General features: G+C 63.2%; 3 protein-coding genes and 2 long non-coding RNA genes across 9 annotated transcripts; 3 read left to right on the top strand and 2 right to left on the bottom strand.

Moving 5' to 3' along the window:
* Positions 1-17,777: 17,777 nt before the first annotated feature.
* On the bottom strand, positions 17,778-19,989 carry LOC144379395 (uncharacterized). The gene is made up of 4 exons (XR_013442243.1): positions 19,672-19,989; positions 19,305-19,422; positions 18,093-18,225; positions 17,778-17,956 (listed from the first exon to the last, which is right to left on the bottom strand). It is a non-coding gene; the product is annotated as an uncharacterized LOC144379395 (long non-coding RNA).
* On the top strand, positions 18,470-29,058 carry TH (tyrosine hydroxylase). Of its 4 annotated transcripts, none has more exons than XM_036074736.2 (13): positions 18,470-18,780; positions 20,223-20,438; positions 21,556-21,730; positions 22,038-22,126; positions 22,721-22,788; positions 23,042-23,092; positions 23,423-23,568; positions 23,647-23,782; positions 23,938-24,007; positions 24,868-24,924; positions 25,156-25,251; positions 25,477-25,610; positions 28,934-29,058. In XM_036074736.2, the coding sequence occupies exons 1-13, from the start codon at positions 18,691-18,693 to the stop codon at positions 28,938-28,940; spliced, it is 1,335 nt and encodes a 444-aa protein (XP_035930629.2). In that variant the 5' UTR covers positions 18,470-18,690; the 3' UTR covers positions 28,941-29,058. The 4 variants fall into 4 exon arrangements, with proteins under 4 accessions (XP_035930629.2, XP_077913736.1, XP_077913737.1 ...); XM_036074737.2 differs by lacking the exon at positions 28,934-29,058 and adding an exon at positions 26,444-26,841 and having other exon boundaries at positions 18,475-18,780; XM_078057610.1 differs by lacking the exons at positions 25,156-25,251; positions 28,934-29,058 and adding an exon at positions 26,444-26,841.
* On the top strand, positions 28,981-30,059 carry INS (insulin). Its single transcript, XM_036074746.2, has 3 exons — positions 28,981-29,137; positions 29,312-29,514; positions 29,837-30,059. The coding sequence occupies exons 1-3, from the start codon at positions 29,040-29,042 to the stop codon at positions 29,980-29,982; spliced, it is 447 nt and encodes a 148-aa protein (XP_035930639.2). The 5' UTR covers positions 28,981-29,039; the 3' UTR covers positions 29,983-30,059.
* Positions 30,060-41,591: 11,532 nt separating this feature from the next.
* Positions 41,592-60,223, top strand: IGF2 (insulin like growth factor 2). 2 transcript variants are annotated; one of them, XM_078057612.1, is made up of 4 exons: positions 41,592-41,718; positions 53,820-53,983; positions 55,874-56,033; positions 56,245-60,223. In XM_078057612.1, exons 2-4 carry the CDS (start codon positions 53,820-53,822, stop codon positions 56,482-56,484), a joined length of 564 nt encoding a protein of 187 aa, XP_077913738.1. In that variant the 5' UTR covers positions 41,592-41,718; the 3' UTR covers positions 56,485-60,223. The 2 variants fall into 2 exon arrangements, with proteins under 2 accessions (XP_077913738.1, XP_035930631.1); XM_036074738.2 differs by lacking the exon at positions 41,592-41,718 and adding an exon at positions 50,368-51,071 and having other exon boundaries at positions 53,820-53,982; positions 55,882-56,033.
* On the bottom strand, positions 41,645-48,502 carry LOC118524542 (uncharacterized). Its single transcript, XR_004911693.2, has 4 exons — positions 48,384-48,502; positions 43,723-43,794; positions 42,872-43,053; positions 41,645-42,000 (listed from the first exon to the last, which is right to left on the bottom strand). It is a non-coding gene; the product is annotated as an uncharacterized LOC118524542 (long non-coding RNA).
* Positions 60,224-67,756: the final 7,533 nt, after the last annotated feature.

Here is a 67,756-nt window from a genome sequence, read left to right as displayed (position 1 = left end):
CCACAGACTCAGAAGTACTCACACTCATCCCCGCAGAAACACCCACATATACCCCCCACGACACACCCCACTGCACACACCCTGCCATAACCCGCAGAAACACCCCATCCTCCCTCCGTGTAGACCCCCACCACCACTGGAGGTAGAACCTAGTGCCCAGAGAGGGTTGTACACCTGCTAAAGGTCACGGATGGGTTCCTGGTCCCCCTCCCCCATCCATGGTGACTATGGCTGTGGGTGGATCCCAGATCCAGCTGGGTCATGAGGACCAAGACCCAGATGCTCCCCCTTCTGTTGCCCCTTCCACTCCCAGGACAGGTTTCTGCCCCCTTGATCAGCTATCATCACCTCTCTTGAAAGATGCATACCCACACGCATGCATAACACACACACTCGCTTACACACACACACATACACACACACTTGCATATTTGCACATATAAACACACTTGCATATGTACACATACATACACAACATGCACACACACATGCACACACTCGCACACACATCCATGCATACACCCATGCATACCCACATCCTCGCTTACAATGCAAGCACACACGTACACACATACACGCACATATGAACACACCCATGAGTACATGTATGTACACACTCATGCACACAAACACATGCTCATAATTCACACATGTACATACATGCTCACACAAACACACACACTCACACACATACATGCTCACACACAGGCAGACATGCAAACATGTACACACTCATACCTGCAAACATGCACTCACATGCACAAGTCCACATGCACGCATTCACACATGTACATACACAATCACAGACACAAACATGCACACACAACCACACATATACATACATGCTCAGGCACAAAAACACACACATACTCACATGTGAGCACACACAAACACATGTGTGAGTGCACACACATGCTTACATGTGAGTGCACACACGCATGCTCACATGTGAGTGCAAACACACACAGTGCTCACACGTGAGTGCACACGCAGACACACACATGTTCACACACGAGTGCACACGAACACACACATACTCACACATGAGTGCACACAAACACGCTCACACGTGAGTGCACACGCAAACACAATGCTCACGAGTGCACACACAGACACATGCATGCGTACACGTGAGTGCACACGCAGACACACATGCTCACACACGAGTGCGCATGAACACACGCTCACAAGTGAGTGCACACGCAGACACACGCATGCTCACACGTGAGCGTGCACGCAGACACACGCATGCTCACACGTGAGTGCGCACGCAGACATGCATGCTCACACGTGAGTGTACACGCAGACACAAATGCTCACACGTGAGCGCACAAGCAGACACACGCATGCTCACACGTGAGCGCACATGCAGACACACATGCTCACACGTGAGCGCGCACGCAGACACACGCATGCTCACACGTGAGCGCACACGCAGACACATGCTCACACGTGAGCGCACACGCAGACACACGCATGCTCACACGTGAGCGCACATGCAGACACACATGCTCACACGTGAGCGCGCACGCAGACACACGCATGCTCACACGTGAGCGCACACGCAGACACATGCTCACACGTGAGCGCACACAGACACACGCATGCTCACACGTGAGCGCACATGCAGACACACATGCTCACACGTGAGCGCACACGCAGACACATGCTCACACGTGAGCGCACGCAGACACACGCATGCTCAAACGTGAGCGCACACGCAGACACACGCATGCTCACACGTGAGCGCACACGCAGACACGTGCTCACACGTGAGCGCACACACAGACACACGCATGCTCACACGTGAGCGCACACGCAGACACACATGCGCACACGTGAGCGCACACGCAGACACACGCATGCTCACACGTGAGCGCACATGCAGACACACATGCTCACACGTGAGCGCACACACAGACACACGCATGCTCACACGTGAGCGCACACGCAGACACACATGCTCACACGTGAGCGCACACGCAGACACACATGCTCACACGTGAGCGCACACACAGACACACGCATGCTCACACGTGAGCGCACACGCAGACACACATGCTCACACGTGAGCGCACACACAGACACACGCATGCTCACACGTGAGCGCACACGCAGACACACGCATGCTCACACGTGAGCGCACACGCAGACACACATGCTCACACGTGAGCGCACACGCAGACACACGCATGCTCACACGTGAGCGCACACGCAGACACACGCATGCTCACACGTGAGCGCACACGCAGACACACATGCTCACACGTGAGCGCACACAGACACACATGCTCACACGTGAGCGCACACGCAGACACACATGCTCACACGTGAGCGCACACAGACACACATGCTCACACGTGAGCGCACACGCAGACACACATGCTCACACGTGAGCGCACACGCAGACACACGTATGCTCACACGTGAGCGCACACGCAGACACACATGCTCACACGTGAGCGCACACTCAGACACACTCATGCTCACACGTGAGCGCACACGCAGACACACATGCTCACACGTGAGCGCACACGCAGACACATGCTCACACGTGAGCGCACACGCAGACACGCATGCTCACACGTGAGCGCACACGCAGACACACATGCTCACACGTGAGCGCACACGCAGACACACGCATGCTCACACGTGAGCGCACACGCAGACACACACATGCTCACACGTGAGCGCACACGCAGACACATGCTCACACGTGAGCGCACACGCAGACACGCATGCTCACACGTGAGCGCACACGCAGACACACATGCTCACACGTGAGCGCACACGCAGACACATGCTCACACGTGAGTGCACACAGACACACGCATGCTCACACGTGAGCGCACACGCAGACACACATGCTCACACGTGAGCGCACACAGACACACGCATGCTCACACGTGAGCGCACATGCAGACACACATGCTCACACATGAGCGCACACGCAGACACACGTGCTCACACGTGAGCGCACACGCAGACACATGCTCACACGTGAGCGCACACGCAGACACACATGCTCACACGTGAGCGCACACGCAGACACATGCTCACACGTGAGCGCACACAGACACACGCATGCTCACACGTGAGCGCACACGCAGACACACATGCTCACACGTGAGCGCACACAGACACACGCATGCTCACACGTGAGCGCACACGCAGACACACATGCTCACACGTGAGCGCACACGCAGACACATGCTCACACGTGAGCGCACACGCAGACACACATGCTCACACGTGAGCGCACACGCAGACACACATGCTCACACGTGAGCGCACACGCAGACACGCATGCTCACACGTGAGCGCACACGCAGACACGCATGCTCACACGTGAGCGCACACGCAGACACACATGCTCACACGTGAGCGCACACAGACACACGCCTGCTCACACGTGAGCGCACACGCAGACACACATGCTCACACGTGAGCGCACACGCAGACACATGCTCACACGTGAGCGCACACGCAGACACACATGCTCACACGTTAGCGCACACGCAGACACACGCATGCTCACACGTGAGCGCACACGCAGACACACGCATGCTCACACGTGAGCGCACACGCAGACACACATGCTCACACGTGAGCGCACACAGACACACGCATGCTCACACGTGAGCGCACACGCAGACACGCATGCTCACACGTGAGCGCACACGCAGACACACATGCTCACACGTGAGCGCACACGCAGACACACATGCTCACACGTGAGCGCACACAGACACACGCATGCTCACACGTGAGCGCACACGCAGACACACATGCTCACACGTGAGCGCACTCGCAGACACACATGCTCACACGTGAGCGCACACGCAGACACGCATGCTCACACGTGAGCGCACACAGACACACACATGCTCACACGTGAGCGCACACGCAGACACACATGCTCACACGTGAGCGCACACGCAGACACATGCTCACACGTGAGCGCACACGCAGACACACACATGCTCACACGTGAGCGCACACGCAGACACATGCTCACGCGTGAGCGCACACGCAGACACATGCTCACACGTGAGCGCACACGCAGACACACATGCTCACACGTGAGCGCACACGCAGACACATGCTCACACGTGAGCGCACACGCAGACACACATGCTCACACGTGAGCGCACACGCAGACACACATGCTCACACGTGAGCGCACACGCAGACACATGCTCACACGTGAGCGCACACGCAGACACACATGCTCACACGTGAGCGCACACGCAGACACACATGCTCACACGTGAGCGCACACAGACACACGCATGCTCACACGTGAGCGCACACGCAGACACACATGCTCACACGTGAGCGCACTCGCAGACACACATGCTCACACGTGAGCGCACACGCAGACACGCATGCTCACACGTGAGCGCACACAGACACACACATGCTCACACGTGAGCGCACACGCAGACACACATGCTCACACGTGAGCGCACACGCAGACACACATGCTCACACGTGAGCGCACACGCAGACACACATGCTCACACGTGAGCGCACACGCAGACACATGCTCACACGTGAGCGCACACGCAGACACACATGCTCACACGTGAGCGCACACGCAGACACACATGCTCACACGTGAGCGCACACGCAGACACATGCTCACACGTGAGCGCACACGCAGACACACATGCTCACACGTGAGCGCACACGCAGACACATGCTCACACGTGAGCGCACACGCAGACACACATGCTCACACGTGAGCGCACACGCAGACACATGCTCACACGTGAGCGCGCACGCAGACACACATGCTCACACGTGAGCGCGCACGCAGACACATGCTCACACGTGAGCGCACACGCAGACACATGCTCACACGTGAGCGCGCACGCAGACACACATGCTCACACGTGAGCGCACACGCAGACACATGCTCACACGTGAGCGCACACGCAGACACACATGCTCACACGTGAGCGCACACGCAGACACATGCTCACACGTGAGCGCACACTCAGACACACATGCTCACACGTGAGCGCACACGCAGACACACGCACAGTCCACAGATACAGCTGTGCCGCAGGAGCACCATCGCTTGACGGGTCCCTGGGTGCAGGGTCCTGGCTCCTAATGCGCTGAGGTTGGGTCTGCTGTTTCGCTGGGGGAAGAGCACTGGGCTGAGTCCAGAGGGTCCCAGGCTGGTGACCTGAGGAGGGGCCTGTCTCCCTGTCATGCGGCCCCAGGGGGTGAGGGTGATGGCAGGGAAGGAGGTCCTTGTCGGCTGAGCTCTACTTCCCTTCCATGGCGCTCACGGTTCCGTTGGTGAAGCAGAGCCTCTCGTGACCTGAAGCTCCACCCCTGCAAGGAGGAGGTGAGCTCGCACCCTGCCCTGTGCCCCCCCCACCCTACCACCCCTCCTCCTTCCCTGCTCTCCCTGCTGCCTGCACCCTGGACCTCAGACTGACCCTGGTCCTCTGAGTACGTCCCCCGTACTCCCCGCTGTCCTTCCTCCGTCTCCCCGGCTCCCCTCGCCCGCTTGACTCCTGGTGGAGGAGCGGGTATCACCTGTCAGGGTGACACAAACCAGGGCCGCCTGGCGGAAGGCTGGGGGAGCAGAGCGGCTCCACGGTGCCCGCCGGCAAGGTCAGGAAGCGCACCCGGGAGAGAGCGCCGAGTGCCCGCAGCGGCACTGCTGGGGGGTGCCAGGCCCTGTGAACTGGCTGTGGTTGCCGCCAGCCCTCTGGCCACCCCACCTCCCTGCCAATCCCACTGCAGCCTGCCGGCTTGGGGTCAGAGCCCCTGCACGGGGGGCGGGCACCGAGGTCCACTGGGGAGTGGCCGAGCGAGGTCTCCTCTCCCACGTGGCGTCAGGGCCAACCCCGCGGGCCCAGGGCCGAACCTCCTTCCTGCCAGGCGGCATCAAACCCCGGGCCCTAGACCCCGTGCCAGGGGCAGGAGAGCTCAGAACGGCCTTCCTGAGCCTTGGATGGGCAGGGGCTGTGGCTGGCCATCAGCCCGGGAGCAGGAGGCCTGTCTGCCCCTGGCCCCCACACACCCCACTGCTGAGTCGTCGCGGCCCAGAGGCATCCCAGAGGCTGCTCCCCTGAGGACAACTGCCCAGGTCCCGGGGGCTTGGCAGGATGCCCCCTGCCCTCCTCTCCCGTCTGTCAAGCAGGGTCGAATTTGGGAGGGCCTGAGCCTTCTTGTTCCATCAGGGAGAGGCCCCAACGCAGCAGGAGCTGGTGACCCAGGACTCCCGGGCAGGAGGCTGCTCACCCCCAAGGGCCCTGTGCCAGGAGCCGCCGTTCTGCTGACCGCCCAGCTGGGAATGCCCGGGGCCTCCGCCGCTGCCCCTTCCTCCCTGAGCCAGAAACCGCCTCCTTTGGGTGTGGAGTACGGGGGGAGCCCTGGCCTGGGGCTGGGGACTCTCTCTGCTCTGGCCACAAAGAACGGGGTCACATCCTAGCCTGGAGGGGGCGGCCCATGCCGTGCAGGTCCTGTTGGTCCTGAGAAATCGAGCCACATCCCACCACCAGCCCTCGGTGGCGGCAGTTCGGGGGGCGTTAGCTCTCTCAGGCCACAGCGACTGCCACTGTGACACCAGCATCTGCTGAGCACTGTGCACGGCCACGCGGGACACACCGTGGCCCCATTTGCCTCCTGCCTTAAAGAATAAGAGACTCGGGAAGAGCTGAGTGCCCCCCAGACACAGCAACCACCTTGAGCTGGGGTCCCTCACACCGGGAGGGCTTCCTACCACGACTGCACACGGGGGTCTCCGTACAGAGCACCCCGGTGTGCCCAGGCTCCTGGAGGGACAGTTTCCTGGCTGTTTCCTGGGGACTTTACACCTGCTTTCTGTTTTAGGGGTGCTGGAGAGATAACTGTCCTTTTCTCCTCCCTGCACTTCTGTAATGAGCATGGATTACCTTTATAATCAGGGTATCCATTAAAACTGGTCCTTCAGTAACAAACATAAAGCCACAAACAACCCATCCGTTCGACTCCCAAAGGATACCAAGTGCCCGGTGAAAATCTCAACAGGACCGAGGGACATGGGGGGAAATTCAGCTTCTCTCTGCTGTGGCCCCCAGCCCCCCGGGTGCCTTTCCGGGGGCCAGCCCTGGCATCCAGGTGGTGGTGAGTCTGGAGGCCACCGTGCAGACGCGCCTGGGACAGGCACCTGGTTCTCTCCCCCTCCCCGCCAAGCCCGGCCCCTGTGTGCGCGGCGCCCTCCCCACAGGCCCCGCAGGCGAGCTTTCTCAGCAGCCAGGGCACGCCGGCCTCCAGGGGCCTCTAGGTTTCCATGTTCCTGCAATCACTCTCCGGCGTGCGTGCGTGCGAGGAGTCAGCATGCTATGCTCCCCGCGGCCCCAGGCTCGATCGTGGACAGATAAGAGAAACAGCAACGCTCTCCTCCGCTAGTAACATGTATCTGTTTCCGCAGATACGGGCTTGTGGGGCCTAATGAGACGAGCAAGCACTTTCCAAAACACTTCTACGGCAGCTCTGGGACGTCAGCAGGGCGCCTCCGCTCGGCTGCGCCCGGACCACGCGCCCCCCCCACCCCTGCCACCCTGGGGTGCGTGTGCAAGTGCCGTGGCCCGCCGATCTGGGTGTAGGGCCGGAGGGAACAGTCACAGTGGAGCTGAGGAACGGCCAGGGATGCTCAGAGACGCCCCAGTGCGGGGAGCAAGCGCAAAAGGGCGGGCGGCGGCGTGCCGTGCCCTTCACCCCTTGCTGCTTGTTTTCTCTCGTTCTGTTCACTCTGCTGTGTAACGCCAGATAACAGGCCATTATTGCAAAATCAATACATGGTCTCAATGCTTTCAATGCAGAAGAAATGAATAGAAACGGAGCCTGGCCATCTGGAGGGACAGGGCTTTCTGCCTTACCCACGGGGCCCCCAGGCTGTGCCCGCCCTGGCCCGGGTTTGAAGCCTGTAATCAGATCAGGAGGCACCACCAGTTCCCGGAGGCCGGGCGGCCGGCTCTGCCCTCTGTGCTGAGAGGGGGGCATCCCGGGGCCGCGGGGAAAGGACTCATCCTTCCCTCTCTGCCTTCACCCGAGACCAAGTCAGGGAGGATCTCTGCCACTTCGCCCCTGGGCTGGCCTGGGCCATGCGACCGGGGCCCTCTGCCCCAGGCACCCCTCCACTGTCTGGGAGGGATGGTCTAGGCTGGGAGACAAGGGTCCCCAGGGCTGCCCCTTGGCTCTGCACCCTGGGGACCACGGCGATCAGCCCACAGGGCTGGAGGAAAGGCCCCTCGGGCACGTGTCTGTGCGCCCCAGGGTGGGTCTGTGTGTCCAGCGCCCACCTGGGCTCCTGAAGCGGGGCTGCTGGCTCTGCCGAGTGTGGCCTAGAGGGACAGCCTTGACCCCAGAGCAGCCCTCCCCTGCCCTCAGGGCACGCTGACCAGACAGGACAAAGGAGAGTAAAGCGGAAGGCAGCCCCTCCCTCGGCAGACGGCCCGGTCTGGAGCCCCTTTGCAGGTGTCCTTTCCACTCTGTGCTGTGGATGTCCACGCACATGCTCACGAATCCAGAACCAGGCTCCTGGTGGAGGGGGCCCTGCCCCACAGCCTGTGCCGAGGACACTCAGGCGTGAGTGTGTGTGCACACCTGCCTATGCGTGTGCAAGCTCGTCGATGCTAATCTGTTTTAGGAGCTGATCACAAAGAGCAGTGCCTGCCGAGACTGGCCCCGGGCGGTCTCCAACGCACCGTCTGCAGCCAGGTCCCCACGGAGCCCCTCCAGCGCGACCCCCTCTGTGAGCAGCCCCCCAGGGCACTCAGGTGGGTTGCAATCTTCTGCCTTTCTGGCCCCCTTTGCAGTGGCTGCTGCTGGGGGACACGTTCAGGTGGGATTGCTGGGTGGTTTGTAATTTGGAGAAGGACCACCGGGGTGCTCATGCTCTTGGTGGCACCCACAGACAGCCCTGGCTGCGGGGTCAGGTGCCCCTTAGAAAACAAGCTCCCCTGGGGCATCGGAAGCAGGTGGGGGTCAATGTCCATTCCTACTGATGTCCAAAAATATCTGGGGATTTTGTTCATGGGGCCCAGGGAGGCCCCTCCTCTGGGATCTGAGGATGGAGGGGTGCAGGCAGAGGGAAAGGGGAGTTCCAGAAAGGGGGGCCTGCGGGCACCCTGGGCCTGCATGACAATGAGGTCATGCTGTCGCCGACAGGCCCCAGGAGCCATGGACGGCGCTTGAGTGAGAGTGTGACCAGGGCAGTGAACTTTGGTGAGATCACTGGGGCACAGTGTCAGAGGACATTGGGCAGGGAGAGACGGTGGAGTGGCTGGCCAGAGGCGAGAGGCCTCCAGACACATCTTGGGGGTCCTGGCCCACCTAGCGCATCTCAGGGGTCGGTGGTATGTGCCGCACAGACCACAGCACCCAAACACCTGTGGGGACCTGGAGGAGAAAGACCCTCAGGCCAAAGGAGATGGATCGGGTCAGGGGCACGAGTCCCAGCCACAGGGATCCCCGCCTGGGTGCAGGCGAGGCCAGGCAAGGGGGACCAGGATGCTGGGCACAGAGGAAGAGCAGACCCAGGTTGTGGGGAGACGGGTCCCCCATGACCCAGGTGATGGTGGGGCAGGCGTGGCAGGGGTCCTCCTGCCAAAGGAGGTCATTTGGAGTTCCCATGTCTCCCCCGCCCAGAGCCTGTGAGATCCGATCCTGCAGGCCCCCAGCTCCGTCCCTAATCCCTCACTTCCGTGGGTGCCTGCGAAGGTGGATTGAGTTTCTGCAGCTTGTTCTCTGGCCCCCTAGACGGGCCCCCAGACAGTCTGGGCTCTGGGGCTCCCCGGTGCAGCCCCAGGCGGTCTGGACAGAGTCAAGCCTCTCACATTACGGAGGGGGCGGGAATGGCTGCTCCCCCCCCCCCCCCCGCCGCAGAGAGAGGGGCACAAGCCCCCGTCTGCTCCATCTTGAGGGGCGTGCCTGGTGTTTCTCAACACTTGTCACCCTGACGGAGTTTCCCTGCCTTTTGTAACCCCTGACCCTTTTGATAAACATCAAAACCTCAGCATCCGCCCCAGGAGGTCATGCCCCGTGACAGCCCCCACCACGTCCATGGGGACTCGGGACTGCTCACGCCAATCCGGAAGATCCTGCCTGCACTTTGTAACAGAGGTAATAGCCTGGGTCTGTGCTGTTCTTAGCCAAATGCAAATCGCACGGTGATGGTGAATTTGGGAACACGGGGTCCCCAGGGCCGCATTGGAGGGGGGAAGGCTGCGTTTCCCTGGAGGGGGCTGCTCCCTTCGGGGTGGCGCTCCTAGACAAAGCCCAGGCGGCCAAGACCGCGGCGAGAAAGGCTGACCGCCTGACCACAGAGAAACAGACGGGCCGGGCGCCGGGGACACGTTCTTGCAGCAGAGGAACGGTGTCCCCAGCATACACGGAGGTCCTCCGACTCCCCACCTCCATGCGGAAGGCACGAGCACCTGCAGGGAAGAGGGAGACAGAGGTACCGCTCTTGCAAGAGGTGGACGTGACCAGGGAGCTCGGGAAGGATTGTCCAGCACGTCCCACCTCATGCCCATCACTTGGGCAAGACACAAAGTTTGTTACGTGGGCTGTTGGGGAGGACGTGGAGCTCAGGCGCTGCGGGCTATGACGGTGTGTGCAGGGTGGCAGCGGGGCGGGCGCCAGGCTCCTAATAAAGCTTGAGATCCACTCACCCTGCACGTTCGGGCACTAGGAGGTCCGGGCCCGGGGGGACCCTGGGTTTCCGCGTATGTGCGTGTGTGCGCGTGCGCGCAGGTGTGTCCAAAGGACAACCTGTTGCTTCTGTAACTCAAGCGGAAAACAATAATGCAGATGTGGTGAAATTAAAACCCTCCTGCACCATTGGTGGGAGTGCAAACTGGTGCAGCCACAGTGGGCATGGCGTGCAGGGGCCTCGGACAAACAGCTACCGTGGGATCCCGCAATCCCGCCGCTGGGTATTCACCCCGAGTGCGTGCAGCGGGGACGTGAGTGGATGCTTGCACACCCACGTTCACAGCCGCTGACAGGGAAGCAGCCCAAGCGTCGTCGACGGACGAGCGGATAAACGTGGTCCATCCACACACCGGACCGTCACTCAGCCTGAACACGGAGGGACACGCTGACACCTGCCACAGTGTGGATGGACCTGGGGGACGTGATGCTGAGTGAGATAGGCCAGACACAGAGGGACAAATACTGCAGGATTCCGCCCACATGAGGTCCTTAGAGTCTCCAGATTCACAGGGAACAGAGTGGACGGTGGGCACCGGGGGAGGGATGGGGGTCGGTGACTCAGGGGGACAGAGAGTGGACAGTGGGCGCTGGGCACCGGGGGAGGGATGGGGGTCAGTGACTCAGGGGGACAGAAAGTGGATGGTGGGCGCCAGGGGAGGGATGGGGGTCGGTGACTCAGGGACAGAGAGTGGACGGTGGGTGCTGGGGGAGGGATGGGGGTCGGTGACTCAGGGGGACAGAGAGTGGACAGTGGGCGCTGGGCACCGGGGGAGGGATGGGGGTCAGTGACTCAGGGGGACAGAAAGTGGATGGTGGGCGCCGGGGGAGGGATGGGGGTCGGTGACTCAGGGGGACAGAGAGTGGATGGTGGGCGCTGGGCACCGGGGGAGGGATGGGGGTCGGTGACTCAGGGGGACAGAAAGTGGATGGTGGGCGCCGGGGGAGGGATGGGGGTCGGTGACTCGGGGACAGAGAGTGGACGGTGGGTGCTGGGCACCGGGGGAGGAATGGGGGTTGGTGACTCAGGGGTACAGAGAGTGGATGGTGGGCGCTGGGGCTGGGGGAGGGATGGGGGTCGGTGACTCAGGGGGACAGAGTCTCAGTTTGGGAAGATGGAAAGTTCTGGAGACGGATGGTGGGGACGGCTGCACAGCAGTGTGAATGTGCTTAGTGCCCCTGAGCTGTGGGCTTAGAGGTGGTTAAATGGTAATTTTTATGTTATATGTATTTTACCATGATTTAAAAAAAATAAATAATTATTTTTTCAAAACCAGTAATTCGAAGAGCATTTGGGCTGGAGAACAGTTGTGGGTGGGGAGGTGGGTGGAGAAGCCACCCTGGGGCCACTGCAGACATCCCGAGGGGCTTCTGGAGCACCCTGGAGTGGACGGTGGGGGGTGGGGCCCCTGGGGTGTTGAGAAGGGAGAGTGGCTGGAGCAGGGGTGAGGCTGTAGGCAACCACCGGGAGATGCGTTGGAGGGGTCAGGAGTGAGGGCCCAGCAGTCACCCCAGCTACAGCGGGGACCCAGCACCCCACCTTGTCACCTGCTGCCCATTGCCCCTGAACCTCTCTCTTCCTTTATTTAACAGACACCTGGGGCCCACTGTGCTGGGCTGGGACATAGGATGGGGGTGCCCACAAAGACACCCAGAGAGAGTGGTGGAAGGTGCTCTCCAACTACGAGACCCTCAAGGCAGGGACCCTGCTGTTTTCAAAGAGCACCCCAGGCAATGCTTATAGGATGACCCAGTGAACGCCCAGGTGGATGCACGCAGCCCGCCCCTGCTTCCTGCTGCGCCCTTTCCCGGAGCATGAGCCTCGGCTTTGCTGGCTCCATAGGACCCGCTGCTGGGGTGGGAGCCGAGGCCCCGTCTGGCGTCCACAGGAGACCCTGCGCGAGCTCTCGGTCTGGCCCGGGTGGGGGCCGCGGTCGGTGGCCGGAGGGAGCTGGCTCAGCCAGGACGAGTTTATTAAAAACAAGCTGGAGATCAAGGCGGGCCAGCTCATGTCAGCCGAGCTCATCCTGGGCCCCAGAGTCATCAGAAATAAGAAAGCGCGGATAAGCCCTGTCTAAATATCACGGCAAGCGGGGTCAGCGGCAGGCAGCCGGGAAATGTCAGCTGGGGGCGGGGGCCCTCCGCGCCCCGGGATTAGTGGGAGGCCTGGAACGGTTGTGCCCGCCTCCCCTGCTGCCCGAGGGAGGCCCGAGCGTGGAGGATTACCGCTGCCAGCGTCTCGGGGGGGCGGGGGGCTCTGCTTTCGGCCCTGCTGGCCCCCGTGAGACAGGGGCCCACTGCAGGGGGGAGGCCGAGCGGGAGGAAGCTGAGCCTGGCCCAGGAGGGGGACACATCCAGGTCCCGGAGCCGGGTTGCCCACAGAAGACCCCAGCGGAGCGGGGCGGGGCGGGGGAGGCGGTGACGTTTAGGGAAGCGGCGGGACTCCTGGCGGCCTCTGACGGGGCTCCCCTCCCTGTGTGACGGTGGCCCTCGGTCCCCTCTGAGCCTGTTTCCTGCACGGGGCTGCGTGCTTCCTTCGGGGCGGCACAGCGAGTGCAGGTCACCCTCTCTGGGCCTCATGTGTAGTCGGCGCCCTCGTCCCCCGTCCTGGGCTTCCCGAGCCAGAGGGAGCAAAATGTGTCCCCGGTGGGCAGATGAGGGAGGACAGATGTGCCCCGCGTGGGCAGCGATCCTGAGTCTCCCGCGGGACCAGCACGCTCCCCAGGGGTGGGACCGGCCAGCACAGCCCCATCCCGAAAATGTCAGCGCGGGGGCCAAGGTGGGACCTCAGAGCAGCTCCCCATGCCTCGCCAAAACAAGATGGAGAGCAGGGGCGGGTGGCCCCGCACTCCCCACTCAGGAAGGCAGGTGGTGAGGCTGCGTGGGACTGCGGGCGGATGGGGTCAGGACCCAGAGGGGGCCTCAGTCCTGGGCAGCCCCCGACTCAGCCTGCTGCCAGTGGAGGGTGCAGGAAGCACGGCAGAGGTGCCTGTGGCCCAGGGGTGCAGGGGCGTGGGCCCCCTAAGTGCTTCCAGCGGGCAGGCCCAAGGAGGGCCAAGGAGGCGCTGGGCACCCAGAACCAGCTGGGCCAAGCAGAGCCCGGGGGGACCTCCAGGAACCCACCTTGGCTGCCCGGATGTTCAGCTGAGACGTTCAGCTCGTGTGCTCTGGGCACATCGAGCAGAGCACTCTGTCCCCTCCTGAGTTTTGGCTAATGCAGCCCGGGGCCTTGCGGGCCCACAGCCGAAGCTGGCTCCCCTGTAGGATGGGCGGGGTCAAGCGACGAGGCGGCCCCTCACCGCCGAGAGCGCCGGGAGCCTGGAGCAGCGGGACCAGGGGCAGGTGACTGGGACCCCAGGGCTGGCGGGGGGCGGGCACCGGGCCTGTCATGTGCCCACGTGCTGCTATCAAAGCACGGCTGTGGGCGCCTGCCCCCGAGTGACTAATGAGAACGGCACGGCGCTCTTGTCTCCGGCGGGCTCCGTCGTCAGCCGACTGAGAGCCGGTGGGAGGGGGCGGCAGGCAAGCGGAGTCACTGCAGGGGCCAGGCGGGGTGGGGGGCCTGCGGACGGATCCCGAGGAACCCAGAGCACCTGGCAGGAAGCTAAGGCCTCAGCCGTGACATGGAGTGAGGGTCTGGAGGGACGCGGAGCCAGGAGCCGCCCCACGGGTCAGCCCACCGTGGCCGGTCAGACCTTCTGAGGCCCAGCTGCCCGCCGCATGCACACGCCCTCACACAAGCACCGTTCAACCCCCGTCCACGCACACGGAGGCTCCCATGGGCACGCTCACGCACAGACCGCCAGAGCTACCAGCGGAGCTCGTGAGCGTGGGCTCCCGAGCCTGGCTGCACACGTGGCCGGGGGTGCTCACAGCCATGTCGGCCTCTGCAGGTGACGGGGGGAGCCTTCCGCCCAGAGCCCCGTGTGAGGCCAGCATCCTGCCCCTCGAAGGCACCTGAGCAGTGAAGAGTCGGGGTGCTCTGGGGGTGGGAGCCACCGAGGACTACGGAGACCTCTCGCTGGCCAGGGTCACCTGACTCTGAGGCCTCTGTGATCTGCCCCTCCCCGCCCTTCCTCCAACCCCTTCCCGCCTTGGTCCCCGGGCCTTCTGGGCACCTGGTTCCCCTTGCCACCCCAGTCCAGTCCCCTTGGCTTCTGCAAATCCTGCAGGCCCTCCCTCCTTCATGCGGGGCGTGGGTCTGACCACACTTGAGTCCTGCCCTCCCTTCCATGTCAGCACAGGGATGCCCAGCCCGGCTGCCCCGCCCCAGGTCCCTGCTGGAAGGACCCTAGGACAGGCACTCTTAGGGAAGGCGTGGACAGCTTTTCCAGAGGCCCGAGAGCACTAATCCCAGGTGTCAGTGGGACCTGGTGCCCCTCCTCCCCATGGGGATGGGACAGGGGGCAGAGTCAGGATCCCCTTTCCCACCCTCCCAAAGGTGGATTGCCAGCACTGAGCCCGGAGCCCAACCTTCTGCCAGCCCGTCCCCCTGCCCCATTGAGGGGTCAGCCTGGCGGGAAGGGAACTCAGATGAGAGGCAGGAGGGAGGTCTGCCTGGAGGAGGAGGGGCAGCCATTGGGCCTGGGGGCCAGGCAGGACTTGGTCTGGAGAAGGGAGCCAAGCGGGTCACTGCTGCAGGGGCCTGGGGATGGGGGGGGCAGGGGAGACATGGCCCGCTCCTCCCGTCTCTTCCTGCAGGTCTGACTTCCCAATGCCCAATTATCCTGAGTGCATCGGATTGACCGGTGGGGCGGTGGCTCTGGGTCCGACCTGCCCCCGCCGGCTCGCCCAGCTGCTCGGTTCCATCCGCTGGCCTCGTTAGAGCTAATTGCTCTGACATTTCAGCTCTGACAGGGCCGGTGTGACAGGCGTCTTGGGTCTTCTTCCAGCGTGGAGGAGGGTGGGCGACTGCTCCCCCACCTGTCCCCAAACACGGAGAAAGGCCCCCGAGCCCTGGGGCTGCGCCGAGGCTGGAGGTGGGCGGCCCGGGCAGGAGGGCTGGGACACAGGCCTCCCTGTCCCCTGCAGCCCCCAAGGACCACGGGGACCCAGGGCTGGCCCAGGGCAGCATGACATCCGGAGTGCCCCCAAATCCTCCGAGGTATGTGGTGTGTGCCCGTGCAGGGACCCTGGTCCCAGGCTGCGGGCTCTGGAGGGGCTTCTCTGGAGACCCGCTGCCCGGGGCCCCGGGGCTGTGTGTCCCACAGATGTGTGCCTCTCCCAGGACACAGACGATGCCCACTGACAAAGACCTTAATCCTGCTCACACCATGGAAGCAACCTCTGACTCCCGATTGCCAGGGAGCACGAACCTCAGACTTTCGCAGGTGGTTTTCGACGGTGGGGCCCTGCAGAGCCACGGGATGAGGACCCCAGGGAGATGCCCCCCTCGGGTTCCCTCGGCAGCTCAGCCTGGGCCCTCCTGTGGTTTGGGGAGGAGAGGAAGGGCGGGGTCCCGCAGTGGGCAAGGCAGGGGGCCCAGGGGGAGCAGCCCTGCCTTCGAGACAGGCCCTGAACCTGAGGCTGGAGGCCGCCTGCCTCACCCCTGCCCCACACCAGGAACCTGGTCGATGCCAGGGAGCTGCATGCTGTCCTTATGGGCCATTACGTCCTCTGGAGGCCGGGGCACAAAGAGGCCACAAGAGGAAGCACCCAGCTCAGCACTGGTGCTGAGTGCCCGGCCTGACCGCTGGGATTATTCAGGGTGATGGGAGGGGCGGGGGGCTGCACAGGGGGCTGGCCCCTCCTCCCGATTCGGCCCCAGAGCGCACCCCCACCGTGCTGGGCCCCGGACGCTCTGCTCCTCACCCTGCCCCCGCAAGACCGGCTCATAGCCTCAGGGCTGTCTGGGCAGCAGGGACCCCATGTCCTCTCCTGGTGCCCACCTCCTCTGCAGTGGCTTGAAGCCCTACCCTCTATCCCTGGGGTGGGGGCCGCTGGTCTCCGTCTGCCCCTTGGATTCCTCTCCTTGTGGCCTGAGGCCCTGGATCCTTGAAAGGAATGTCTTGCGAGCTGGGAATCCAGGGCTCCGGACGCTGCAGGACCCAGAGAAATCACTTGCCTGGGGTCTCAGTCTCCCCTCTGCAGGACGGGTCTACGGACGCCTCAGCTGTCTATAGGCAGGCCCTACAGATCACCGTCTGGGCTTGAGCCCGGGAGACCCTGGGTGCAGGGGGAGCCGCGGGCCGGAGAGAGGACACGAGGGTGTCTAGCCAGGAAAGAAGATGCTGGCTGGGGTGGACCCGGGGGTGAGGAGGAACGGCCCGGACTGTGCCCAGGTTGGTCAACCAGCCCTGCAGGGCGGGGATGTGTGGGAAAGCCTTCCCAGGATGGACCCCCTGTGCACGGACAGATAGACACCTGGTCAGGGGAAGCCGGAGGCCAGAGGGGGAAGCACACAGCTCGGGAGGGAGTCCGTAGCTTCCGCCCTCCTGCCCGCTGCCACCTGGCTCCGGGGAAGGAAGCTTAACCCCCACGGAGCCTCCGTGCAGGCCCACGCCAGCTCAGGTAGGCAAAGGAATTAAAAAACAATATTTGTGTCAGCAGAAGACATTTGCCGAAAGGTTAAATCCACACTCAGCCGCTCCTCCTGCGCGGTGCTCAACCCCCTGCCCGGCGCCCCCCAGGGCAAACCTGCAGGCCTGGATCTGCATCCCTAAGTGGTCCCTTGCAGTCCACCCTGGAGGGGCGGAGGAGAGCCTGTCCAGAGTTCCAGGAGGCCTGGATGCTGCCTGGGGACCCTGGTGCCCTGGGGTAGAGCCTGGCCCCGGCCCGCACCCCGGGGATCTCAGAGCAAATTCTTCCAGGGCCTTCAGGACATAGCGGCATCCCTATGGAAGACCTCCTCTGGGCCAGGCCTTAGGGGCAGAGGCCGCTGAGACATGCTCTTGAGCCCAGAGTCTAGGAGATGAGTCAGGCCAGGGCCCACACCAGGCACCGGGAGATGTAGTGGGCCAAGCAGCTGGGGGTCCTGGCCTCAGGGTGTTTGCAGAGGAGGGAGGTTAATATCAGGGACAAGAAAGCACAGACGTCACAGAATGAATGGTGGCTGAGCTGTGTTTTGTGGAATGCATAGGAGCTCACCAGGAGAAGAAGGGGGTGAATATTGCAAACTGGGTATCATGGACCCCCAGGCCCTCCTGGAGCAGGAAGTGGGAACAGCCAAGGGTGAGAAGATCAGCAGGGGGAGGTGGGAGGAGGCACTTCCCTCTGCACTGACTGAGCTCTCAGACTGCTTCCAGAGGGCGATGGGGAGCCATAGAGGGTGGGGAAGTAAGAGTGTCATGGTCAGACCGGTTGGGGGAAGGTCCTGGAGGAGAGGGGTTGGCCAGCCAGACATCCCTCCCTCCGCTTCCCAGGCTCCTCACACTGGAAGGATGGGCCTTTCTGGAACATTCCAGGTCTCACTGGCTGTGCCTGAGGATCCAGGCCCAGGGAAATGGGACAAGGGACAGCTAACGCTCCTGCTGGTGGCATCTAATGGAAACATGCCGTGGGATCCTGTTGGGAAATTTGATGAAGAATCTTCTGGAAAAGCAAATGTTCTCCTGACATCCCAGGTTGGAGTCTGGATTTCTCCTCTCGGGGGTTTCCAGGCCACCTGCCACGTGCACTCCCAGGGTGCCCAGAATAGTACCTCCCTGTGTACCCACCGTCACCCCCACCTGGGGTGTGGCGCTAAGGGGACGCCAGCTGTCCCCAGCCCCGCAGAGCCCGTCCTCTGGAGCCGAGGTGACTCAGAGCGAGGGCCGTACCCCTGCTGGGCGCCTGCAGCGGGGACGCAATTAGATTTAATGGGACAGAGCCCTTTCTCCTGCGCGTCTTCGCTCCCGCCCACCGCCTCCCTCAGGCGGCAGGCGGCAGGAGAGGACGCGGGGAGGTGGGAGGTGGGGGACGTCAGCTCAGCCTATAAGAGGCCGCCCGGCAGAGGGCCGTGGAGGCGAGCCCTGCACGGACACCGGCGCCATGCCCACTCCCAGCTCTGCCTCGCCCCAGGCCAAGGGCTTCCGCAGGGCGGTCTCCGAGCTGGATGCCAAGCAGGCCGAAGCCATCATGGTAAGGGGGCTGCCGGTGCCCGATGGCCAGCATGGGCTGGAAGCGCAGGGGTGTCCCCCGAAGGCTAGCAGGGGCCCCGGACTCGGGGTCCATATGACGCCACAGACCTGAGTGCGGTGTGGGGTCCTGGCCCTGAGCATCTGCTCTGCCCAGGCTGGTAGGCGACCCCCGACCACCCCACTGGGGGGTGTTTGAAGCTCCGTGGGTGGTTCCTCCCCGGCCCGGCGTGTGTGTGTGTGACAGTGTCCTGGGCCTTGGCGGTAGCTCCTGGGGGGAGGTGCCGGCCACACGGAGGGGCAGACCCCAGTCCTGAGCCCAAGGGTGATAGGGGCTCCAGGGCGGTTTCCATCGTCATCCACCTGTCCACCGGCCACGCATTCGTGACCACATGTGACCTCCTGTCTTGAATCCCACCTCCCCTGCCTAGACACCCTGGGCCCCTCTGACCACCAGGACGGTCCCCAAGGCATCACCCAGCACCTGGGGGCCCCCGAGGGCAGGAGGTCTGTGCCGGGCATCCTCACCTCCATGAGGCTGGATAACTGGAGACCACTCAGGCCAGAAGAAGGGTCTTGCATGTCCTCAAGGATGCCCCAGAATGATCAGCTCCCAAACATTTCAAATGAGCTTTTGTTTTTAGACCTTGAATGAAAACATGGTTTGGGTTCTGGAAATGTGATTTGCAGGCACCTGCTCAGAGAACTGCCCCCCCCCCCCATTCTCAGTGAGACGTCCTCCCCACCCAGCTCCCAGGGCCCACCCAGCCTTGCAGGTGCTCCCCGACCCGGGGCTGCAGCCCTGCTCTGCTCACACCCCCGAGGCCAAGCGGGGGCTCGAGGGTCTTCTCCTGCACCCTCCCCACCATGTTCCAAGACCCGAGGACACCAGAACCTTCTTGGAAGTTCAGCTCCAAGGGACGAGCCCCAGACGTTCAGCTCCTCCTTCATGCAGGCCTGGGGGCTCACGGTCTTGGGGACAGGCTGTGGACCAAGTTTGGCCATGTCCCTGTGCTGTGGGGAAGGGCCGGGGTTGGGGTGCCGAGGTGACGTCATTCAGTGTGGCTGGCGTGGGGGTCCCTCCCAGGAGCCAGACACCATGTTCCCTGCCCTCCCCAGTGCTCTGGCTGACGTCCACCTCAGGGTCCTGAGTCACCCCTCCTGTCACCTCGTCCAGTTGGGACCCGGGGACAGAAGCAAGGCAGCATGTGGGTGCCGTGGGCCCATCCTCCCGCCACACCGGCCCCCAGCCTGTGGCCCCACATCTTCCTGGCCACCCCCCAACCCCCATCGGGTGGAGACAGGCTCTTAGTTCTGCCCCAGCAAGCGAGGCCTGGCCAGCCGTACCCCCCGTGGGCACAGCAGGGGCTCATGGACGCCAGCGGGTCGGAACAGGGACTGGGGGCGGCCGAGCGCAGGGGAGCTGGGCGTGTCCTGTCCCCGCAGTCCCCACGCTTCATCGGGCGGCGACAGAGCCTCATCGAGGACGCTCGCAAGGAGCGAGAGAAGGCCGAGGCCGCGTCGGCCGCCTCCTCGGAGCCCGGGGACCCCCTAGAGGCCGCAGTGTTCAAGGACAAGGACGGGAAGGCCATGCTGAATCTGCTTTTCACCCTCCGGGGCGCCAAGACCGCGTCGCTGTCCCGGGCCGTGAAGGCATTTGAGGTGAGGCTGGCTGGTGGGGACCTGTGGCAGGTGCGGACACGGTGTCCTCTCCACGGGACTCACGCAGAGGCATGGCTGCCACTGAGGGCCACCAGGGGAGAGGGGCTCAGGAGCCCTGGGCCTGGGGGTTTGCACCCCCGAGAGCTCTGGGGGGCCCCACGGCCCTCACAGTCCCCCTCATGGTCTCGGGAACTGCCTGAGCCCAAGCCCTCCACCGGGTCCTGAACCCCTGCCACCCCCACACCCACCACGTCACACACAGGGTGACATATGGGGTGAGTGCGTGTGGCTCCCAGCAGGGCAGCCTGGGAAGTCGGGGTTCCCACCCCCCCCCGCCCCTGACAGGCTCTGGCTAATGTGATGGCAGATGGTATTAGTTGTTCTGGTCACACCAGGCCAGGCGGGACACGGGCTCCTGGCCCCCAAATGACATTAGAGCTGGGCTCCAGCTCCTGGACATCCGTGTGGCCCGAGGGCCCGTCGAGAACCTGCGTCCTTGTTGCTGGGCAACGGCGACGGGCGGGAGGTGGCGGCGAGCGGAGCCTTCCTGCCAGGCCCCTGGGCATTCAGTGGCGCGGAGCGGGGGGTTGAGCCTCCTGGGTGGGGGGGCCACAGTGGGGTCCAGGGCCCAGCCCCAGCCCCAGATGAGGCCACCAGGGGTGGCGGACCTTCCGACCAGCGGCTGGGGACTCAGGCCCGAGGGACGCGACACGTCACCCAGAACACTGGGTGGAGGGGCCGCGCTGAGGACTCCCATCATGCAAACTGGACGAAACCCCACCTCCCAGCCGCAAGCCCTCCCCAGGCTGCAGGCTCTGACCCGAGTGTGGAGGACGGCTTGGGTGTTCGTGGCCGCAAACGTCCAGGGCGGGGCCACAGGAGCTGACCCCACGGAGCTTCTTCCTTCCCATCCCCGTCTCCCCTCCCTCCCCGTGTCTGTCTCCCTGTCTGTCTCTCTGTCTCACCATCTCTCTCTGTCTCTCTCCTTCTCTGTCGCTCTCCATCTCTCTTTCTCCATCTCTCTTTCTCCATATCTCTCTGTGTCTCTCCATCTCTCTCTCTGCCTCTCCATCTCTCTCTGTCTTTCCATCTCTCTGTCTCTCCCTTGCTCCCTAAGACGTTTGAAGCCCAAATTCACCATCTGGAGACCCGGCCCGCCCAGAAGCCACGGGCGGGGGGCCCCCACCTGGAGTACTTTGTGCGCTGTGAGGTGCCCAGCGCCGACCTGCCCGCCCTGCTCAGCTCCGTGCGCCGGGTGGCGGAGGACGTGCGTGGCGCTGGGGAGAACAAGGGTGAGGCTGGTTCCTCTGTCCTTGTGGGTAACCCATGACCTTGAGATGGGGGCACATGACCTTGAGATGGGGACACAGAAGCTTCCACAGGGGACCCCTGAGGGGACCACATATGAGGCCTGGGGGGCCCCCTCCCTGCCGGCTCAGGCCCTCCGCCCATCTGCGTGCTGGCCGGGGCACCTCTGGGACCTGCCCACTGTCACGCCCCCATCCCCCACCCCGCTCCCCGCTGAGGAAGCCGCAAGGGAGGCTGCTTCCAGGCCGGCCTGACGCTCATGCAGGCCCGTTCCCTCCACCCTCCATGAAGTCCTCTGGTTCCCGAGGAAAGTTTCTGAGCTGGACAAGTGTCACCATCTGGTCACCAAGTTTGACCCTGACCTGGACTTGGATCATCCGGTAAGCGGGTGCCCCCAGGCCTCCTGGCCTCCTGTGTCCCCGTTCTCATGGCCAGGATGTCATGGATGGGGCGTCACTCTGTCTGTCTGCTGTCCGGCTCCCGGCAGAACCACCGAGGCCGGGCTCGGTGCAGCCCCCAGGCACCCTGCTGCACAGGGCAGGGAAGGGGCAGCCAGTGGGGGGGGCATGTATTGGGCAGGGAAGGGGGCGGTGGGCAGGGAAGGGAAGGGGCAGCAGGCAGGGAGGGTGTGTTGGGCAGGGGAGGGGGGAGTCGGACAGGGAAGGGGCATCGGGCAGGGAAGGGGTGGTGGGCAGGGAAGGGAAGGGGCATCAGGTGGGCAGGGAGGGGGGTGTCGGGCAGGGGAGGGGGGAGTCGGGCAGGGAAGGGGCGTCCGGCAAGGAAGGGGTGGCAGGCAGGGAAGGGGCGTCGGGCAGGGAAGTGAAGGGGCGTCAGGTGGGCAGGGAGGGGGGCATCGGGCAGGGAAGGGGTGTCGGGCAGGGAAGGGGCACTGAGCAGGGAAGGGAAGGGGTGGCGGGCAGGGCAGGGAGGAGTCGGGCGGGCAGGCTCCTGAGCGCGTGCGGCACTGCCCCCAGGGCTTCTCGGACCAGGCTTACCGCCAGCGCCGGAAGCTGATCGCGGAGATCGCATTCCAGTACAAGCAGTAAGGACCCTGGCGGCCTCGGCCTCGGCCTCGGGGAGCCAGACCCCGTCCTGGAGCCTCACACTGGCGGGGGGGGCGTCTCTGTCACCAGCGCCGTCACTGTGGTCACTGGCTCGGGTCCCCGAGTCAGCCGAGCAAACAGGAAGCTGCCGAGGCCACGTGGCCGGCAGGCGCTCAGCCCCAAGCCCCTCCTGTCCGCCCCCCTGCCCGCCCTCCCCGAGGGGCCCCTGCTGACTGTGCACCCCGTCCGCAGCGGCGACCCTATTCCCCGTGTGGAGTACACGGCCGAGGAGATTGCCACCTGGTAAGACCCGGTGGCCCTGCTGGGGCGGAGGGGACGAGGAGGGCCGCGTGTGGAGGCCAGGTAGAGGAGGGACTTCCCAAGGCCCTAACCGCCCACCTGGGAGGAGAGGCTGCTGCTGGGTCCGGTCATCCCTGTGGCCCTCTGTCCCCCGGAGCCCCCCAGTGGCCAGGGTCTTCAGGGTCCAGCGAGAGGCCTGCAGTGTGGGCCTCTGCAGAGCCTCTGGGGGGGGCAGAGAGGAGCGCCCACAAGGACGGGCTGCTCGATGTGGGGAGGGGCCGGGGTCTGGCGGCCGGCAGGCTCGGCCGCAGGGCCTGAGACCCTTGCCCGCAGGAAGGAGGTCTACACCACCCTCAAGGGCCTCTACGCCACCCACGCCTGCCGGGAGCACCTGGAGGCCTTCCAGCTGCTGGAGCGCTTCAGCGGCTACCGGGAGGACAGCATCCCCCAGCTGGAGGACGTGTCCCGCTTCCTGAAGGGTGCGTGGGCCGCAGGGGCGGGGCCCGCAGGAGGGAGGCCCCACCCAGCCTGGTGCCCTGACCCCCGTGGCCTTGCAGAGCGGACGGGCTTCCAGCTGCGGCCCGTGGCCGGCCTGCTGTCCGCCCGGGACTTCCTGGCCAGCCTGGCCTTCCGCGTGTTCCAGTGCACCCAGTACATCCGACATGCGTCCTCGCCCATGCACTCCCCCGAGCCGTGAGTGTGCACCTGCTCCCCGCGGGGCCGCCCCGCCTCCGCAGCGACCCGCGGGGTGCCCGCCTGCGAGCCGCCGGAACGTGGGGGAGGGGGCAGGGGCGGGCTGCGGCCCCCCGCCCCCCGCCCCCAGCCGCCCCTTCTCCCCGCCCCCACAGGGACTGTTGCCATGAGCTGCTGGGGCACGTGCCCATGCTGGCCGACCGGACCTTTGCTCAGTTCTCCCAGGTGCGTCTCAGGCCTCGGGGGGTGGGGGGAGCCCCTGCCGGCCACCCCGGCACCATGCCTGAGTCCCTCGGCGGCTGGACGTTGTCCGCTTGGGTCCAGGAGGCTTCAAGGAGACTGGGTCATCCTGGAATAGAGGGGCGGGTGGGCCGTGGCGGGTGTGCTTGGACCCGTTCTGGGAAAACCACCTTATAAAAATGAGGAGTTAGCCCGGCTGCTGCAGAGCCCACGGCGGAGGGAGGGGGGGCGGAGGGGGGGGGCGGGCAGAGCCCCATGGCCTGTGCTGCCACCTGCTGGCTTCCTGAAGAACAGCACAGAGCTGTCCTGGTCCCTTGATTGATCCTGGGAGGGTCCCTGCATCCCTGGAGGGTTCCTGCATCCCAGGAGGGTCCCCCCATCTTCAGAGGGCCCCTGCATCCCTGGAGGGTCCCCCATCTTCGGAGGGCCTGCATACCTGGAGGGTCCCTGCATCCCAGGAGGGTCCCCCCATCTTCAGAGGGCCCCTGCATACCTGGAGGGTCCCTGCATCCCAGGAGGGTCCCTGCATCCCAGAAGGGTCCCCCGTCTTTGGAGGGCCCCTGTATCCCAGGAGGGTCCCTGCATCCCAGGAGGGTCCCCCATCCTGAGAGGGCCCCTGCATACCTGGAGGGTCCCTGCATCCCAGGAGGGTCCGCCATCTTCGGAGGGCCCCTTCACACCTGGAGGATCTCTGTATCTGGGAAAGATCCCCCACCCTGGGAGGCTCTCCACATCCTGGGAGGGTCCCCGAAACCCCAGAGGGCCCCTGGAGCACCCTCGCCCCATGCAGGCGCCCATGCAGGGGTGGGCCGAGCCTCTCCCTTCTCAGTCTCCTGCCTCCACAGGACATCGGGCTCGCGTCCTTGGGGGCTTCTGACGAGGAAATCGAGAAGCTGTCCACGGTGGGTGCTTTCCCCTGCAGGGCCTTGGGGGGCACGCTCGGGACACCTGGGTTCAGGCCGGCGGCCCCCCATCTGGGCTGAGGTCCCCTTTTCTGTCCAGGGAGTGTCACCTTTATGCTGTGATCCCCAGGGCCGGCCGGGCCCTGCCGGGGCTGGGGGTGCGGCAGGGCCGAGCGGCAGGGGCTGGCGGGGCGGCGGCTGTGGGCACCGACGCGGTGCTGTCCCCCCTAGCTGTACTGGTTCACGGTGGAGTTCGGGCTGTGTAAGCAGAATGGCGAGGTGAAGGCCTATGGCGCTGGGCTGCTGTCCTCCTACGGGGAGCTCCTGGTGAGGCCCGCCCCTGCCGCGGCCCCGGCCGGGAGGGTGCTCACACTGGGGCTCCCGGGGAGGGGGGAGCAGGGGTGACCGAGAAAGCTCGTCCTGTGCTGTCCCAGCCGCAGGGTGCCCAGGCCTCGAGAGGACCCCTGCGGGGAGGGTGTGGAGTCAGGGAGCGGCGCTCCTATTCCCTCCGGGCCCGGGGTGGGGGGTCCTGCGACCTCTGGCCTCCCGCAGCACTCCCTGTCTGAGGAGCCTGAGATCCGGGCCTTCGACCCGGATGCTGCCGCCGTGCAGCCCTACCAGGACCAGACCTACCAGTCCGTGTACTTTGTGTCCGAAAGCTTCAGCGATGCCAAGGACAAGCTCAGGTGGGCCAGGGCTCCCAGGGCCGAGACCCCCCCCCACGCCCCCAGACTGGGCTAGCCTGCAAGCAGGGCCTGGAGTGCACACCCCTCCCACCGTAGGCCCCCCAAAAGTCCCGGGGGAGTGGGGGGGAGAGCTGCCGGACTGGTGGCCAGGTCAAGGCCAGGTTTCAGGAGGCAGAGTTTGACCTTTGTAAGAAGGATGTGTGGGGCCCTTCCCAGCCTCCTGCCTGCTGAACAGCTGGGGCCATTGGGTGGGACAGAGGGGCAGGGGTGGCTGAGGGTGGGTGGGGGACCCCGGGGGGCCTGGAGGGGGCAAGGAGCCCCCAGGGCCGGGGGCTGAGGGTGCGTGACCAGTGGTGTTTGGGAGAGGGGGCAAAGCCTGACGCATCCCACCTGCTCATTCTCGGAAAGAGTCTTGTTTTCCAGCTAAGGGAAACCGAGGCCCAGGGGCTGTCTGCAGAGTGGAGGTGCGGGAGGGCCGGATCCCACAAGCAAGTGTGGGGACAGGAACAGACCTGGGGCTCTCTGAGGCACACAGCCCAGGAAGGCCTCCCGGAGGGGTGGGGCGGGATGGGGGTCCAGCAGAGGCCCGCTTGGGAAAGGCCTGTCCTTCCCCTGCCCCCCACCCTTGGAGCAGGCCTCGATCCCCCGTCTTGTCCAGTTGGTTGGTCGCAAGGAGCTTTTGGGGCCTGGGCTTGCCCTGCACTGATGATGCGCCCCCTCTCCTGGGGACCGCAGACTCTGTCCCAAGCGGCCCCTGCTCCTCCCCACCTCCCCAGTGCCCCCCGAGTCCCCCCACCAGGTGACCGAGGGTCCGTACGCCCTCCCCTCCCTAGGAACTACGCTTCCCGCATCCAACGCCCCTTCTCCGTGAAGTTTGACCCGTATACCCTGGCCATCGACGTGCTGGACAGTCCCCACGCGATCCGGCGCTCCCTGGAGGGCGTCCAGGATGAGCTGCAGACCCTCACCCATGCGCTGAGCGCCATCAGCTAGGAGCAGTGGGAGAGGCCCCGAGGTCTCCCTTCCCTTCCCCAGCCTCCCCCCGGCCCCTGCCCACGTGAGGGGCTGGGTCACTGGGCACCCCGAGAGCCTGCCAGAGATCCTCCCTGCTGGAGGGCACCCCCCAGACCCCCACCCCACTGCTTCTCAGCTCTGCCTGCCGTGTCCTTGTCCCGCCCATGCTGCCCGCGCCGCCCGCTCACAACCTCAATAAAAGAAAGAATCCCTCTGAGCGCCTCCCTGGCCTCCTGTGTGTGCTGGGCTCAGGGCTGGGCCCCTCACCCCCTGCTCCTAGCCTTGCTCAAAGCTTTCTCTTCTGCCTCCGGCCTTCTCCGAGACCTCACCAGGCAGCCCAGGCCAGATAGGAGATGCCCTGCTCACCCCAGAGGACCAGCCTGTGCTGAGCCCCCAGCAGCTCCGGGGGGCGGAGGGGGTCCTGGCTGAGTGCATCATCCCCGTAGGGGCGGGGGGTGGGGGCATTGGGAGCCGCACCTGGGGCTCACAGCTCTGCGTTTGGCCAGTGTGGCTTCCAAGGCCGGGCTGCAGTCTGGGCCCTCCCCACAAGCCGGGTGTCCCCACTAGAGGACAGGGGTACAGGGGCCAGCCCGTAGCAGGTGCAGGAACGGGGCCCTGAGGCATCCCACCCGCACAGAGCAGGGCCTGGAAATTGTCCCAAAAATGTGTGCTGATGGGGAGTCCAGCTGAGCTGGTTCCCAGATAACCTCCCTGGGCCTGAGTCCCCCAGCAAGGCGTCTGCGGGCTGGATTCTGGGCTCTGAAGCTGCCCCTCAGCTCACTCAAGGGGTCTGACGTGGCCCTCCAGCTGGAGCCCCCGCATCCTCCAGGGCTGGCCCAGCCCAAGGGGCTCCTCCTCCCGCCCTGCCCCTGGTCCTCGGGGAGAGAAGCCCGGGGGCTTCCCGGGGCGTGCCTGGTTCCTCCCTCGTCGCGGGGTAAGAAATGCCCACCGGTCTCCCAGGCCCTGCTCACTCCCGGCAGCCGCGCCTGCCATACACCGCCAGGGCCCCGGCGTTAAGCTTTTAGGATGTCAGTCCTGGCAAACTCTTACTCATCTGTCAAGGCCCTCTGGGGCAAAAGCTTCTTCCCCAGCCCTCCCAGGTGGTCTAAGCACCTTGCCCATCCCAGGCCTCCCCTACCTGCATCCCTTCAGCCCACGAGACCCCAGTGGGCCATTTCTGAGGGCTGTGAGCCCCACTGAGACCCTGGGGAAGAGGTGAGGGCTGGCCCCGACCCCCAGGCTCTACTGGCCCCTGGGCTCTGCCCTCTTACTGGGGTCCTGCTCTACCCAGCTTCCTGTCCTGCATGTTCCTCTCAAGAGACCCCCAGACCTTCCGTGGCTGCAGACGGCCACGGGCTCCGTGGTGGCTGTGGGGGTTGCCGCGCGGCCTAGGCGGAAGCGGCAGTGGGGAAGGCACCCCACGGGATCAGGGGCGTCCACCCTGTGCAGAGTGCAGCATGGGGGAGTTGCTGAGCTCGGAGCAGGTGGGCCAGGCCCCTGTAGTCCCCCGGTCGTGCGGGGCCACAGACCAGGACTGCCTGGGCAGAGGGTCCAGCCTGGAGACTGGGGTCCATGCTGAGGCAAGGGCGCAGGATGCCCCCAACCCTTCCTGCCCCCTTGGTCTGAGGCGACAGGAGGAGGCAGGGCTCAGCCTGTCACAGACCCTAGTGGTGTCACGGTTAGACATGGCAGGGGGAGGGGGAGAGGGTTCTGACCTCTCTCCTGGTCCTGTCCAGGGGGCTGGGGAGCACCCCAGGGGCCCCAACCATATATATGAAAGCCCAGGGAGTCGATGGTCTGAAAGTGGTCAGCATGGGGGAGCCTGGCGGGGCCTCCAGAAGCAGGGGTGGCATGGAGGGGGAATGTGGGCAGGACAGGTGGGCCCCCCACACAGAGGGTGTCTGCTGCCCCCACAGCAGACATGAGAAGCAGGGCCTGGCCCGAGCGTCCACACAGTGAGCGGCTGGTCCCCAAGCTCGGCCCTCGGTGCAGCACCCCTGGGTGCTGAGGGTCTCAGCAAGGTTGCCGTGCTGGGGTGGGGTAGGGCTGTGAGCAGGGACGAGATGCTCCCCCACACCTCCCCATGGCCTTGCACCATCCAAGGGGCCCGGGGGGCAGACAGGGGTCCAGGGGCCAGGCAGAAGAAGCCCCCTCCTCTGGCCCCCGGCTCCCCTGGACTAATGTGGAAAATGTGGCTCAGGCAAGGCCCCGGGGGGGTGGGGGCTCTGCTCCCGTGGAGACATTTGCCCCCAGCTGTGAGTGGCCATCAGGCCCCTCGTTAAGACTCTAATGACCCTGTGGGCCCGCAGGTGCTGACGACCAAGGAGCCGTTCCCGCAGACCCAGCACTGGGGAAATGATCCAGAAATTGCCGCCTCAGCCCCCCGGCCATCTGCCACCCCCACTGGGGGCCCTAATGGGGCGGGCAGTGGGATCAGGAGCTATAAAGCCAGGAGGGCCCCGCAGCCCCCAGCCCCCTGGGACCAGCTGCACCCGGACACGGACGGCTAGCAGGTGTGTCCCCGTGGGCTCCTCATCAGCCTGGGGCTGCCCCGCTGAGGAGTCCAGGGTGTCTGGGCCCCAGGAGGACAAGAGCTCTTACCTCAGAGCGTTTGGGGGCTGAGCACAGGGTGGGGGTCCTGGGTGGGGCACATGCCCCTTCCAGCCTCAACCCCGTCTGTCCCCCAGGTCCCCGCCCCCCGCCATGGCCCTCTGGACGCACCTCCTGCCCCTGCTGGCTTTGCTGGCCCTCTGGGCGCCGGCCCCAAGCCGAGCCTTCGTTAACCAGCACCTGTGTGGCTCCCACCTGGTGGAGGCGCTCTACCTGGTGTGCGGGGAGCGCGGCTTCTTCTACACGCCCAAGGCCCGCCGCGAGGTGGAGGACCCGCAGGGTGAGCCCCCGCCGACCCCACCCTGGCTTCCTACCTGGCACCGGGGGAAGGCAGGCGGGATCGTTAAAAAGAACAATGACATGCCCTTGGTCACATCCTGCGAGCGACCAGCTCCCCGGTCAGTGTCGGGCAGCAGGGGTGCGTGGGCAGACTCAAGCCTTGGCCCCCCCCCCGGGGCCTGGGAACAGGTGGCAGGGTGCATGGGCCCCGTGCCAGGCGGCGGGCACCCTGCTGTCCCGGCAGAGGCCAGCACGGGGTGGTGGGCAGGCAGGGGAGCGTGTTCTCTCCCCGACCCGCTCCCCCCTTGTTTGCTCCCCCGCAGCAAGGGACGTGGAGCTGGGCGGGGCGCCTGGCACGGGCGGCCTGCAGCCCCTGGCCCTGGAGGGGGCCCTGCAGAAGCGGGGCATCGTGGAACAGTGCTGCACCAGCATCTGCTCCCTCTACCAGCTGGAGAATTACTGCAACTAGGGCGCCTCCCCACGCCAGTGGCCCTGAGCCTTCCGTGCCCTGCACCCCAAGCTATTCAATAAACCCTCTGAATGAGCCTTGCGGGTGTTGTCTGTGCGGCGTGGGGATTGAGGTGTCGGCCGGGGGGCTGGCGAGGTGACTGCCTGGGCCGTGGGGGCCCTTCCAGGGACCCCCGTCCTGTTCTCTACACCAGCCCCTCCAAGCTTGGCCCCTGCTCACTGGGTGCCCACAGGCGAGCTCCTGCCCTGCGTGCTGCGAGGTCCCAGGGCCCCTGGCTGCTCAGGACAGGACAGAGAAGGGCTCTGGGGGCTCTGGGGGCCTGGGGGTCTTTGGGCACTGACTGGGAGCAGATTCTCTTAGCTCAAAAGCCTTGAGCTCTCAGGGCCCCCAGAGCGCTTTCCAAGGAAAGAGAATGAGAACACTCCAGCAAGTTCTCCCCACCTAGCCCTGCGGTGCTCTACTTTTAGAGCTAGTTCTGATGGAGGCTGAGAGGGGGACGGGGTCCTGCAGGGGCAGGGGACAGAGAAGGGCCCAAGAGGCTGCCCAGGGCTGGGCCTTTCTAGTGCCTCTCCACCACCCCTGCTCCGGGCAGGCCCAGGGCCATCCCAGCCCCAGCCCAGATCCAGCCAGAGGAACCCACGGGTGCCCTGGAGGAATCAGAGAAGCCACATGGCAGCCTTGAGCTGAGGGACGGACTCGGACCCTGTGGGCACTGGGCAGGAGCCTTGGGCCTGGCACTCAGGGGCATCCCGGCTATGCTGCCCCAAGAACTGCAGCCCATAGGGCCCAGGCTGGGTCTCCCTGCTGCCCTGCGGCCCTCTCCTCCTGCTCAGCAGCCCCAGACCAGGTGGTCAGTCCCAGAAGGGCCTTCGGGCCTAAGGATGAGGTCACTTGGGTTCAGGTCTTCAGGGATCCTCCAGTGTGGGTCCACTGGGCACTCCGCCTAAGCCGTCACCTGGCGTGCCAAAGAGCCTGGGGGCTGTCTGGGCTGGCCGTGGCCTGGGAGGTCAGCGGGTGACCCTGGCAGCACAGAAGCCTGGCCAGCCGGCCACCCAAGCCAAACCAATGTGCACCTCTCCTGAAGGCCCCGCCCGGGGCCGGGACTGGGGATGGCTGGGCCGGGGGCTGGGCGCCCAGGCCCCCCGAGGCTGCAGACCACGCAGAGGCGGCCTCGGGGCCAGAAGTAGATCATCCTGCTGGGGCCTGGCTGTCTCGGCAGCCTCCCTGTAGCCCCCAGGTTCCCTCCTGGGCCACCCCCTCCCCACGACATCAACACCCCCGGAGACGTGGCCGTCCCCCAACTAGCTCCGCCCCTGGAGCGGATGGCCGGACACTGGACCCGGAAGAGGAGGGGAGGAGGCGGCTGGCATCAGCGGCGAATCGTCCATGGGAGCACCCAGGTGGCCCCATCTGCAGGGGTAGAGGCAGGGGCGTCCTGCAGGAGTTGAGGTAGGTAAGCGCCCGGGGCCGGCCTGGAGGCAGCAGTTAGCCAAGCCCGTGTCCTGGCTGGCCTGCTGGCGGGCAAGACCCTGAAAGATGACCCAGGTGCCCCCCTCCCCCTCAGGGGCCAGCAAATTCTGTGGAGTGGGGAGCAGGAGTATATGGGGCCATCTCAGCTGGTGGGACTCACGGTGCAGCTGGTCTTGGGTGGTGCTGGGGACTCGGGGGCGTCATTGGAGGACTCGCTTCCATTGGGGGGGGCTCAGGAGAGGGCTCATGTCCATTGGGGTGGGAAAGCCTGCCCACCCAAGAGACACGGGCATGGTGTGTGGCCACCCTTGGCCCCCCTGCCTGGGCCGGGGCCCATCTCCCCGTTCCCTCCTGAGACTTACTGCAGCCCTGAGACCCAGGCTCTCCTGCCGAGCCTTTCCCACCAGCCCCTCGGCCCCCCATGGCTGTGATCTTGGCAAGGTGGGTGCAGGACTCTTCATACCCCACACACAAACGGATCCCGGGGGCAGGGAGAAGGGGATGCCCATGGTCGCCAGGGTCCCCGGTGGCAGAGGTGGGATCAGACCCAGCCTCCTGCTTGGCACCCTCCTGAGCACTGAACCCCAGATGCCCCAGTTTCCCGGAGCCCCCGGGTCACCCCATGGAAGCCAGGCCCACAGACCTTGGCTCTGCCACCCCCTCCGGGCCCATGCTCCGCCCCTTCTGGGAATTGGGAGAACAGTCGTCCCATGTCCTCAGACCCTGCCTGCCCTTGGAACCTGGGCTTCCCTCGCCCGCGGGGCTGGCAGTGGCTCTCAGCTGCATCCAGGCCAAGTGCTCCTTAGCCAGGGGCAGCGGGATGTGGAGGAGCAGACCCCTGGGCATGCTGGGTCCCCCAGCCCTCTCGCCAGAGGGCCAGGGTCCCCCCCGCCCCCACGCACCTGCTCTCATGTCTGGTCGGTGTCCCACTGTCATGAGTGCCACGTGGGGTGCGATCTGTTGGACCCATATTCTTAATGGGGAGACTGAGGCTGGAGCCAGGATGTCTGGCCCTCTGGTGCGCACACAGTGTGGCTGCCTCCAGGCTGGCTCCCCAGGTTGCACCTGCTCCTGGCACCGATAAACTGGCGCTTCTGCCTGGCCCTTGGGGCAGTATTTGCCTTGTCCTGTCAGTAAATATTTACCGTCCTCACAGTTCTCCAGGCCCGAGCAGACCCTGAGGGGCAAGGGAGGCAGATGCAGGGATGCCGGGGTGCCCCCCCTGCCCTTGGAGGCTTGGTGCCTGGGGGGGCCAGCCCAGGAGAGGGAGCGAGACCAGGAACCAGTGGCCCGAGCTCCTGGAAACGCCCCCTGGCAGAGCCCAGGCTAAGCCCCGGCCAGCGTCTGTGTCCCACCAAGCTGTGAGGGGAGACACCTGTGTCCCCACCTCAGGGAGCCTGCCCTCGGGCCCAGGCATGATCAGGCCCCCAGCGCAGGTGGCTCCCCTGAGCAGGCACCTGTCCACGCCGGGCAAGGGGGCCCGGGCGGCCATTCACAGGTGTGACCAGCAGAGGGCACCAAAGCCCCATTTTTGCTGCGCGTCCCTCAGCGTTGTCCAGGCCGATGGTCTGCCCACGGGAGCCGTGGGGGACGCTGGCTCTAGAGGCCTTGAGGCTTAGGAAGGAGACGGCGTGTGCGGGGTCTCAGCCCCCCAGCCAAGTGGGGACCAGGCTGGACAAAAGTACCGGGTCCCCAACATTCTGGGAAAGTCTCCAAGGAGAGCCTGAGCCCCGGCCCCCAGGACTGCGGGGGCCTGGGACCCGGGGTGGGACGGTGGCTGAGCGCGCTGAGGCCAGCGGAGGGGCCGGCGCCCGTGCCCTCCGCCGAAGGGTCTGCAGGGAGCTGACGAATTGGAGGCTGCGGGCTGGGGGCCGCTGGTCAGTCAGGCCAGCCGGCCCCTCGAGCCGGAAGGCTTCGGCGCAGCAGGGACCCTGGGACACGGGAGGCCTCAGGCAGGGTCCAGCTGGGCCCCATGTCCCATGTCCACCCTGGTCCCCACCCGGTGCTGGGAGGAGAGAGGTCAGTTCCAGAAAGAACATTTTGGGGTCGGAGGTGGACAGGGGTCTGGGAAGTGCAGAGATAAACAGGGTGGTGGGGGCCGGCCCTCCTCCCGCCCTCCCTCCGGCATTATTGTTTCTGGCCTCCGCACAGGGACAGCGAGGCAGATTCCTTCGAAAGTGGACGCTGACGGGGATGCCTCCCCATCGTCCCCCGCAGCGTGGTCAGGCAGCACTGACGCCACGCCCCCCGCCCCTCCGGTCCTGAGCTCCCAGGTCACCTGCCAGCCCCAGCCTGCAAGTGGCTGGGGGGGGACTGGTCCCAACGGGCTCTGAGGCTCCACCGAGGGGTCCCTGAGGCTGCGCCCAGAAGCGGGACTCGGGGCTGTACCGAAAGGTCACCCTGCCGTCCCTACCCGCCAAGGCACTGGGCTGAGCCACGGCATCCTGGGGGGCCCTGCTGGGCCCACGGCTGGGCTGCAGCTAGAATCCGTCAGGCGGGGGGTGGACGTGGGTGCTGCTTCCCCAGCTCCCCTCACTCTGAGAGGCTCTGGATGTCCAGACCCGAGAGGCTGACCCCTGGACCAAGGTGACAGGGTCATGGGGGGCTGAGCCCAAGCCCCCATCGCCACACTCAGGGCTCCCCATCCGTGAACCCATGAGGGTTGGGCCTGGCCAGGGAGGGAGGTGGGCCTCGAGGACCCGAGCCCGGGGGTCAGAAACCCCTGAGCTTCTGGGCTGGCCCCACCCCCTCCAGCCCCATGTGGACTCGGCTGGCTGCTGAGCCATCAGAACCTGGGGGGAAGGGGGCCCACATTCGCCGGCCTCACTCTGACCCTCTTCCCGGCCCATCTGTGTTTTTGGAAAACAGAGCCAGCGCCCCAGCAGCCCTGCCAGCTTGTGGCCATCCCCGCTGTGACTCCGAGCCCACTCCTTTGTTCTTCAAAGGCCATCCTCCCTTCAGAACTTGGCCCAGTTCCAGCCCAGCCTCCCGCGGGGCCACCTTGCCTGCCCTCCCAACGCCCAAGGCGCAGTTGCTGAGGGACCTTGGAAATTCTCTTCCCTCCCTAGACCTCAGGTTCTTACTCAGTGGGCAGCAAGAACAGGGCTGGGAGGAGGTGAATTTGGGAGGCCTGGGATGAAGCTGAGGCTCTGAGCCTGGGGCTCTGGCATCCCTGACCCTCCCTGACCCACTCTGACACCCCCTGGCCTTCCCTGACACTCCATGGCCCTCCCTGGCCCTCCTTGACTTCCTGACCCTCCCTGGCCTTCCCTGACCCTCCCTAACACCCCTGGCCTTCCCTGACATTCCATGACCCTCCCTGGCCCTCCCTGATACTCCCTGACCTTCCCTGACCCTCCCTGACCCTCTATAACACTCCCTGGCCCTTCTTGACCCTCCCTGCCCCTCCGTGATCTTCCCTGGCCCTCTTTAGCCCTCATGGCCCTCTGTAACCCTCCTGGCCCTCCCTGGCCCTTCCTGACCCTCTGTAGCACTTTCTGGCCCTCCCTGACCCTCCCTTATGCTCTATAACTCTCCCTGGCCCACTCTGATCCTCTGTAACCCACCCTAGCCCTCCCTGGCCCTCCCCGATCTTCTGTAACCCTCCCTGGCCCTTCGTGACCCTCCCTGACCCACCCTGGCCTTCCATGGCCCTCCGTGATCCTTTGTAATGCTCCTTGGTCCTCCCTAACCCTCCCTAGCTCTCCCTGGCCTTCCCTGGCCCTCCATGGCCTTCTGTAACCCTCCCTCACCCTCTATGACCCTGCCTTCATCCTCTGTAACCCATCCTCTGCTCTCCCTGACCCTCCCTAGTCCTCCCTGGCCCTCCCTGATCCTTTGTAACCCTCTGGCCCTCCTTGACCCTCCATGGTACTCTCGTGAGGTCTGACATGCTCAACTCATCAAGGAGATCTTTAAGGGGCAGGGGTGGGGAAAGGGCAGAAAGGCCCTCTCCAGGCCTAGAGGATGGGTTGGTCCTTGGTTGCCCATGGGGGTGCATTCTGGACCCTGGCCCAGCTGTGGGGAAAGGAAGTGGCAGAGAGGCCAAGCTCTGGAGGAAGGAAGAGTTGGCTGAGAAACTCCTCAGCTCTAGCCACACAGTCAGAGGTCAGAACAGAGGGCAGGCTGGGAGGCTTCCTGGAGGAGGTGTCTTGTGCCCCTACGCAGGCATCTCAACCTTGAGGACAAGTCCATGTCAGGCTGTTGCTGTGGGTCAGGTACAGCTCATGCCACATTCCTTGGAGCCACAGTGGCAGCTGTATTCACACAGATGCCCCCCCCCCCACCCCTCCTCGTGGCTGGGCACGGGCTAGTCCCAACCAAAAAGAAGGGACAGGCTGAGGTCTGGAGGGCATGATGGGCCGAATCCTGTGAGTGTCTCCCCTCCCCTCAAGCCTCAGCATATCAAGGCCAGCCGGAGTGTCCACCCAGGCCAGTGCCATGCTGAAGGGGGAGAGGTGGTTGGCTAGGCGGGCCAGGGTGTAAGTCCCTGCTCTGCTGCTCCTGGCTGTGGGCCTTGGGAAAGTTACTGAACATCTCTGGGGCTCAGCTTCCTCATCTCTCAGAGGGAAACCAGAGGAGGCTGTCCTTGCCTTGGCTGCTGAGAGGGCCCAGCATGGCGCACCATGTGCGTGGGGGAGCCCCCCAGGACCTATGCCAATCAGCAGGCCTGCCTCTCTGCGCCATCAGGTCCTTCCCTAGCAGGATGCCACTGTCATCCCAGGAAGCATCGTCCCCAGTGGGCCAGGCATGTGGGTGAGGAGTCGTGGAAGGCCAAGGCCGGGTTTAGGCTCAGAGATCTGTCCTGACTCCGCTGCTTGCCTCCCATGTCCAGCAAGCTGTCCCTCTCTGGGGCTTGGTGGCATTGGGACAGCCCTGTGGGTCTGGTAGTCCTCCCAAGATCATGCGCAAGAGGAAGTGGATGCGGTCCCTGCCATGTGGCCCATGGGTATGCGGGGGGGGGGGGCTTGCCAGGAGGACCAGCTCCCCAAGGGAGGAGCCTCAGGGCTGGGGTCCTGGAGGGCCCCCACGGAAAGGAGGCCAGGAACGGGGCAGAGACCAGGACCAGCCAGGGCCTGCCACTGCGCCACCAGCCACCTAGGTTGCACCCTCATATGGCCCCAGGAAAGAATGTTCTAGTGCCAACGGTGAGGGGAGTCAGGGGCAGATACACATTCACATCAGGAGAGTATAATAGTGAGTGTTTATTAGCGTTTACTCTGTGCCAGACACTGATTCCAGGCCTCTGTGTCCCTGCACATGGAACTCATGAGATCAGGGGAGGTGGAGGCCCAGGGGGTGACCCGGCTTGCCCACCTCCACGGGCAGAGCCAGAACGTGAACCCTGTCAGCCTCCAGGCCTCCTCCTGCCCACCGCTCCCCTCCCCTCCATCATGCCCGGCGCCCCTAGGGCCCCCGTGATGTGGCCTGGGGGCCTTCAAGCCTGTATGCAGCCCCCAGCAATCTCCCCAGGCTGGTCAGACTACCTGCTGCACAGATGCGGGGAGCTGAAGGTATCTGATGGGACAAAACCTAGCTCGTTCAGGTTGGGGTTCTCTCCATTCCTGGGTTTGATAAAGCAACCCTGTTGTTACCCAGGCGGCACTATTACTGATTTAAGGGAAACTAGGCTTTCTGAGGCAGCGGATGCACTTCTACAAGTGGCCACAAGGTGTCGGGATTGGGCCAGATTTGGAAAACCCTGCTCGCAAGCGGGCTTGGGAGAACAAAATTCAGCCTACCCCTGCTCCTCCCAGGGTCTCTGCCTTGGGAAAGGGGTCCTAACATTAACATTCTTCCCAGAGCCTCCCAGTAATAGATCTGATTTTATTCTGATACAAATATAATACAGGCCCCTCTAATTTTCAGAACACAACGATACTTCTGGAAGGTGTCCCAGGTTGCACCTGTGGTTTTGGGCATCTGCCTTGCCACATCCGCTAGTGTTGGGGAGTCCCCCAAGGGGGGAATTCCCCTAGGCCTCCCTCCACCACCTGTTCTGTAATGCCAGGATGGAAATGGATAAAAGTCTCCTATCTGAGCACAGAAAAGTGCAGAGCCCACCTGTACCCTGATGCTGTAGCGGGCCCCGCTCCGTAGAGACAAATGTCCTTTTGCCCCCTCAGCCCTCTCCCCAGAATGCCCCAAGTTGTACTAAGACCTGTGGGCTCTTCTGCTGTAATTCTAGAAGTGGCCACCAGGTGTCAGCATGAGGCCACTCAAGCAGCCAAGCAGAGGCAACTCCTCCGCACTTGGGATTTCTGGAGGTGCCCCCGAAGTCTCCTGAATAAATGAGGTTCTGGCTGGAACCCCAGGACGGGATGATCCTCTCCCAGGCCCAAAGGCAGTGGGGCAATGAGGTTTTTGTTATGAGGTGTCCCTGCAAGCTTGGGGGAGAGTTTTAAATTCCCAGCGAGATTTAGTTCAATGGAGCACTCCAAATTTGTCCCTTTTGTGTTCCTTCCCACTACCTGTATCCCTTATTGGCCATGTGCTCTCCCTCCACCATGGAAAAGAAATGGAATGCAGGGCTGTGCGTCCCAGGCCTCACACCCACCTCCCTGACCCATGCCACTAGTCCTGCCTCAGTGGTGCCATGGCTTAGCTAGTCTTCCATGGGCCCTTCCCACCCTGACCTCTATCCTCTGCTCCCCTCCCCTTGCGTAAGCACTCTGGGTTCCAAGATGCTGGTGGATTAAAATTGCCCTGCATGATTCCCTTTTGGGCCAGGCCTGCGACAGGAATCCAGATTAGGGCAGAACTCAGATTCAAGACACTGTTTTGGGGCTGGGAGCTTCCACATTTCCAGGAAATGATCTATGGGTTTGAAAGGCTACTTCCTTTTCAGCCCCTTAGCTTCCTGCCTTCTCGGTTTGGTGGGCCTCCTGTGGCACGGATAAAATGGGTAAAATGTTCAGTAACTTTCCCAAGGCCACACAGCTCCTTATGTCTGGCTTAGGGTCAGCCCTTACACTCTCCCTAGCTCCACCTGTGGCTTGGAAAATCCCAACTAAGTCTTCCCATAAGGACCTGGCAGTAGCTCCTTGCAACATCTGGATATCTTGCAGCAGACACAGGGGACAACACAGGATGCAAAGCCTTCAAGCCACAGAGCCCACAGCAGAGTCAGAGCCAACATGGGCAGGTGACTGCTGTACCCCAAGAACTGTGGGCTGCTTCACACTGACTCCCTTCTATGTGCCCCAGACCTGGCTCAGGACCCTTTAGCATCCCTGCATCCCTCCTCATGCAAGAGTCCAGCAAGGAGTCCCACCTACCTTCTTCCCGTAGGGTGGTGTGGCTCTGGAGCATCTGCATCCTTTCGGACACACCTGCCAGATCTGAGTTCCCCCTCAAGTCTCTCTTCCCCACCAAAAGTCCTGTCCTCCCCACTGGATGCCCCATCCCTCCAGCTAAGGAAAGGAGTTCAGGTGAGGGCTTGAGAGAGAAAGGAACAGTGAGTGTTAAACCCAGCATGTGCCAGTTAGCTGGGTAAGCTGGGGTGCAGGGTGCTGGGGGGTGTGGGACTGGTGGCCTTCTCAGAAGTGCACATGTCTTTACCTCTCAGTGAGTCTTTGCTCTGCTGCCTGCTCTCCCTGCAAGGTTGGAAGAAGGGTTTAAATTCCCAGCGAGATTTAGTCCAATCAGGCAGCACATCTGCCTGCCCATTCCCCAGCTGCTGATGGCTCTGAGGCTGTGCCTTGATTGGAGTTTCAGCCAGGCTCAAAGGCTGTGAACCCAACATCCCACCCTCAGTGCCTATGAGCAGGACTGGTGCTCAGAGCTGCCACCTGCCACCACACTTGTGGTGCAGGGTCCCTATCAGAAGTGATTGGTGAAGGGAGGAAACTCCCAGATGAGGCCTCTACCCCTAAAAGAAGAAATGATGTGAAGGTGCTGCACTGCAGCTGCCTTGGAAGCACCTAAAAAGAGTTTTTTCTGATCACTCTCGAACCCGGCTTCTTTCTGCATATGGCCCGTCGCCATTTTACCCGTGCCACGCCCACTGGCATACCAGGGTGTCAAGTGACTGCCAACTGTCAATCTCAGGGGGCCCCACCCACTCTCCACCCCTCCACATAGTCCCACCTCCTGGGGGAGTGCTTCCGGTCTGTGCCCCCGCCCACACACGCCTCTCCGTGGGGTCAGGGGGTGGGCCAAATCTCCACCCCCTTGTGCACTGTGCCCTGGCGTAAGAAGGTGCCACAGCCAGCTGCCCAGTGGCCCCAGCACCACCGAGTTGGCGCAAAGCTACCCAATTTGGAGGGGCTCGAGGAAAGGCGTGGAGGGGACGAGGAGGTGAGGGGCAAAAATAATTTCAGTTGGCATTTGAGCAGGTGCTGCGCTCAGTGGTGGAGAGCCTCTCCCGCTTCTAGGGGCTATTATAATGCACACTCTAAAAGTGCCCTTCATCGTCTCTCCAGCCTCAGCCTCGTCCCCCTCCTCCTCCTCCACGTCAACCCGGCTGGAGGGTCTGGGCACCACAGCCAGAGCACCCCCTACTTTGGCGGCGACTGCTAATATTGGCCCGACCAGCGGATCATCGGCCGGGCAGCTTCAGCAGAGAGGCTTGGGCACCAGTGACTCCCCGGTCCTCTTTATCCACCGCCCGGGAACTTCGGGGACTACGCAGCGACTAGAGTACAGGTGACTGGGCTTCCCTCCCTCTTGCTGCAGCCTCTGTGTGAGAAACACTGCATGCTGTGTTGAGGCATGGGTGGGCTGGGGGCTTGGGGCAGCTAACAGGATCCCCATTTCTGCAGGAGGGACAGAACCTCTCATGTCAGAGAGAAGGCCCAGGCAAGCTATTCTAAGAATAGCCTCAACTTTGGAGGGGACAGGAAAGACAAGTGGGGAGGGGGCTCCTCTATAGGCTGCACAGAGGCTTTTGCAGGGAAAATAGGTTTTCCTTCACTAATCTGCCAGGCAAAGTGGGAGGGGCAGGGGTGGTGGGTAGGGCTGCTCTTCTCAGCAGGAGTGAACAGCTGTTTTTGCAAATGTAAAAGGCAGGGCTTTTCTGTGTGAGAAGTTTGCAGTTGCTGCACCTCCCCCCCACCCCCACCACAATCCCAACCAAAGACAAACAGGAGACTGTGCAGAGGGGCCAGGGGCCCGAGATTTTGGAGTAGTTTTTTTTATACCATTTTAGAAGTAAAGCTTCCCCCCCTCTCCCCACTCCTACACCTCCCAACCATAACCAAAGAATCCCACTAAGTAATTGGAAAGGAGATTGAGGAGGAGGACAATGAAGGGCCATACACCTTGGTACCCCCACAGCAGGACTGAAAGAGTAAAGCTCCTCTCTCCCTGAAGGCCTGCCCGGTTCTCCTGGTGCCTCTCCTGCCCACAGAACTGTGTGCTGGGGCAAGGGCAATTTCCTGGGGCTGTGCATAATTCTGCACATGAAGTTTCTCTCCCCTCCACCCGGGGGTCCCAGACTTCTCCATACAGCCAATGTGGTGTCTGTGGTGACAGGTTTCATTTCCCAAGGGAAGCCCAGTGTCCCACCCCAAGGCTGCCATCCAGCTGATTTCTTCATACAGAACTGTGTCCTTTGGTTTATACCTGGCCCCCTCCTTGCTTCCACCCAAGGTGGGAATGTTGGAGTGGGTGGGGGTGTCATATAGTGTGCTGTGATCCCCCAAGGCAAGCCTTTTGTGTGCAGCCCCCACCCCATGCCCAGGCAGAAGTCCACACCAGCCAGGAAGGGGCAGCCCACCCAACAGAAGGGTCTCTTGCCTCTTCATGGGCAGGCACCTTTGCAGGCTTGGCTCCTGGGAAGCCCAGCTCTAGGTGAACTGTGGGCCACTTTCCTCTTCCCTTGTCCTTTGAAAAAGGGGGAGCTAGGCAGCCAGAGGGACAGGAAGGGGAACTGCCACCCAAAACCCTGGCAAGGTGACATGCAGGCCTTCCCACTGAACAGCCAGGGGACAGGGAGGAAGGGACGGTGCTCCGGCTTGGGGCAGGTTTGTTTTAAAAGTGCTCATCTCAGGAACACCTTTGTATTTTCCCCAGGGGCCGAAGAGTCACTGCAGAACTCCTTGAGGAGGAGGTGGATCCCAAGCCCCAAGGTCCTGCATCTCATCCAGCAGAGCCCCCTGCCCAGGCTGCCCCCCAGCCGGAGCCACAGCCCCAGTCACTGCCCGACCCGCAGCCGGCCAGAGCCGCCCGAGAACCCAGCCCGGAGGTGAGCTGCTGCGGCCTGTGGCCCAGGCGGTTGCCGCGCGCTCAGAACTGAGGCCCGCAGCCAGCCCCAGCCCCACAGAGGTGAGTGTCTTCAGACCCCCAGGGCAGGGCTGAGGTGTCCACTGGCTTCGTTCTCCAAGTGTCAGCTCCCGGCAGAGGCCTCCTTTCCTTAGGTTCATGGAGCAACCCCCCCACCAGGCCCAGGGAAGCTGGGGTGTATTCAGAGTCACACCGCAGGCATCTGTGATTCAGGGGGTCTGGTCTGCTCCGCTCCGGGTGGGTGTCGGTCCCTGGGTCGCTCAGGTGTGGGCACAGCCGCTCCTTGCAGTCTGGGCTCCTCTGGGGGTCCTTGGAGGGGAGCTCCTGGCCAAAGAAGGGCAAGGGAGGAGGAGGGAGCAACCATGGGAGAAGGGGAGGACAAGGACAAGGTGGGGACAGAATTGGAGGAAGGAGAAAACAAGCGGGTGGGGGGGAGAATTCATCAATTGGGGGGGGCAGCAGGAGCCCCCAGGCAAGCTGGCTTCTGCTGGGGCACCTGAGACCCAGGTCCTTCCCTGCCCTGGGCTGCTGGGCTGTGGGGCCTCACACCAGTGGCTTGACCTCTCTGTGTCCCCATTTGTCAAAGTGGGTGGCAGTCTCAGACTCCTGGCTGTTCAGTTGTGAGGAGAAAGGGAGGTCGTGCCCCATGGGCGGGAGGCAGAGGGACTCTTGAGTGCTGCGGCCATAGGAGCCCCGGTGTCGCGATTCCATTGTGTTCGGCCAGAGGGGCTTCCTGTGTGTGTGAGTGGGGGTTGGGGGGGGGGGGACTAGAAAGGCCCTCAGGCCAGAGTGCCTGGGACACTTCTGAAGCAAGCTCGGTGGTGGTGGCCACGCCGGTTCACGGACAAGGTACTGGGGTGGGGGCACAGGCTGAGCTGCCCTGGAGGGGTGCTCTGCTCCAGGGTCCTGGGGAGCTTCGGAAGTGGGGGCGGGGTGGGTCTGTGTCCTTGCGCTGGACCCCAGAAGTGACTGAGGCCACCCTTCAGAGCGGGGGGGGAGGGGAACCCAGCAGGTGACCCCCTTCTAGATTGGTTGGCCCATCTGAGAGACAGGCCATGAATGTTCTTTTTAAGAGGTGTCTTTATTTCCGACACTACAGAAAACAGTACAATAGTGGCCTTGCCTGGGTCCTTCCCCAGCACGCCTACTCAGCCCCCCCCCCACGTCCCCCACCCAGCCCCTAACCCCTACCTACTTTTGGCTTTGGTTTATGGAACAGTGGCTTGTGGCGCCTTTGTGCCTTGGGCGGCTTGAGCCGTCGTCGGGTCCTGGTGGTTCCGGCTGGGTTCTTGGTCCCTCGCTTCTAGCCGGGGCTGACGCTGAGCCGGGGTCCCTCCTGGAGCCCAGTGCAAGGTCTGAGCCTCAGCGGCCGGTGCCCTGCGGTGGGTGAGGGAGGGGTGCTCAGAGACCCTCGGAGAACAGAGCAGAGTTTGCAGAATCCTGGGCTTGGTCCCAGGGAGCGGGAGCAGCCAGCTCAGAGCCAGAGCTGTGGGAGGACACCGGGAAGGAGAAAGGCTGCCTGCTGGGAGCAGGGGAGTGAGGGAGCCGGGAGGCGGGCTCGAGAGCAGCCGCAGGCCTGGGGCGTAGGGGCCAGGCTCTTAGGGTGAGTCCAAATTTGGGGGGGATGATTATTCTCTGTGGAGCATGGGTTTGCGGTCTGCAGGGAGGCTCGTGCTGCCGCCGGGGCTGGAGCAGGGCAGGGGGGAGGGTGGCTGGCGCTAGGGCTGAAGTTCTGCCAGCCAGGCTCTGGGCAGGAGAGACCCCAGTCCCGCAATATGCTCGGGCTACTGCAGTTCCCTTCCTACCGTGGAGGGCCGGAAGTCGGGGAGAGCCTGACGCTGTCCTGGCTGGGGGCAGCCAGCGCCTTTTTTGAGCCCTAGGGTGACCCGGATCTGCCCCTTCCAAGCCTGCCCCTTTAGCCACACTTTTGACTAAATAAGGCGAGGGTTCAGCGGGCAGCCCCGCGGGGTAGAGAGCGCATGTGCACCCCCCCTCCTTGCCCCCGTGGCTCAGCCTGGCACCCCAAAGTGGCCTCAGCCTTCCTACCTCCAAGGTCCAGACAGAGGCCAGAGGGGCACGTCTCCAAGCACCGGGCAGAGGCTTCTCCAGGACAGGCTCCTGTGTGGGCAGAAAGCAGGGGAGGGACCCACTGAGAGGCTGCTGGTGTGGTTGCCCCCCCATCACCCCCAGCCAGGGGGAAAGCCCACGCTTTGGAAAGGGGCTCTCACGTCAGCACCCCATCCCACTCCCAGCCTGGGAGCAGGCCTGGAGGAAAGGTGGGGGGCCCAGAGCAGAGCCACAGGGAGCCCTGTGTTTGTCCATAAGCAGAGGCCCTCCGGAGGATGTGGAATCTGCTCTGGGCTCCCAGGGACCCAGTTCCCTACCCCCAAATTCACAGGTCTCCACGCAGTGGGGAGCGACTTCAAGGCACCCAAGGCTTCTCTGCTGGAGGCCCTCTCCTCACCCTCCCTCCGTCCCCAGGCACACCCCACACCCGCACAGGCCTGAGAGCCAGGGGCGCGGGAGGCTACAAAGCTGGTGGAGGGGGGAGGGGGCGGTGATGGGGGGGGCAGGCCAGATGTTCTTGGAATGGGACACGGGGTGATTGATGCGGACTGGAATTTGAAGGGGGAACATTCCCCACGTGCCTGGGGCTCTGGGTGGAAAATGGGCTGTTTTTCATGGTGGTGGTGGTGGGGGGGGAGTCTCCCTGTCTTGCCAAAATAACGTGAAGAGTCCCGCACCTGTCCAATGGCATTAACCCCTGCCTTCCCAGAATGTCAGGCTTTGAGCCGCCCCCTTCTAACTGGGGTCCTTCTGTGGGGTGACAGTGGGGACAAGCGATGCCCGCTGGAGGGGCCCCAGGATCCCCACCATTTCTCTGTCCCCCAGCAATGCCTTCTTCCTGGAAGCTCCGTACCCCTCAGATGCCCCCCAAGGGTCGCTACCCCCCACCTCAGCAGTGCTCAGTTCCGAGGTGGTGACCGTGTTCGTGCCAGCGGCGCCTTGCGCCTGCGCTGCTTCAACACTGGCTTGTGAGCGACTGGGCTTTCCCAGCCGGGACAGCGAGGCTCTGCGTGAAAATTCTCTTTGAGAAAACGAAAGGAGACCCCTGGCGCCCCGGCCACCGTGCAGGGCTGCCCCCATTCCTTCTCCCCGATGTCTCTCCTCTTCTTCCCCCTTCCCTCCCCTCCTTCGTGTCACCCAAGCAAAACTGGTTTCGCCCCTGTGTGGGGACTGGTTAAGGCCCGAAGGGTGCTCGCGGAGCGCCTCGGCGCGCGGGGGTGGCCGTCTGGGGTGCTCCCGGGCCCCCAAGCCGAGCCGGGGACGAGCCTGCCCGCGGCGGCCGCCCGGCCGCGGCTTCGCCTAGGCTCGCAGCGCGGGAGCGCGTGGGGCGCGGCGGCGGCGGGGAGCGCGGGGCCGTCCTCGGAGGCGGCCGAGCGGGGAGCCGGGAGCCCCCGGAGCGCCGGGGCGCCGCGTCCAAGTCGCTCCCTCGCGGCTCCCGGGTTCCTCCCTTCCTCCCGACGCCTGCTCGGCCGGGCTGCCGCCGCACGCGCGCTCACGGCGGCCAGAAGGCCAAAGAAAGAGCAGCGATACTCCTTCCGGGGCGCGCGCCCCGGGGAGCCCCGCGCTACCTGCCCGCGCCGCCCGCGCCCGCGGCCCCCGGGGAGGGCGCCACTGCTCCGCGCGCGAGCCCCCAGACGCGGGGGAGCGGCGGCGGCGCGGCGCCTCCCCGGCCCCGGGAGCTCCGCCACTCCCATGCGGCCCTCCACCTCCGGGGTCCCAGCCCACCGAGCGACCTCCCTGCTCCCACCAAACGCGGACGTAATTTTTTCTGGGATCCTCCGGATGTAAGGCTTGCTCCCAGGTCCTCCAAACACATCCAGCATTTCCCCAGGCCACAAGAATTTTCTTGGACATCAATTTCCGGGGACCTCGAGAAAAGCAAGCCCCCCGCTGGCTTCCCCAGATTCACCTAGTGTCCTGGAACCCCAGACTCATTGGGCAGGCTCTTAACAGCCTTATATACCATGCTCCATACCCCAGCGGTTTACACACCGCCAACCCGGGATCCCCTACAATTTCAACGTTAACCCCGGGTCCTGTGGTCACGCTGACCAATTTGCCTGGCTCCCCAGAAGGCGGACAGTGTTTTTCTGGCACTTAGGTGCCGTCTCTCCGAAACAAGTGGAGCTTTTTCCCTGTGCCTCCATAATTTTGGACCTTAACTGCAGGGTCTCCCAAGCTAGTATACTTGTCCCAGTTCTGGCTCCCCAACACTGAAGCCCTGTTCCCCGGGCTCACCACAGTTTAGGACGCTGTCTGCGGGGTTCCACAAATTTATCGGCATCAGCCCGGGTTCCCTAAATTTTACACAAAGACTCCCAGGTCCCCCCAATGCACGAAGCAATTTTCCCAGAACCCTCAGAGTTTGAACGTGGCTTCCTATTCCTTTCCTAAAATTGAGGCATTGCACCCAGCGCACACCAGGCCCTTTTCTCAATCCTAAATAGTCTGCGCTCTGGTTTCCTGACTTCCACAAAGTTGGGAGGATGATTTCTGACCCCCAGATCTCATTGAGCAATATTTTTTTTGTTGGGGGGGGGATGAAAATTCGGTGAGTTCGTTTACAGGACTCTCCAAGCTTCTGGCCACTAATCAGGTCCCTTACGGATTAGACACTGCACCCAGCCCCGGAAAGCACACTGAGCAATTACTGGAGATGTGCTTCCTTGTGGCCCTGTGGGTTGGGCAGATTCCCCTGGGTCACACCACGCAGGAAACAAACCCTTTGCACAAAGCCTACATCTCCTCGTACCAGGCTCTGTTGGGTGTCCCCAGTAACCAAATATTGGGAACATGTTCTCTTCACCATACATTTTGAGTATGAAAACATTCCCTGTGTCCCACTGGCTTACTGACAAAAATCCGGATTTTCTGAAATTCAGGCAGTGATCTCAAACCCCAGGATGACACTGGACCCTTTTCCTGATCCATTATATTTGAACATGCTGGGCTCTCTCAAATATCACGTATTGCCCTCCAGGCCCAAAAACACAGTCAGTACTACACTCGGATCACAGAAAGACACTGATTTCTTGGATTCCAGAGCATTCTGTATACCCACAAAGTCACCCAAAATGTAAGCAACATTTCCTGGGTCTCTCACACACTGCAAGCTCCCTGTAGATCACCAATTTTGGACACTGATTCTCCAGGCCTCGAAACCTATGGACTCTTAATCCTTTTTCCCTAAAACTTAGATATTGACCCCCAGTTTTCCTGAGGACACTGAGCAACTTCCCTGGATCTCCAGATTCAAAAATTAGTTTGCTGGGGCCTCCAAATTGAGACATGTCTCCCAGTCCTCCAAAATAAATTGGGACTCCCCCTCCAACAAAACAACTGAGCTTTTTTTGAACATTGATTTTTGAGTCCCCTGATTTTATGACCCTTGCTCCCCAACTCCCCCTAAATTCAGGCAACTTTCCATGCCCCCCCCAAATGAAAATGTCCAGAGATCAAAAAATATCCTAGAAACCCTAGGTCTTATGGGCCTGTGTCCTACAGGCTTCCAGGCTATTACCAGTGGTCCCTGAGATTTAGACATCTGCCTCCATTGGACAATTCCCATGGATCCCCAAAACTTGGGACATGTTTTGCTAGGGTTCCCCAAATGCAGACAGTGACCAAGCAAACAGGATATTTTTTCGTGCTCACCAAAAATAAACTAATTGAAACCAATTAAAAATTAAAATATAAGCGGACATGGATTTTTCTGCATTTCCCAAATATACTGATCACACCCCAGGTTCCCCCAAGTTTAGACCGTGTTTCTTGAGTCTCCAAAGGACACTGTGAATTGGCCCCAGACCATGACAATTAAGGAGGTTACTTCCTTGGTGGTACCGGTTTCCAGGCCACTAATTTTGCATTTCTAAATTGTGGAAGTAAATCTCTACTTCCCTCCACCACACTGAAATTTCCCCTAGATCCCCAAAATGGGTTCAGTGTTTCTCTTCTCCCAATTTCAGATAATGTGCCTCTGAGGTTCCCCCCCCCCCCACGTTTCATGCTAAGAATTTTCTCAGAGTCACCCAAAACCTATCTCCCACAAATTGGCCTGGGGTTCCCCTAAGCTTGTTGACCAAGATGCTGGGTCCCCCATATTTTAGAATCGAATTTCTTGTTCCCTCCCCCCCCCCCCACCCTTTGCACTGAGCAATGTCCCCTGATCCTTCAAACTTGGACCCTGGATCCTGAGTCTCAAATGTTGTCACTGATTACAGTTCCCCACACCAACGGGGCCTCCCTCGGGTCTCCTGCGACGGGACACTAGTGCTCTGAGCCACAAACCAGACAGAGCTCTGACTTGCGTTCCCGACATTTGGGCATTGTTCCCGGCCCGCCGGCAGCCCTCTGCACTTTTTCCAACCCCGCGCGCGGTGGGTACTGGTTTCAGCCTCTCTTCGTCTCCTACGAAGGCCCCCCGAGCTCCTCGGATTTGGGAAATTTCTCTCTCTATTCCCCAACACACTTGGCCCGGCAGCGTGTCCGCCAGGACGTGGGCAGTGCTGCTCCCGCGTCCAGGAAAACGACTGGGCATTGCCCCCAGTTTCCCCCAAATTTGGGCATTGTCCCCGGGTCTTCCAACGGACTGGGCGTTGCCCCCGGACACTGGGGACTGCCCCCGGGGTCTCGCTCACCTTCAGCAGCGTCCACCGCCGCCGCAGAGAGCTCGCTCGCTGCCTCGGCTCCTCGTGCGCCCGCGGACGCAGCTTCCAGCCTCCAGCCTCCAGCTTTGCGGTGAGCTCCCCGCCGCCTCCGAGGCCCCGGCCGGCTTCCCCGCCCGCCCCGCCACCGTCCCGCCGGGGCCGGCGCTCGCCTCGGGCGGCCGCCGGGGACACCAGAACGGGGCGCAGGAGCCTGTTGAGGGCTTGCGGCTCGGCGGCCGCGCTCGCTGGGACCTGGCGCCCCGAAACCTGCGCCGCTTTCGTTTGCTCTTTGCAAAGATCACAATCGTGGGGAAGGTGCCTCGGTGGCCCCAAAGCGGGGAGGGCCGGGCGCTGGGTCGGAGGGACGCCGAGGAGAGGCGCACCCCGTTCGGGCGGTGCGGCGCCTCCAAGTCCGCCGGGCAGGGTAGTCGGGGAGGCGCGCGCTGAGCGCGGGCGAAGTGATTGATGGCGGAGCGAGGGGGCGAGCCGGCGCGGGCTTCCGCCGGCGGCGTCCCCTTCCCCTCGGAGAGGCGCGGGTGGCCGGGGCGCCGAGGGGCAGGCGGGGCGCCGGGGCTTGTGCGTGGTTTTGACTTGGTAAAAATCACGACTTCTTTACGTCGTCCAAACTCTCCAGTAGATGGTTTCCCCAGACCCCCAAATTATCGTGGTGGCCCCCGGGGCTGAACCCGACTCTACGCAAGTCCAACGCACTGAGGACAGGGGAATCATTATCCGGATATTTTGGGTGGGCCGCAAAGGCGAGCTGCTTAGACGAACCCCGGTGAGTTCGGTCATGCAGGTAGGATTTGAGCGCTGTTTCCTTCCCTGCTTTTCCCTCCCCGGCTAGGCGCAGCCGCGGCAGGCCCCACGTCTGGCTCCCATTTGGGCCTGGCGGGGCCGGCCCTCCCCAGGAACCGCACCTGGCGGCCGCCGCAGCTACACCCCGGCTCCCGTGTGGCACCGGGGGGCGCTCAGGCTCCGGCTGCCGCGACTTCAGGCGCCGCGCCTGCTCGGGCAGGTGGCGGCTGCGCGCCCTGCCCGCGCCCGGAGGTTCCTCCTTCCCCTACAGCTCCCCGCGGGACTCGGGGACCCCAGACTCGGCGCCGAACCACCTGCACCCTCACTCTTGATCCGGCGCCCCCGCCGCGTAGCCCCGCGGCGGCGCTAGGGCCTGGGACACCGCCCACCTTTCTCGCTTCGCGCCCCCCGCGTGCGCGAGCCTAGAAACCCCTGGTTCCCCGGAACCCGAAAGGGGGAGCCCCCCAACACTTTAGAACGGAGACTCGGGATTTCTTTCGCATTCTGCCGCTCCCCGCCCCCAACCCAATCTCTCCGCGAGCACCCCACAGCCCCCCCACCGTCGCCCCCGGACCCGGGGCCCCCCAGCCCCTCGCCCTCCCTTGCTCGAGCTGCAGGGGCGGTCCGGAGGGCGGGGCCAGCGCCCCGAGGGCGCCCATTGGCGCGGGCGCGGGGCCAGCGGGGCCCGAGCGGGCGCCGCGCCGCGGGGTGGCGCGGCTATAAGAGTCGGGCGTTGGCGCCCGCAGTTCGCCTGCTCTCCGGCGGAGCTGCGTGAGGCCAGGCCGGCCCCCGGCCCCCCCCTTCCGGCCGCCCCCGCCTCCTGGCCCACGCCCGCCCGCGCTCGGCCCGCCAGCGCCTCCATCCGGCCGGCGGTCCCGCGTCGTCGCCGCCCGCTGCCACGCTGCTGACTCCCGCCTTGGGCGCCGTCGGCGGGGCCGCGCTCCGCCGGGCCTGCGGATCCCCGCCGCCTCCTCTTCCATCTACCTCAACGCCCTCCCCGCTTCGCCCGAGGAGGCGGTCCCCCCCGCAGGCAGTCCGGCTCGCAGGCCGCCGGCGTTGTCATCCCCCGCGCTGCCCCCAGCCCTCCCCGGCGCGCGGCCCGCCGCTTCCCTCCTCGCCGCGTCCCGAGCGGCTCGGAGCCGCCACCGCCACCCCCCCACCCAGGGCCCGGGCTAGCGACGGCAGAGGGCTCCGTCGGCCCAATCCGAGCTGGGCGTCCGTGGCCCGGGCGACCCTCCACTCCGCCCCCCTCAGCACCTTCCCCGGCCCTCGACGTTGCGCCCTGCCCTCGCTTCTCTGTGCTCCCCCGTCCCCTCTCCAGCCTCTGGTCCCGGCGCCCGCTCTCTGCTCTCCCGCAGCCTGCCCTTCGCTCCCTCCCGCCCCCCCCAGCTCCTCGCCTCCGACTCCCTCCCCCTCCACGCCCGCCCTCTCGCCTCGCCGTCCCGAAGTGGATTAATTATACGCTTTCTGTTTCTCTCTGCGCTGTTCTCCCCCGCTGCGAGCCTGCCCGCCTCTCGCTGTCCTCTCTCCCTCTCGCCCTCTCTTCGGCCCCCCCCTTCACGTTCTCTCTGTGTCTCTCACTATCTCTGCCCCCCTCTATCCTTGATACAACAGCTGACCTCATTTCCCGATACCCTTTCCCCCCCTAAAAGTACAACATCTGGCCCGCCCCAGCCCGCAGACAGCCCGCCCTCCCCAAACGATCAGACGAGTCCCCCCCCAAAAATAAGCCATCCCCCCGTTCTGCCCCGTCGCACATTCGGCCCCCGCGACTCGGCCAGAGCGGCGCTGGCAGAGGAGTGTCCGGCAGGAGGGCCAACGCCCGCTGTTCGGTTTGCGATACGCAGCAGGGAGGTGGGCGGCAGCTGCGCCGGCTTCCAGGTAAGCGGCGTGCGGGCCGGCCGGGCGGGGAGAGGGACCCGGGCAGGCCCGGGGTGGGGGTCTGGGGGTCCGGCTCCCTGCGGCGAAGCCCGCGCTCTCCCCTGCGCCGCCGAAGTGGGGGTGGGTGGGTAGGGGCTTCGGGAAGTGCCGGGGAGGTGTGAGCTGTCTGCAAAGGCGACTTCCTGGTCGGTTTGTGGGTGCAGGGGGGTGTTGCTGAGAGTCTGCGATCCGTGCCGTGTGGGGGAGGGCGCTGTCCCCCAGGGTGTTGGGTAATGAGGAGGGGCGCAAGGCTCAGAAACCCACCCTGGTATGTTGACTCCGTGCCAGCAAGACTGAAGGGGGAAAACGGGGTGGGCGGGGCCCGGATGGAAGAGGGGGCGAGCTGGCAAAAGGCTCAGACGAGGCGCCACATTTGCAGTTGGCCCCCACACACAGACGCCCCCCCTTTCCTTGTCCCCAACATTTCCACCCAGGAATCTGGGGAGAGGGGCTGGTTGGAAGCTCAGATGAGCAGGAGCGTACAGCCCATAGAGGGTAACTGCCCCTGCCCAGTGGGCAGATGGAACTTTCCATACAAGGAGGTGTAAAGCAGCCCCCCCTTCTTCCCCTCCCCCCCCACATTGCCTTGTGCCTAGATGGGCTGGGGGTGCAGGATGAGCCCCCACCCCCACCCCGCGGTGCTTCGCGGAGGGATGGTCCAGGGCTAGCTGTTGGGGGTGCAGGAGAGAAGGGACTGGCTGGGAGGACGGAGGGGGCGGGAGCAAAGGGGGCGGGGGGAGTGGTCAGCAGGGAGAGGGGTGGGGGGTAGGGTGGAGCCCGGGCTGGGAGGAGCCGGCTCAGACATAAAAGCTGGAGCACTGACCAGCTAGCAAACTGGACATTAGCTTCTCCTGTGAGGCAGCCTTCCAGCCTCCTCCTCCTCCTCCTCCTCTTCCTCCTTCTCCACCAGTCCCAGCAAGCCTCCTGTCCAGCTGCAGGTAACCAGGGCTGTTGAGCGAGGACCCCTCTGCCCGCCCGCTCCGGCCTGCTCGCCTGCTGATGGCCTCGGGCCTCAGCCCCTCCACCTCTCCTCTCTGCCTCTATCCTCCTCACCCCTACCCTCCCTCCTCCCCTGCCTCCTCCGGGGCTTGCTTACCTGGCCCACACCTCTGCCTGCCTCGTGCCTCTCCTCATCGGGCCTCTGCTCTCTGCGGGTGCTCTGGACCGGACCCCGCACTGGAGTGGCCGGGCTTGCAGAAGGACGCAGCTGCCGCTCGGCCGGCGCCCAGTCGCTAGCTGGCCAAATTGTTCCTAGAATTTGGAAGGGGGCAGCAGCGGGGGCAGCCTGGGAGCCTGGCTGGGGCCGGGGCTAGGGCAGGAGGAGGTGAGCAGGGTGGCACTTTAGATCCTTCTGTGGATCTGGCCACTGCTCTTCATCCAATTTCAGCGGAGGCTGCGCTCCCTTCTTATTCCCCCTTCTCTCCTGCACGATTTCTGGCATCAGAAAATTCCCTGGGCCTCCCATGCAGCAGCCGGGCTCCAGGCTGGGAAGGGGCATGCTGCTTGGACCCCCCATGCCCACCTGGTGTGGAGCCTGGGAGGGGCACCTCTGGGCAGGCTGCCTGGCCCCTGGCTTGGGTAGCATCAGGGTGCCAGGGGCTCAGAGGCCCTGGGCCGTGACTGTCGCCCCAGAAGGGGTTTGTACCTGGGCCAGCGGAGGGCAGGCTGGGGCTGCCTGCCTGGATGTGTGTGTGGGGGAATCCACTTTCTGGAGGGAGCAGGGGCAGCTTGCTGTATCCACAAGAGAGCCTGAGGCCCCTCCTGAGCCCCCCACCCCTGGAGGGGCCTTGTTAACCCTTGCCCAGGGCCTGCAGCTGCACACCGTGTGCAGGGGGTGTGTCCTTCCAGGTCGGGCTCCAAGGACCTGGGGTCCAGCCTCCAGGTGGCCTGACCTGTTCTCTCCAACTCCCAGGGTGGGCTTTGGTACCCCCGTGGGGGAGAGGGTCTGGTGATCCCAGAGAGACCTCGAGGCCCTGGGTGCTGTCATGCCAGGAGTGCAGAGGAGCCTTCTAGTCTTTGTGTCTTGGGGTGCCCAGGGCAGGCTGGAGTGGAGGACTGAGCGATTCAGGAGAACAAGGCCCCTGGGAGTGTGGTTGGCACCATGCAGTAACCACCGGATCCTTGACCTGAGCTTTGCGCAGCCACAGGCTGGGAGGGTGGGGGAGGGGGCAGGGGTGGGACTGGCCCAGCAGGACCCCCTGCTGCTTGCGGGGGCGCGGGAGGGTGGTCGTCTGGGATGCACATGCTCTGTGGTGGGGTGGGGCTGTCTGCCATCTTGGCTGATGCTGGGAGGTCTGAGGAGTGGCCACTGCCCTTTGCTGGCCCCGCCCCCATGACTTCATAGGACAGAGGCCAGGTTCAGTGTCCAGCACTGGCCCCCGCAGCTCCGGGTGTGGCCGAGCCCCTGCAGTGGTGACGATGGGGAGGATCACCCCCATGTGAAATTGCTGACCAGCAGTTGGTACGGATCAGAGACGTGCTTCACACAGGTCCACTCAGCCTTGGGGCCACCGCGCACCCCGCCTTGGGCGGTGGGAGCACGTGTGATTTCTGTAATTAAAGTGGTCACATTTAGGAGGACACCATGCTCTAAACCGAACTTGGAATTAGGAGATGGCTAGGAGGGTGTCTCCGTCGGAGTCGGGGCGGCCTCTGGCCCTGGATGTGGCCTGGGAGGGCAGGCTCATGGCCTCATCTCTCCGCCCCCAGATGCCGATGGGGGTCCCGATGGGGAAGCCGATGCTGGTGCTGCTGACCTTCTTGGCCTTGGCCTCGTGCTGCTTTGCTGCTTACCGCCCCAGTGAGACCCTGTGCGGCGGGGAGCTGGTGGACACCCTCCAGTTTGTCTGTGGGGACCGCGGCTTCTACTTCAGTAAGTAGCTCAACGTGCGGTGGGGCAAGGGGGAGGGCGTACACAGCAGGTGCTCAATAAATGCTGGAGTCCTCCGCACCATTTCCCAGACGCCCAGGGATACCCTCCGGGATGCCTGGTGTGGGGGGCCAGGTGGAGGGAAGCCACTGCAAGGTGGCGACCCCAGGCTCTCTTGTTCTGAGGCTTCACGAGCACAACTGTGTCCACATTTATTGGGCACCTGCTCTGTGCCCGGGTGGTGCTCACACCCCTGATTTTCCTGCAGCATGACTCAAAGTAGAACACTCTCCTCCCAGGAAGGGTGGGATCTGCGTGGGGGCCAGAGCATGGCAGGAGTGTGGGTGGGGGTGCAGGGTGGGCTGGACGGGGTTGGGGGTAGGCCCTAGCAGGGAGGAGGACTTACCCTCCCTGCCTCCCTGGGACCTGCTTGCGGGCAGGGCTGTGAGCACTGAAGTTCCCCCCACATTTTCACGGTGCCTGACATTTTGACAGTGGGATTATCTGATTTAAAGTTAGATAAAATGGGTCGGAGACCAGTAAGAACAGAAGCGTCTGCCCGCACACCCACATGGGGGTGGGGGAAGAGAGGAGTGCCTGCCTACACAACAGCACTGGGGGAGGGGACGTGCACCCCAGGGGCGAGCCACAATGTGGGGTGCCCACCTGCCCGCCCAAGGGCTCTTGGCTTGTTCCTCCTGCTTCTCTCTTGATTTTCAACCCCCGGCGGACTTTCCCTGAGACCTCTGCTTCTCCTTGCCTCGTCCCTCTGTGGGACCCCCAAGTTGGAGGTGACCTCTTCCTCAGGGGTGTGGGCCCTTGCCCTCACCTCCCAGAAAGCTGGGCCTCAGTTTCCTCATCTATAGGATGGGGGGGGGAGTGTTTATCTGGATAACAGGAGGAACGGGGGCGGAGGGCAGGCCCAGGCCGACCCTGAGGGTGGGGTGGGTGGGGGTGGGGATGTGACTGGGGTGAGTTGGCCACCGCCCTCACGGTCAGACCCAGCCCTCCTCCCGTGGCATCCCCCTCTGTAGCCTCAACTTACCCACAGACACCAGCCTTGGATTCTCAAAGCTTCTCTCTGAAAAGCTCTCCTGCTTGTCCTTGCTTCTGAAACCCTACCCACCCTGGCCTCGCCTGTGCCCTCTCTCGCGCCTGCCTTGTTTGGGGGCAGGAAGTGTAGGGTCTGGTGCCCAGGGAGTGGGTCCCCTGCCGGGAGGGCCGGGCCCCCACCCGCGGGACCTCCTCCCCAGGGCGCCTGCCCTCGGCCCCCCAAGGTGAGGGCCGGGACTCTTCCTCGCAGCTGACCTTGGAGCCTGAGCAGCGGAGGGACGGGGAGGACGGGAGGAAAGGAGGACGTGGTTTCATGCAGGTCCTCACTCCTCCCCTCCCGTCTTCCTCTTCCTCTCCCAAGCCTGCGGCGTCTCGAGGGCTGCGGGCCGCCCAGGCTCCTGCTCTGTTCAGGGACGCCAGTTGCGTCCCAGCCTGGCCTTCTGGACGGGACCCTATGCCCCCCAGCGTGGGGGCTGGACCCCTCGTGGGCGGCCCCCCCCCCCGAGCCGGGCTCCCCCTCGGCACATTTTCCCCACCTCCCTGGGCAGCGGGACCAGGAGGCTGTGTCCACCTTCCACGCGAGCAGGGAGGCACCAAGAGGCCAGGGGCTGGTCCTGGAGCACACACACCCCCACTTCCACTCCTGTCCTTCCTGGGCACCCCGCCTGCCCACTCTCTCCCCCTTCCTCCACGAGGCTGGCTGCCCCTGAAGGCCCGCCCGCCCCCCCGGGTGGTCCTCCTCCTCTCTTCCCCGCCCCGCTCCGGGCGGCCACCGGCCAGAGGCCAGCTCCAGGGGACCGTGCAGCCGGTGCTCAAGTGCGGCTCTCCTTCCCCCTGTGGGACTTCCAGGCAGGCCGGCAAGCCGCGCGAGTCGCCGCAGCAGCCGTGGCATTGTGGAGGAGTGCTGTTTCCGCAGCTGTGATCTGGCCCTTCTGGAGACCTACTGTGCCACCCCCGCCAAGTCCGAGAGGGACGTGTCGACCCCTCCGACCGTGCTTCCGGTAAGAGGGGACCCGGTCTCAGTGTGGGGGGTGTCGCCTCGGAGCCAGGGGACCAGGGCACGTGGCACAGCTGGGGTGCACTCGCCTGGGTGCCATGGGTCCCCGCATTGTGGACTGTGGACGTGGCCGGTCACCCACCGGAGGGTGAGCGTGGAGCCCCCTCAGGCCCCTGGCGAGCTGGGTGCCCCCTGACTGGCCCTTCCCCTCTCAGGACAACTTCCCCAGATACCCCGTGGGCAAGTTCTTCCAATATGACACCTGGAAGCAGTCCGCCCAACGACTGCGCAGGGGCCTGCCTGCCCTCCTGCGCGCCCGCCGGGGTCGCATGCTCGCCAAGGAGCTCGAGGCGTTCAGAGAGGCCAAGCGTCACCGTCCCCTGATCGCCCTGCCCACCCACGACCCCGCGGCCCACGGGGGCGCCTCTCCGGAGGCGTCCGGCAATCAGAAGTGAGCCAAAATGTCGCGTAATTCTGCAAGACGGCACCATCCACCTAGTGCCCTCCTCTTGACCAGGGGCCGTTCCACCGGGCCCCACCTCTGACATCTCTCGGGGTCACGTGCCCTCTGCGGGCTCCCCCATCCCCAGCCCCCGCGCCCCAACCTCCCCATGTCAGGCTCTTCTCTCCTTGGCCCCCTCCATCGGGCTGAGGAGATCCTAGCAACATCTCTAAAAATGTACAAACTCGATTGGCTTTAAATATCCCCCAAAATTACCCCCCAAATTATCCCCAAATTGCACAATCGAAAAACTAAAACTACGAACCTCTAAATCTCACACACACACACACACACACCAGTCCCCTTAAAATGAATTGGCTTTTTAGAAACACCAGGAACGTTAATTAGCTAAAAACAAAAACAAAAAAACCTAAAATTATCAATTGGCTAAAAAAAAACCACCCAAACTGAATTGGCTTAAAAACAATTGGCATCATGAAAGAATTAGGCCCCCGCCCTTTCCTTCTCTTCCCCAGGGACCTCGAGTCAGATTGGCCGTGAGCTCGGGCGCCTGGCCTCCAGGAGAAAGGAAGGGACCCCAAATCTACAGGTAGGCACGTCATGGTCCACTGCCGGCTCTGGCCTCCTCAGGCAAAACTCTGGTCACATTTGGGGAGAATTGGTCATCCTCAGAACAGCAAAGCCCCAGACTCGTTCCTCGCTCTGTTTCCCATCCTTGAAAGTCACCATGGAGCTAGATGGGGGTTCCCAGTGAGACCGAAGGAGGGGAGAACAGAACATGACCACCGAAATTTGTGAAAATAAACTTTAATTGGCACAAACCCCCCTACACCCTAAAATCCATCCTCCCAAAACCCACATATCCTAAAATCTTACATCTCAGTTTCCACCCTTAAAAATACCCACACACCCACCTGCATCCCTGCAGACACGCCCTTACATGCATGCACACACACACACCCTTGTGCACGTATGCGCACGCACGCTCACACACATGCACACACACACCCTTATGCACATATGCATACGCCCTTACACGCATGCACACACACACACTTGTGCACGTATGCACATGCACGCTCACACACACATGCACACACACACCCTTGTGCACATATGCACATGCACGCTCACACACACACATGCACACACACGCACACCCTTGTGCACGTATGCACACGCACGCTCACACACACATGCACACACACACCCTTGTGCACGTATGCACATGCACGCTCACACACACGCACACCCTTGTGCACGTATGCACACGCACGCTCACACACATGCACACCCTTATGCACGTATGCACACGCATACACACACACATGCACACACACCCTTGTGCACGTATGCACACGCACGTTCACACACACATGCACGCACACACCCTTGTGCACGTATGCACACGCTCGCTCACACAAACATGCACACACACACCCTTATGCACGTATGCACACGCTCGCTCACACACACACGCACACACACCCTCAACACACATATATGCGCACACACTCACACGCACACACACGCATGCACACATGCACACGCACACCCTCCCACACACGCACACTGTCATGCACACACACACCCTCACGCCCATGCACGCACGCACACAGATGGGTGAACCCAGCATGGTGCGGCTCAGACAGCATTCTATCTCAGACGCTTCTCTAAGCTGTTCGTTGGTGAGGTTTTCATGCCCTGTGCTCCCCTCCTGACCCCTGGGATGCGCTCCTCGGGTGGGAGAGGGCGTTCCCCACGGCCCCCGTGGTGTGAGCCCGATGCCCCCAGGCCCCACCAGCATCTGTGCCCTGCACCATCGTGTGGAGCGAGGACCGGGTTTGGCCAGACTGGAGGTGGCTGTAGCCGAGCAGAGACCCAGACGTGCCCTACCGCGGAGCCTGACCCCCTTGGTGTGCTCTTTGAGAAACATCTGGGACCCCCAGCACACCTAGGGACCATCCTTGCTGGCCTCCTAGGGGCCTCTCAGCAATGGGAGGCCCCCCAGGGGGCCAGCAACGATGGTGGGGAGTGTGGGAAGTCTGGCGGTTGGAGGGGCGGGTGGGGGGCAGTGGGGGCTGGGTGGGGGGATGCTCTGGAGTAGGAAGTGGTCCCGCGAGGTTTGGAGGAGAAGAGTCAGGAGTCACAAGTGCAGAATTACAGATCCAATTAGGAGCCCAAATTTACGCCAATTGATCTATTCCCCCCTTTAATTGGTTTCTCCTGGGGCTTTTTTCCTTTTTTTTTTTTGATCCCTCCTTAGCTTTTTACGCGCGCTCACATCAAATTAAACTTACCCCCGTCCCACGTAACAGGGGAGCAGTGACAAAGCAATGTACGGAACCACCACCACCACCACCACCGCGGCCACGCCGCACGTCCTGCTCTCCGCCATTTATCGCCCCGATTCGGTTTTTGTTTTTATCTGTCCCTGTCGCTTGGGTTGAGTCGAGAGTGAGGCCTCCGTGGGGCGCTGGCCACTGCACCCCACGGAGAAGCCAGAGGGAAAGGAGTGGGCCGCTGCCCGGCCTGGCCTTCGGGGACAGTGGCTGGTCCCCGGAGGTCCTGAGGGGCGGAGGAGGGGGTGGGGAGGCATCTCCTCGGTGTCCGGAAGGTGCTCGGAGGCCATCAGGAAAGGGCCCCCGGCTGGCCCAGGCCGGCTGGGGGGGAAGGGGCTGCAGGTGTGTGAGTAGAGGGGCTCCATCGGGCTGGAGCAGGTGGCCGCCTTCCGTGCACTTGGGGAGCCCTCCCCTCACCCCTCGGTGACACCTTGCCCGCCTTCTCAGCACCCTGTCTTGCCCCCAGGAGGCTCAGAGCTCTGCAGGGCGTCCTGGGGCCCAGGCAGGGTGAGGCCGGGGAGTAGGGGAGGTCAGGAGGGTGTAGGCCCTGCAGAGCAAGGAGAGCTGCGAGAGTGGTCCATCGGCTGGGGTTGCTTGGGCCCCGAGGCCCATGGGTCTGGCGGTACCGAACCAGCCACCATCTCGGCGCCTAGGGCTGTGGCAGGGATCCGGGCAGCTGGGAGGTTTACCTCACCCCCGCTTTTGCCCCCAGCGCAGCCCCCCTGCACGACAGCCCGACTAGCATTCTAGAGGCCCAAGGCTTCTGGGCCCCAGCAACGGGGCTGGCACGACCCTGGGGGCGGTACGTGTTAGCCCACCAGCGGCACAGAGGGTCCTTTGGCAGGCGTCCGGGGAATGGGCCATTCGGAACATTGGACAGAGCTGAAAAGAGCCAAATTGTTGTAATTGGGACCCAGACAGATTGGCCTGAGATCCAAAAAGACTCGGAGGCACCCCAAATTGCCTGCCCATCCTGCCAGACGTCCATCCCACCCAGTGTTACATTCTGCCTCTCGTGGGGTGGGTGCTCCAGGGCCGTCTGCCGATGCTCCTCTGTGTCCCCCAGCAAGCAGCTCCCCCAGGGTCCCCAGCCATCCCGACCCGGGCCCCCGTCTGACCTCCCGAGCCCCGGCTGTGGCCGTCCATCTTTTCTCCCCCCTCAACTGTCTTCAGCGGGACCCCCTCTTGGGTCCCCCCCGCCATCGCCTGAAGACCCCCCACGTGCCGAGCACCCAACGTCACCTCACCCACTGTCGCGGTCCATCTGGCAGTGGCCGTGCGGGCCTCAACTCGACCCCTTTAACATGCTCATATTTCTGGCAAAATTCATTGCTTGGGTTTTGTCTTTAACATTTATCGCTCGCAATCCCAATAAAGCATTCAAATTTATCTTGTTCTGAGTCCTCTGCTCTTTCACGCGCCTATGGGGTCAAGGAGGGAGGGGGGCGCCTGGGGGTGCGGGCACCCCTCTGCTGCCTCACAGCACGCTTGGCCAGTGAGAACAGCCTGAAAACCTGCACACTCTCAGCAGCGACCGTGGCCACCTACTTGGGGCCAGGGGCTCTGGGACAATCTTAGCCACCAAATCCTCAAAGATGGGGTGTCCTGTGGCAGGAGGAGCCCCGGGAGGGGTGGTTTCCAGGAGTCACTGATGAGAAGTGAAGTGCCTTCACTGCCAATCCCAGGGACCTCTCCCAGCCTGGGGGAGGGTGCGGGGTGCCCACCAGGTTCTAAAATGTTCTGGAAACTAGCTGTTGCTAGAGATGGGGATTCATGTCGCCTGACGGCCCAGTGGCACACACAGACATGCTCAGCCTCCCCCCAAGATGGAGGCTGCAGCAGAAACCCCCTCCTCAGCCCTGCACCCCCTTCCCCCACTGCTCTGGCCGCCGAGCTTTAGGGTCCCCAGGTTTGTAAGAAGGTGGTGAGGTTGGCATCGGTGACGCTTGAGGCCTGAGCTGGACACCTCCCCGCCCCGTCCCCCGAGCCCTGGGTCTGCAGGTACACCGTGGTGGGTAGAGGGGCGGTGGGGCCAGGCAGCTTTCAGCGAGCAGACTCAGGTCTCTGTCTGGGTTGGGGGAAGGCCTCCCACCCTGAACCCCGTCTTTCTTTCTGTTTCTAGTATTTTCGAGTATTTCCCGGCCTGGTGCTGGGCCGCAAAAGGCTCAAAACAAGTCCTCCAAGGGCTCGGGTGGTGTTCACAGGCTGTCCACGCTCACTGCTCTGAGAATTCCAAGCAGGGGGCTGGGGGGCTGCCTGGAGGAGGTAGGACCAGCCTCCAAGGGTGAGGGAAAGAGCCAGGTGGATAGGGACACTGTGCCCATCTTGGGGCAGCCTGAGGCTGACAGCGGTGAGGGCTGGGGGCCCAGGTGGGGCAGAGGGCCCAGGCTCAGCAGGGCTGGCACACCCCACAGTGAACCACCCTGCCCAGGTCTCCCCACCCTGGAGACCAGGTCTGAGCCTGTCTCCCACCAGCCGGATGCACCACCCGCCCCCGAAGATCCACTGAGCCCTGCCTGGCTCCCCTCGTGGGACCCTTGGGGCACTGGGCTCAGGGTCCTCTTCCTCCCAGCTCTGGGTGAGCCATGCCCCCCCCAGCTGCCCCTACCGGCTACACCCAGGGTCTTTGCTCACAACCTCCTCTCCCTCACTGCAGCCCAGCCCACCCGCACCCCGGCCTGCGCTGGCTTCCCCCAAGACCCCCGCCTCCCCTCCTGAGCTCCTGGCAGCTCCCCGACCCTGTTCCACCCCAGTGCCGAGGCTGCCCTCGCCCCAGCTGCTTGGGCAGCCGAGCCCCAGGTCTTCTGGGATGCCCAGCTTGGCTTTTCTCCCCTCTCACTGGATTAGGGTGGGCCTCAGTCCAAACACAGGTGTCCCTGTGACAGGAGAGAGGGGGCGGGCCCGCGGCGGAGGGGCCGGTGGAGCCCCAGGGCTGGGGGAGGCAGGAGGGAGCCCCCCTGGAGGCTGGCGGGGGGCTCGGCCCTGGGACACCTGCATTTCAGTCCGGAGAGCCGACTTTGGATTCCGGCCTCCAGAATCGGGAGAGAAAGGATTCCGTCCTTCTAGCGGCCCAGCTCGTGGTCACTTAGGAAAATTACATGAGGAGACACCTGCTCTGCCCCAGTTCCTGTTCCAGGTGCTGAGGCCGCTGTGGAGCACAGAGCAGGTGGTGTGCCCATCCTGGAGGAGCCTCGGGTCCACGGTCCCACCACCCCAGGCCGCACCCGGGCACCTCCCTCCGATGGTTCTTGCTGGTCTCCGCTCCGACCACACGGAGCCCCGGTGGTCTTTTAAAACAGCAGAGCAGGCCCACTTCTGCGAAGTCCCCATGAGGACTCCTGGGTCTGGGCAGACTCATGAGCATGTTTCTGCCTCGGGGCCTTGGCACAGGCTTCCTCTGCCCGGGCCGCTTTCCCGCAGACACCTGCCCATCGCCCTCTTTACAGTAAACTCTGCAGACTCGGACTCCCCTCGGGGAAGCCCGCCCCCAGCGCCCTCTCACCAGGGCGATAGGGGCCTCCGTGTCCCCTCACCGCGCAGGATGCAGAGGGTGACTGTGAGTGGTGGGAAGGAGAGGGGCTGTGTGCTGAGCTGGAGACACGGACTAACTTTCTGGGCTACCGACACCCACTTGGGTCTCCGTCCCGCATTCTCACGGAGCTGCAAAGTGATATCTGCTGTGGTCTGCCCAGCTCCCTTGACGTCCTGCAGACCCCTGACCCCGTGTGCGCATGGCCACCCCTTGCCCGCTCCAGGGTGCCCTGCCCTCCCCCCGCAACAATTCAGCCGGTGGACAAAGCCTACAGCTCCACCAGCCCCTGGACACGGCTGCTGCCTGCTCGTCTCCCCTGTGGCTGCCCTTCCATATGCTCTGCCAGCCTGCCGCATGCCACTCTCCCCTTAGGACCCTCCATCGCTCCCATGGGCCACTGGGTAGAGTGCAAACCCCAGACCAGGCTTCCTCTGGGCCTTCAGCACCCGGCACCCCACAGTTCTTCGGTCATTCGCTGAGCCTCCCACCCCAACTTCACATCTGCTGTCTGCTCCCTCCTGGGCCCTTGGGCATCTGCTTTTACCCTGGCAACAGCCCCCCTCCAGCACACCCTCCATCGCTCCGCACGGCGACCACCACCTGCCGCCGGATGAGCCGGGAAGACACAGGGGTGCTGTCGTCGCTGCCCGCGGCGGGGTCCCCCCAAGCCCTCCTGCCCTGTGCAGCCCCAGCGCAGAGCTGGCCAGGAAGGCCCTGGAGGGTGCCCCGAAGGGCTCCAGCACACCCGCCTTTGGGGGCCCCTCACCCAGCTGCTCTCCCTCTCCTTCCTAGAGGCCTCCTTGCCTTGGGCCGCCCGCCTGGCTCTGGCCCCTGGGCCTCATCCCCAACAACCTGTGTCCGCCCGCCCTGCTGGCCGCGGCCCCCCAGGGCCCCTGCTCCTCCCTGCCCGGGCTTGGCACACAGCTGGGGCTCCCTCCCAGGTGTAGCCAGGTCAGGGGGCCACAGAACAGGCGGCACAGGCCCCCACCCCAGCCTCTACCTGCCCAGTCCCTCTGGCCCTGGGGGGCGGCGGCCTCAGGCCTCCTAGTGCAGCCCCCAGCCTCTCTGCCTGCTCCCAGCCCCGGCCAGCCCAGGCCTCAGCCGGCCTGAAACCAAAGAGAAAATGCCTGTTTATGCCAGTTATGCCGAAAGCAAAACAGTTTGTGGTTTGTGACCCAAATTTTTTGCCTTTTTTTTCAGAACATAACAAAGCTCAAGACAACTCCCTCCCCCCCACCCCACCCCCCCACCCAGGCAGACAGAAACGATCTGTTTACACTGGCCGCAAAACATTCCTGGCCCGCCAGCCCGGCCCTCTCCCCCAGGCCGTGCCCTCAGCACTGAGCGGTGGAAGGGGTGCGGGGGCCTGATGAGGGGGACACAGGAGGAAGCCACAAGGCTGGGTCGGGGTGCTGGTGACTGGAGCATCCTGGGGCCAGGAGTATTGGGGTGCCTGTCTGTCTGGTTGGAGGGGCTTCCACACAGCCCTGGACAGGGGAGGAGCCTGGATGCATCCAACATTTCCCGACCCGCATCTGCCCCCAGCCCCCGGCTCCCACCCCTTCACACGGACACCGGGTCCCTGGGCCATCACCTGCCTCCCTACCTTCCTCCCCACTCCTTCCTGTCCTAATGCCCAAGGCCCACATCCCCTGGCCCCGCGCTGCCGTGGAGCCCACGAGGGGTGGGCACCTTCTTTGCCCTGGGAGCTGGCGCCCCCACACTCGTGTAGGTGTAGAGCCTGTGATCCCAGCCCAGGCTGGGGGAGAGCAAGGCAGGGCTCCTCCTCCCAGGGCTCAGCGGGGCCAGGCACACGCTGGAGCCCCGGGTGGGGCCAGGCAGGACAGCGAGGTGCTGTGGCCAGGAGGAGGGACTAGGCCCCTGTCCCATTCAGACCATTCTCAGGCCAGTCGTGGCCCTCTGGGGACCCCTGCGTGCCCTGCAGCCTCACCAGTCCCCTCCCCTTGCCTTCCCCCTGCTCGTCTTCCCGTCACCTCTCCTTTCTGTCTTGGCTCCTTTCTGCACCCCTGCACTGGCCTATGCCCCAGGCTGGGTACTGCAGAGCCAGAGCCTAAGAAGAGGGAGTCTCGGGGCCCAGGACTCCAACGTATGGGGGCACATCCACAGACTCGCTAGTGGGGGCGAGGCAAAGGTGCCCCAGCAAAGCCCACACCTGAGGAAGATGGCCAGACCGCATCTGGAAGGTGCGTAGGCGCTAGCAGGATGAGGAGGGCTGGAAGGGCATTGTAGGTGGAGGGAAGAGCATGGGCAGCTTTGGAACAACCTGCGGTTCTGCGTGAGCAAGGCCCAGAGGTGGATGCATGGAGAGGGACGTAAAGGCCCATGGCAGCCGCGGATGCAAGGGCCCTGAGCGCTGAGCCAAGAAGCTGAACTTGACCTTGAGAGAGCTGTGGGCAGCAGGGGAGGATTTTCGAGGGGAGAGGGAGCCCTCTCTGATGTGCGTTCTAGAAAGAGGGTCCAAGCATGGGTCGAGCTGAAGCCAGAGGGTTAGCAGGCAGGTGAGGGGTGGAGGGGACAGAGTGGGGTGGGGAAGCACGTCAGCTGGGAAGTCCCTGCACGTGTGCCCTGGTGTGGTGGAGGGTGTGTGGGGGGGAGCGTTTCACCCCTCCCCCAACCCCAGAAGGCCCCAGCTCCCCAGTATGGGGCTGGGGGGTAGGCGCAGGGGCCCATCCTGCTGCAGGCCCTGGACACAGTCCCGTGTTGCTCCTGCGAAGCTGGCGGCCCCCACCCCCTCGCCTGGCCAGAGCATCATTTTGGAAGGTCTGGCCCCTACCTCTGCTTCCCTCTCCCCTCCTTGTCATCCCTGGCCTCCCCTCGATCAAGAACAGATGTGCCTCTGGAGCAGGAATTCTAGCTATTTGGTTAACCAGTCACTCAAGGGACTTTCTGATAAGGCAATTCGGTTCTCAGCAGAGCCAGGGAGGGGGAGGAGCAAGGACAGGGACTCCCACCCCCACCTTCCTTGCACCCCGGGGCCTGGGGTGCTCCCAGCTAGGGTCTCCCCGCCAGCTGGCAGCTCTGGGGAAGACAGGTTTTCCAGGCCTCTCATGGTGCTGAGGTGTCCTGGCAGGTGGGGGGCGGGCTGAGGCTGCCAGTGGTCTCCCACCCCCTGGACCTGGGTGCAGCCAAGCTCCACCCTCCACAGCCCCAGCATGAGAGCTCGCTGCCTGCCTGCCATCCGTCCTTCCTTCCTTCATCATTTACCCAGCCAATGAGGCCCTGGAGCCATGGAGATGAGGAAGCCTCCATTCCTGCCATCAGGACGATCAGACCATCAGAGTGAAGGAGGAAGCTGCTGTGTCAGCTCAAAGACAGATGACTGAGGACACAAGGGCTACCTTTTCCAAGTCCTTCCTGTTGCAGGTGTGGGGAGCGACCACCTGGGGTTCCTCGCCTGGGGCCCCGATCCTCTTCCTCTCCAGGCAGCCCCCAATAAACAACAACTGACTCCCTGCTTAGGCAGGCCCTATGGCAGACCAGCCCTGCTTGGACCTTGGGGGTGGCAGCCCCTGGAGTTAGTCACTCAGATCTGCCACTTTGGGTCGCTGGTTTCCCAGAACCCAGTACAGCATCCGATCTTGTTCTACTCCATTCATAGCTGCAGACGGCTGGGACCACTTTGACCCTTTATTTGGTTTTCCAGCACTTAAGCACTTGGCTTATATCTCCCAGCCACGGACCCCAATGCCTCGCCCACTCCCTGGTATAGAGTAGAGACTCACTGTGGGCTCCATGAACGGACAGACGGATGAAAGGGTGGATGGGTGGATGTATGTATGTGTATACGTACATACACATGTGTATGTATGTGTAGATGGGTGGAATGTGTGGGCAGGTGGATGTGTGCAGGGGTGGATGGAGGGGTAGGCAGAGGTATAGATGGATACATGTACAGATGGATATGTAGATGGGTACGTGGCAGCTGTGGGAAAACAAATATCTACCTGTGTGGTCGCTCGAGACTGTCCTAGTGGGGAATGAGGGAGGAGAGCAGAGACACTGAAATTTATTGAATGTCCATCCTCATAGAAATTCTATGTGCTGATTCAGATTGTTATATATCCTGCTTTTAGAGTAGGGAACATAATATGGGTTGAAAGATATTTGTTGACTAAATGGAATTTAAAGGTCTTGTTTAAGTGAACACCTATCTGGAAATTGTCTCAAGAGGACCTAAAAAATCTGAACATGTAGATAAACAGATTGTGGACTGAAAGTCCTAAAATCCTACCTTAGAAAAAGGCACAGGGCCCAGAGAGTTTTACAGGCAAGTGTTTTGTTTTCGTTTTTGTTTTTTTAAACGCTCAAGATCATTCTTCTGCACAATGTTTCAAGCATAGAATATGGACACAATTCCAATTCATTTTCTGTGTCCGTATAACCCTGATCCCAAGGCCTGATCATGATAGCACAGAACGAGGAAAAACCGCAGACCAAGTTCACATGTGAGGATAGATGCACAAATTATAAAGAAAAGAATTAGCAAATTAAATCCAGCAGTGTACTGAATTAAAGTAATAATATACCATGACCAAGCAGAGTTTACTTCCAAGAATGCAAGGATGACTCAACGTGAAGAAATCCATTAATATCATCATGTTAATAAGCCAAAAGAAGAAAAACCATATGATGATATTGATAGGTGCCAAAAACATATTTAATAAAATCTAACATGCACTCCCAGTTATAAAATGTGTTTCACAGGCTCGGAATAAAAAGAAACTTCCTTAACATGAGAGAATATCGACGGCTTGCCCTGCCACCCTCTATCCCAGCCTGCTTCACATCACCCTCTGAGATGACCCTCTTCATCAACTGAGGGCGTTCCTGTAGTGGACTTCAATAGACACTTCTTTTCTTTTTTGGATGTGGCCCCTCAGGAGCATCTGCTGCTGCCAACCCCACCCTCACCCCCATCCTGAAACTCATGTTGGTTCCAAGTATGGAGGATGCTTTCTGTATGGGGTGCTTCTGACAAATCAGCCCTTCTGCAGATAACACCCTTAAACCCTGGACAACAAAGAAACCAACAACTCCCCAGGGGCTCTAGAGAGTTGGCAAAAGTAGGGTAGTCATAGTACAGTGTAAGCATCTAAAATCCCCATAGAAACCCTGCCATCTTTCTGGCTGGAGGTGCTAGGAGGAGCCTGGGGCAATTGAGGTCATTGGAGACTAAGATGGGAATCCCCAAGAGAGGCAGAGGAGGGGGCATCCCAAATTCTCTGTATATGCTCTGCCTAAGTTGCTGACATGGGGCAGACTGAACGCAGCCCGGATGGAGATGTGAGCCACCTCTTTGTGCACGTGAGTCTGCAGTTGGAGCCCAATCGAGCTAGTAGCTAAAACAAATGCATCGGCACTCCCCAGAG

This window comes from Halichoerus grypus, chromosome 11, assembly GCF_964656455.1.
Source record: "Halichoerus grypus chromosome 11, mHalGry1.hap1.1, whole genome shotgun sequence".
NCBI classification, from domain to species: Eukaryota; Metazoa; Chordata; class Mammalia; order Carnivora; family Phocidae; genus Halichoerus; species Halichoerus grypus.
The sequence above is the reverse complement of the archived record's forward strand: the minus strand, read 5'-3'. Positions and strand labels throughout refer to the sequence as shown.

Bases quoted from the DNA above. Each gene is read 5' to 3' on its own strand.
- INS (XM_036074746.2), top strand. From the start codon at position 29,040: ATGGGGCGGGCAGTGGGATCAGGAGCTATAAAGCCAGGAGGGCCCCGC. The intron at 29,138-29,311 runs GTGTGTCCCCGT...TCTGTCCCCCAG, and splicing joins CGGACACGGACGGCTAGCAG to GTCCCCGCCCCCCGCCATGG. The intron at 29,515-29,836 runs GTGAGCCCCCGC...GCTCCCCCGCAG, and splicing joins CGAGGTGGAGGACCCGCAGG to CAAGGGACGTGGAGCTGGGC.
- IGF2 (XM_078057612.1), top strand. From the start codon at position 53,820: ATGCCGATGGGGGTCCCGATGGGGAAGCCGATGCTGGTGCTGCTGACC. The intron at 53,984-55,873 runs TAAGTAGCTCAA...TCCCCCTGTGGG, and splicing joins GACCGCGGCTTCTACTTCAG to ACTTCCAGGCAGGCCGGCAA. The intron at 56,034-56,244 runs GTAAGAGGGGAC...TTCCCCTCTCAG, and splicing joins CCCCTCCGACCGTGCTTCCG to GACAACTTCCCCAGATACCC.
- TH (XM_036074737.2), top strand. From the start codon at position 18,691: ATGCCCACTCCCAGCTCTGCCTCGCCCCAGGCCAAGGGCTTCCGCAGG. The intron at 22,789-23,041 runs GTAAGGACCCTG...CCCCGTCCGCAG, and splicing joins ATCGCATTCCAGTACAAGCA to CGGCGACCCTATTCCCCGTG. The intron at 23,093-23,422 runs GTAAGACCCGGT...CCTTGCCCGCAG, and splicing joins GCCGAGGAGATTGCCACCTG to GAAGGAGGTCTACACCACCC.